The sequence below is a fragment of the Telopea speciosissima genome, chromosome 5 (genome assembly GCF_018873765.1).
Source record: "Telopea speciosissima isolate NSW1024214 ecotype Mountain lineage chromosome 5, Tspe_v1, whole genome shotgun sequence".
NCBI lineage: Eukaryota > Viridiplantae > Streptophyta > Magnoliopsida > Proteales > Proteaceae > Telopea > Telopea speciosissima.
In genome coordinates, this window is record NC_057920.1 from 32,809,951 (window position 1) to 32,882,039 (window position 72,089).

General features: G+C 41.9%; 1 protein-coding gene across 2 annotated transcripts; it reads left to right on the forward strand.

Annotated features, from left to right (window-relative positions):
* The first annotated feature begins 9,434 nt into the window (after positions 1-9,434).
* LOC122662520 lies at positions 9,435-33,686 on the forward strand. Of its 2 annotated transcripts, none has more exons than XM_043858173.1 (4): positions 9,435-10,099; positions 11,037-11,447; positions 11,930-12,129; positions 33,200-33,686. In XM_043858173.1, the coding sequence occupies exons 1-4, from the start codon at positions 9,655-9,657 to the stop codon at positions 33,440-33,442; spliced, it is 1,299 nt and encodes a 432-aa protein (XP_043714108.1). In that variant the 5' UTR covers positions 9,435-9,654; the 3' UTR covers positions 33,443-33,686. The 2 variants fall into 2 exon arrangements, with proteins under 2 accessions (XP_043714108.1, XP_043714109.1); XM_043858174.1 differs by having other exon boundaries at positions 9,436-10,099; positions 11,043-11,447.
* Positions 33,687-72,089: the final 38,403 nt, after the last annotated feature.

Here is a 72,089-nt window from a genome sequence, read left to right on the forward strand (position 1 = left end):
GATCCAGCATATCGGATCTTACTTAGCATATGAACTACCCTGATTTGGCATACCGGATAACAATCCAGCATACCGAATCATTAAAAGACCGTTATTATTTGACCGTTATTCCTCTGTTGAATATGGAAATTAGGTAATCCAGGATACCGGATTATTTATGGCTTGTGGAATCCGATCCTAATTTAGATTCCTAATTAAATTAAGCCATCTAGCCTATAAATACCCACTTGTTTAAGACTCTAAACACCACTGCTAATCATAATTAAGAGCCTCCAAAAACAAGTCACTCTCAAGTGAAAATTCAAGCATCCATTCAAGGCGTTCATCATCACAAAGCTTCCTTCTCTCACTTTGCATTAAGCTTCATAGTTTGAAAGGTAGCATATCAATACTAAAGATTAAGGTAACTTTAATCCTTTAGTACATTCATTTTTATGTTATAAGTAAGTTGAGTTCTCTTGCTTGGAATCAAAAGTAGATTGAGTTCTCTTACTCGTTAAATCAAGATTTATTGTTGAGTCCTCTTGCTCATCTCTCAAGATTTGTACGAATCCTCTTGCTCATACTCAAGATTTGTCATAGTGAAATTCTCTCTAAGGTGAGAGGAGTAGACGTAGGTAAGTGTTGGCCGAACCACTATAAATCTCTTGTGTCACTTTTGATTTATTGTTTGTCTTTACATTGATAATTTGTTTATTTCCGCATAAGTTTTTATAATTTCCTACATTCACCTATTCACCCCCCCTCTAGGTGAATTCACACCCAGGTCAAAATCCAAGTAGATCAGTGCAAACTACACCCCATGGGGTCCATGATGACCTAACATGTGTGGGGGATTGGTCAAGGCACTGCCCATGGTGCAAAACCTTGGAATTGGAGCTTGTTCACGTTCTAAACAGGCTCTAGGCGATGCACACATCACCCAGAGGCATCGCCCAAAGAATTAAAAGGGTATTTTTACAAATCTGCTTTGGGGGCTTCCACTATGGTACTGTAGGCAGTGTAAGGAGGTGTTAAATGATCAAAATACCCCTCCTCACATCTGTTCACATCTATTTGTACCTTGGGTACCCAAGTGGGCCTCGCAGGGCTTGAAAACCCTGCCTGTGTTGGTCTTGCAGCACTGCTAAATTGGGGACAGTGTTGTGAGGCTGTTGTAACCTAGAATCATGTACTGTGGAGGTAAATTACCATTCTGCCCCTAAACCACATTCTCTGGATGATGCACCAGGACTTAGAGCTAAAGCCCAGTGCAAAGCCCAGAGAATACCAAATGATGACCGACTGTACACCGAGTCAAACCAGTGAGCCTAGATCAATCCTAGGACATCCAAAAATAGTTTGGAATATTAAATGACATATTTTTTATTTATACTTAGGGTTTGATCCTGCGCTCGAGGTATACTGCCAGACCGCAGTCAGAACTGAAACAACAACTAATCTTATAAAACCAGACCCAGGTGAGAGAAATGTTATCGTGTATGTATGTGTAACATTATTATTATTATGCCGGCAATTGATTCTACAATTATAATGTTGTGTTACTTAATCAAATTAAATTTCATTATTACACATTGTGTGACTATTGATCAACTTTGTTTTAATATATTATGATGATTGTGAATGATAGACTAGATGTTGTAGCCGGCTTGGAAATGAGGCCTATGGTAACCCATAGTATGGGATACGGTTGACACTGCCTGACTCATACGATGCCATATATACATGGGGTTAGAGATTCATCACCCGTGCTACGCACCCTCGCCAACAGGGGTTAAGGTGTTGGATGACTATGAGGACTATCGTAAAACCTTGGGCAAATACGCCGGGAAACCTCGGCAATATGCTGGGATGCCTCAGGCAAATATGCCCGGGAAGCCTCAAGCTATATGTTTGGGAAGCACCGAATGGTGAATTATAGCTATATGCCAATCTAAGTAAATCCTCGAGCTACATGCCGGGAAGCACCAAAAGGGTGAATTATGATATTTAGTCGATTACCTCACAAGATTAATCAAGAGGACCGGTCTGGTTGACCTTGGGAAGGGATGCTGGAGCCGACTGGTTTTCTTCGACAACTTAATGGGTGTATTGCAGGAAGGGGTTTCAAACCCACACCAAGGATGCATGTATTGGGGATTGTAGTAGCACTAACCTGCCTTAGCTATATTGATAGGTGGCTAATAAATAATCTGGACTTGCACATCATGTAGGATCATGTGGATTGTGGTTGCATATGTATGCATGATGATATGTTTTACTCATGGGCTCAGTGGGGCTCACACTCTGTTATATATGTTTTTCTATTAGATGATTGTACAGGTGGATGCCACTGTGGCATGGAGGCTCATTACGCGAAGGAGAGTCTTGGTGGTTATGACCATATTTGTGTGGACTCCGATGGAGGTTGTGCCGATGGTCTGAGTGTTCTCGGTGACTGCTGAGGATTGACCCGTGAAGGGTGCTCTTGATGCTTTTTATCTTGGGGACTCTTTTATTTTTGTTAGGAGTTTATCCCCGTTCTTGTTTCTTGTTTTAGTTTCTTCTTTTCTTTTTGGGGTTGAGTTATCTCGCCATGTACATATTTATTTTTATTTTCGCTTATGTATATGTCAGATCTTACCATTCAGTTTGTGGGTTGTATAGGGGAAGTGAACAACTTTACTTATGTATATATATCACAATCATTTCCTGTATCACTACGTTTTCTCTTTTTTTCATTTCAAACATAGTATGTCTGCAACACTCTAATTTTACTTATGGTAATGCTATAGATGTGTGTCCGTGAGTGTATTAACTGCTTCTAGATCTGTGGGATTGGGCGGATTGCCGTTATGCAATTTGGCTCACCTACCTAATCCTCCCAGGGGTGGTTTGGGGTGTGACACCTGCCCTTTTGGTAATTTTCTATGGGACCCACATTTTTGTGTCCCAAACACTATAATTAGACTTTGGGACCTTATGGACCCTCACCCTTGCCATTGATTGGCTAGTGGGCTATGAAAGTGGGCCCACAAGGCCTAACTTAAAGGAATTAATGGGTTTTTATATAACCCAACTCAAACCAAACAGGCCTTAGTGGACAAATAGGTCCTATGGACTTAGGGTGCACCCCAAATAGACCCTAACTAACTAAATGGACCTAAGGGTCTATGACTTGAACCAAACAAGACCCTTACCCAAGTCATTTACTTACCTATTCCTGTCGCTGGCTGACATACACCCAAGTCATGTACTTACCTATTCCATTAGTTAGAATCATGGAATCATGAAAGATGGCCCATTATCGCAGTGCCCTCTCACTATCCATACCCTAACATATCTAGATAGAGGTAATATAGATAACTATGTGACAAAAGTCCTGGCAATGTCCTGTCGCCTTATGCGGGGTCATGCCACACACTTTCTACATTTATCTTCAATAGGAGGCCATGGACATAACTACCAATTAAGACTAGTCCATATCATACATGTATTATGGTCAAAGAGGGATTAATCAACTCTCACATATCATGGACAGATTTAAACAACATAATTAATCAACATTAATTAAAAGTGATTATGGGATGACAACATTTTTATCAGAAGTAATTAAAGAACCCTCCCAATAAAAATAAAACTAATAACTTGGGTGCATCAAACATGCCATGGATGCCACGCCTCGATCATCTCCTCCGTCCGATCACGTCTTCAAAGTAGGTGATTTGCATCTCCATAAGCTTTCAGTGCCACATGTGGATCATCATCAACATGCCCTGAGAGTCTTAGCTCCTCTAAAATTACAATGGAAACCTAGGAAAAATTCTATACACTTTCCTTTCCATAATAAAGAAACCCCGCATGGAGAAACCAACCCACCATTTGGGCTGCCCATGGGGTGGAGTACATTTGTTTATAAAAAATAAAGGGGGAGAGAGAGAAAGAGAGAGAAGCATCACATCCACCCATAACCCCATGTATCACATACATAAACAATCCATCCATTTTATTAGAATGCCATTCCCATAATCACATCATAACATAATTTTCATGCATGGGCATTAAAGCAAGTAAACCAATAATAACATGGATTTCTTCAATTATTGAACCACCACATCACATGTGATAACATGTATCCAAACCCATAAAATTAAAATCTCATTTTAATTGCAAGTGGGTGGAGGGAGGGATCCCTTCACCCATCTTCTTCCTCCAAAAACAAAACAAACATTTAAAATTTTGTTTTGAAAAAATAACCTTTTTTTATTATTAAAAATTGGAGGGGATTCAAGAGGAGTGCATGCAGCCCATTAGAGCAGGCCGCAGGCACTCCCGCGCAGCCCATAGGCCCAAGGCCCACGGACAGCAGCCCAAAGCTACAGCCCGCAGGCTATAGCCCATGGACAGCAGCAGCCTGCAGGCAGCAGCCCACAGGGGGGATGCGCACAAGGGCAGGGGAAAAATAAAATAAAGGGGGAGGGGTTGGGCAGTGGCTTGGTAGTGTGCGCTCCCCCCCCCCCACCCCCACATGTAATCATGATTAAAAATTAAAAAAATAATTAATCACATCCTATTTGGATACCATGTTTCAATAATTGGAAAGAACAAAATAATTACCAAATCCATCATCACATGGGTAAGTTGTTACACTAACAACCTTATAACTACCCATGTGCATATGGGAATGTTGTTACAACAACCATAATATAACCACCCATGTGCCAACTTGCATCCCACTCATGATAATTATATTAACTATTAATTATCTAATATTCATGTATGGGAAATGTGGCTCTGATAGCACACTGTAGGTCAAACAACAGTCCAGGGATCAAACCATGGTTGCCTACGAAAATCAATTATAAACCAATTAGGGTATTGCATGCCCTGGGTTAGCCCATGGTGTCCCATGGGTGCCCCATTTTAATTTTAGGATTTTCCATGGCTGCCCATAGGAACCCTAGTGCATCCCTGTTAGGGTTTCTCCTTCCCTCATGGGTCTCATACAATTATGGAACCCAAATGGGACGAAGAAAATCATCTCTAATCCATCATATGGCAAGAGGAATCCATCCCATACTCGAATGCACAGCAAAAATAAATCAATTCGAGTTTCTTTCGCATCCCATAAATATTAAATAATCAATAACTAAAGGAATCAATAAAGAATTGCTAACTTGGTTAGCCTCAAGTGTTGCTCCTCCAATAGACAATGGTTCTTCCTCCAATAAGCGCTCTAAGTAAACAGATCTAAACCTCCAATGACATTACCAAGGTTCTTCAAGTCAATCCCAGATGCTCTCAAATTCTTCAGTACAGATCTGGGTTTCTAAAACCCTAACTCTCAATTGCAGTAGAGAGAAAATAGAAAAAGAAGAAGAGAGATCACAAGAGGGAGAGAGAGAGAGACCAAAACGCCGGAGAGAGGGGGCCAGGCTGAAAACGCAGAGCAGTCCCCCTTCTGCATTTTTTTGTCCCTTTTTATAGATGTAGGGTTTAATTAAAAACCCTGATGAGATTTGTTTAATCCCTGTGAGAGTCTGACTCTCTCTCTCTCTCTCTCTCTCAGTTAGACAGTTCTATTTAACTTAAAGTGCTTCAAAAAGGTGAAGAAGCAGAATCTAATAGGGAAAGTATTAATTAGTTACTTTATTTATTATTTATGGATAATTACAATTAGTATCATATCCATTAATTAAATAAAGAATCAATTAAAATAGCAAATTCCAAATAACTCCCTATATGATAACAAATTATCATATATAACCCCCCACTAATCAACACCATCATTATGGAATCTAGGGCATGTACACATGTACTGCCAAACCCCATTCCATAGTGCATGTCCATATAAGAGCGTCTGTGCATTTGATCGGGTCCCGTAAAACTCGATAAAACACTTTGTTCAAAATAATCATATATAATCTAACATTTTATGTAAAATAGATTTTTGCAAAACCATTTCCAAAATGGCACTGGATCCAGATTCTGATCCGACCATACACAGACAGTCTCAATCTTGGTGTTCCCCTAATCGGGCAGTGGTGACCATGTTGGATAACTCCTTCACTCACAAAGTGCTCACGCATTCCCAGAACACCGGCTTTGACTCGCTTGAGTCTCAGTCATTGATGAACCAAAGAATGCGATCACACTTTGCAGCGACAGGGTTTCCTCAGGCAAAGGGTGTCGGTGACACATGTCTATCCCTTCCTACATCTGAAAGTAATACATGAGGGAATCGACAAAGTAGATTATTCGCCAATGCACACATCAAACATGTGAGCACTCGCATTCGTACCCTGACATCACATGTCTAGGCATACCCAATGCAACGACCATATGATAAGGGTGCCCAGCCCAAACCCTAGTCGTGACTACCATTTTAAGTAAAACTTACGGACACATAATGCACAAAAAGTTTATATCGCATGTGATAATATTAAACTAAAATGTATAAAAGTTCAATACAAAGAAGAACTGAGTTAAACCGGACCGAACCGGGTTTGATGGACATACACTTGTCCAACAAAATATGCATAAAATAATGAAAAAGAGCACAAAAGTTAAAAAAATATGCTTAAACGATCTACATTATGCCAAAATAAATGGACATAATGAAAATATGTACCTGACTGTGAAATTTACAAAAAATGCGACATGGGGGACCACCCGATTCAGCTAGAGATGGACAGACTACCTGCCTCTCTCTTATCGGGCAAAATAATGGATATAAATGGAGTATTTCACAACTTAGACTTCGGGCAGAGTAATGACATCACTGGGGATGGAAGAGCATATTGCTCGCACTTTGGGCAGCACCATGACGCTATATAGACTGGACACCAACCGGGTTTCCTAGATACCAGCAGGGCTTCTGTGCCTTAGTCACCAATAGGGCCCCTAAGGGCCAAAATAAACAAAACTAAAGCCTAAAAAGACGAAAAAAGTAGAAAAATGGACAAAACCTCTCTACGGACCAAAACCTCCCTTTTTTCTTCTCTCCTTTTCTTTTCCTCTTTTTCTTTAGTCTTTTCAGTATCTCTGAGACTTTTAGTGTATTTTTTCAAGAGGATGGGGGCCTTTTATTTATAGAGGGTCCTCGGAGTTCGGTGGCGCCATCGAGGGTTCGGCGGTACCATTGGTGGTTGGGAGGCACCATTGGAAACTTGATGGTGCCTCCCAACCTCTGTGAGGTGCCGCTGATTGTCTAGTGGTGCCAACAGGTCCTTGGGTTGTGCCACTGGTCCTAGGTCGGTTCCATTTGACTCTATTTGGTCTTTAGGTGATCGTTTTATAAAATTGGTCATTTTTTGGGTGTTTTTATAGGTTTTTGGTTGACTTGAGAGAGACGTCATCTATCCATATCCTATTATCATCATCGTGGGATGACAATGTTCAGTGTCTACAATCGACAGGAACTCCCGGATGCCTAAGTTAGATTTATTCACAACAGATGATTTTTAGAGTAAAAGTAAGAATTGCCCTTTACATGATTCATACCTGGGTATTTATAGGCCTAGAGTGGAGGGCGGTCATGAAGATCCCATGTTGGCAAGTCTTCTAGTTTTGGTAGGAGATTCGATAGTGGAGTCATTTTAGGAAAGTACTTCCTCTTTTGGGAAGAGTCTTTTTTCTAGTTATATTACTATGCTAAATTGCTTACTTGTCATGCAAATAACTAGATTTGCTGAGCTGACAATCCGAAGATCTCAGTTTGGGATCATTGGAGGTTACGTCGGTGGTCAAGTCGGCCTGATGCTTCCTCGAACCTAAGAGTTCTGAGGACGACCCGTGAGGTCGGCCTGGTGCATTGGTCAAACTTATGTTTGATGTTACGAGTGATTCCGCTGGCCGATCTTGGGGGCTCTGCCTCAGTGAATCCTAGGGGACGAGCTCTTTAACCAACTAGATGGGTCGACTCATGTTGTTCCATGATTGATAGTGATCGAGTTTGACTCCTTGCCCATGTCCGTCCTATGACAAATTGTGCTTAGATGTATGGGTTGGTCCATGACTATATGTTCTTTCTTCGAACTTAGAGGCACTCTGTTGGGTGCTCACAGTTCGCTAGTGGGGCAGTCTGGGCTCACATCCGTCTTTTGCTGCCATGTGCCTCTATGTGATTGGCGAGTAATATTTTGGCTCATCAGGATACTTGTCCACATCAATTTGGTTAGTTTTCAGCCGCAGCAGATCCCATTTCTAATTTCGGGATAAAAATTGATGAATGCTATCCCATTTTAAAAAAAAAAAATGCTACAAATCTTTGGTCCTACATGAAGCCTTCATGATGAAGGCAATTTTCTTCTTTTGTTCATCATGAAGGTGCGCGTTAGGGATGTGCCTTTCGCATTGGAGCATGAATCATGAAGAAGCTATTTAGCTTTAGTTTATGAAGAAGTTCTTCCCCTCCAAAAAGAAAACTTGTAAAGAAAGCTCAAGGAACGTCATCATTTAAAAAAACAAAAAAAAAAGAAAAAACAAACAAACTGACGAGGAATGTTAGTGTTATTATCAATAATATAAAGGGTGCTTTTTGTAATTTTGGACCAACAAGGCCCGTTTTCAGTTTTCTGTTTCAGGGGTGGTGTCTGACAATATTCACCCGCTGCACACTGTACGTCCCTCTGTTCTCATTGGGTTTCGTGCATTTTCCCTTCGAAAATCCAAAACGAGAAAGGAGACACTGACAGGGAGAGATTAAAAATTATGATTAACAAAACAAAAGCTATGATTTTCGTGGAGAAAATCAAACTTAATCAATGCCTCGTTCTTATTTTGGGAACTTCGAATTTATTGTCGGTCACAGGTGCTCTGCACCATCCTTTCTATAGGATTCTTCAATCGGATTCCCTGGATTTTGCGATTATAGAGTTGCGGATAGCTCTAGGGTTCTTTGTATTTTCAATCACTCTGTCTGTGCTTCCAACTACCAAAGCTTTGCCTCGATTTATTGCTGTTCCTGAAAACAGAGATCCTTGTCGTAAAAGCAAATGAACCTATTTCAGTCACCCGTCTTATTGAGATTCTAGGGTTTTATACACTTCTGTCCAGAGAGAGAGGGAGACATGAAGCTTCTGAGATTTCAGGATAGTGGAAGGCTATGTTTCTGAAGTGCGTAAATAGTGATTTCTCAACTTCTTTTTTTCGTCTAAGACTGTTTCAGAAATGGGTTTTATCGGGAATGTGCTTTTAGCTTTCTGGTGTGTTTTTGGTGCAAAAATGGACCCGAAACTGTGTTTTTTTGGCGCAGAACTCGTGGTTTTCTGAAAGAACTAGTGTTTAAAATAAATTTTTAATTCTTTTCTGTTATTCGCCAAAATGCTAGATCTGCAGGCGTCCTCTGATTTCTTAGGGTTTGTAATATATGTATTTGGGGTAAAGGAGGTTTTGGCTTGTACTGTTTCTTACCTGAACTTTTTCTCATTTCAGGGAAAAGAGAAGGCATTAAGCATTATTCCTTATTCCATTATTCCTGGAATAAGGAAGCTGGTCTGGTTCTGTAAAGAGGCCTTTGGTGTGTGATTTTTGGGGTCCAAGAAGTGTTGTGAACTTGTGACTTGTGATTCCTCTCTGTGCTTCAGAAGGAAGCAACCCATATTTTAATTTATTTGAACACTGTATAGAACGGGAAGAAAAAAAAGTTAATTTTAGACATACCCAGAAGTGTAGATGGATATCTTCAAAGTAAAAAGGTTTAGAAAAGCTCATAAACCGAATCCAGAGAAAGATCTGGAGGATAAACCGGTGCCACCACCTGAGGAACCTGCTAGGAACGAAAATGGAGGTAACTTGACTAAATCAGATAAGGCCGATCCTGTCGTCGAAACTGAGGATGAGGATGATGATGGTGAGGATGATGACTTCATAACTAATGAGGTGAAGAGGCGGCTGAAAGAGTTGAGAAGGAACAGCTTTATGGTTTTGATACCGGAAGAATCATGCCCAGAAGAAGGGGAAGAGGAAGAAGAAGAGGAGACGACTTCGAGCGAGTGGAGGGACACAGAAGTGGTGGAAAATTGTCACACATGGTGGGATTTCAGCACAATGTACGAAAAATATTGCGAGAGGATGTTGTTCTTTGATCGAATGAGTGCTCAGCAGTTGCAGGAAGCAGGTGAAAGAGCTAAGCTTCTTTTAACTCAGAGCACATTGAGTGTTTTGTGTTATCATCCATTTTTTTGATTTAGTTATGTGCTCATAGGGGCTACCCTTTAAAGTTCACACTTTCAGACTGTAGATTTTCATCATCTAAGGTTAAAAATTTGTTACCCAACACCAAAAGGTTGGGGAGGGGGGATTTGAATTTGTTTTTACTTGAAGAATTTGCTGTGTTTAGGGTTCCCCAATTGAGGAAGTAAAGGGTAGAACTGTTATTAAGATCTGAGCTTTGAGTCATATACTAAAAACGTTCAACGTTCACATGGCGATTGAGCCCAAACAAGAATAGCTCTGGATTGCTAGAAAGTATAGACTAGAACGGCTTCTTTGTATTGGGCCCTCGTTGAATATAAAACTCAACTAACGATGGGCTTCCTAGTGGTCTATCATCGGGTGCCTTAAATATCTCTTCCCATATTTCTGGAAAGTTGCTTCGGCCCAGTTGTACTATCTTCTCTCTCACATTTCAAGAGATAGACTAAAGTTTTTTTGAAAGTTCAGTCAATCCAACCCTCAGTTTCAGTTGGTAGGACAACAACTTGAAGGATCATACCCCCTGAACTGTATTAGTAGTGTATGTATAAATCTTTGTATTAGTCATTCATTTATAGGAAAATGTTCAGTGCTACAATACAATAGCCAACTCAGAGTCTTAGGATTATCAAATTTATAGACATGTTTTTGAGTTTTTTCTTGCCTGTCCAAGTTGTGCATGGTGGCATTAGTCCAAGCTTTTGCTTGATTCATAGACAAACCTTCCCTTATTGATTCTAGGAAAGCTTCCCAGCTTCTCTACTGTTTGAATCTACGACTTGATAATTGAGCTTCACAATTTCTCTGTTGGCTGGTTTATGTTGAAAAAAGATTGCCACAACATCTAATGTTTTATTGTGTCACAGGATGTGCAGTTCCTAACAACCCATCACCAAGGTCTGCATCTAAGAAGCTGGTATCTACCCTTCGTAGCCTCTCTTTTAAGAAACGGGAAGAGCCTCAAGATGAGAGTGAACACTTGCAGCAGAGGCAAGGTGACCCATACCAGGATCTTGAAACAGCATATGTAGCACATGTTTGTTTGACTTGGGAAGCGCTTCATTGTCAGTACACACAACTAAGCCAGAAAATCCTGACCCATCCTGAAAGTCCTACCTGTTACAACCATGCTGCTCAGCAATTTCAGCAATTCCATGTCTTATTACAAAGATTCATTGAAAATGAGCCCTTTGAGCAGGGTGCCAGGGTGAATATTTATACACGAACAAGAAATTCCATGCCCAAGTTACTTCAGGCTCCAGGTATTCAAGGTAAATATTGTTATGGCTTGCTTCACTTCCTTATTAAAATTTGAGTACTCTCCTTTTCAGTGTCAAGGTCATCCTAGCATCTAGAAATGAAGTACTGTTTTTTAATTTTTGCTAAAAATATGGAAACTCTTCTCAGAGAAAAAAGTGCATTTTGCATTAGTGTACTGTAAAATGGTTCTTTCTGCTACCATAAAATGATTTGTTTTGTCAGCATAGTAAATTCGCATAAAATATGCAATGATATGCGCACAAACGGTATTCTTGGAAATATATATCCGATGTCTTTCCTACATCATTCCTGTATTAAACATATTTTTGATTTCATAAGCTATAACAATATATAATAATATATATATATATATATATATATTCCAATGAGTAATATCATATAAATAAGCGAAATTTCTTTTCATAAATTCCTCTTTATGAAAGTCACCCCAGTCTGTCATATACATATTTATCATGTTTATGAAATGTTTCAGGCTCAGACCAGAACAAAGAGGAAGAAGCTGATTCACTGGTCCTTGCCTCTGACCTAATTAGAATAATTGAGGATTCAATCCTTACCTTCCGCCTTTTCTTGAAGATGGACAAGAAAAAACCTGGTAGTGTTCTGAATCTATTTGGAGGCCAAAACCAGATTGCAAGCCCACTTCAACAGATTCTATCTTTTCTCGAGAAGGTAAGTTTCAATGACATAACTTGGCTTCATCGTACCTTTCTGGGTTATAATTTCAATCACCAAGCTATTTCATTTACTTTTCCCCTACAGGGGTAGTAGTTATCAGCCTCAAATAGTTGGGATAAAGATTTGATTATGAATTATTCATGCAATGAAGTAATCCCTGTCATTTTGTTACACTTTATTGGTAGAATTCCATGTTACAATTTAATTATTACTTCTGTTTTCTGATTCTTGATGCTTGGTTGTGCATATAAAAATATTTTTTTACCTCGTGGGGAAAATCCTTTATCTGATTGAGTTGTAAATTGCAAATGGATTGGAAATTTTAGGATTCATTTGGTTGTCTTGAATGAGTGAAAGGAAGATATAGGGTGGCTCCCACATTGTTAAGAGGGAAGAAAAAGAAGAAAAAAGGGAAGCTTTCCTTCCAGGTAACTAACAAACTAGAAAGTAGTGGTCACAGTGTGGTTATCAGGTTTCTTCACTTTTATTTTTACTTCGCTCACTCTTTAAGCAACCAACCAAAGTCTCGGGCTATGTTTGCTAGCCCAGCAAGTGAAGGAAAGTTACAGATTCAGTGAAACCTGAAAAACTTCCCATGAATGGTAGTTCTAGATGTTTTTGGTTGGCATTGGTGGGAAACTCTCAAGATTTGCAATCCCCATCTCCCCCCCCCCCCCAAAAAAAAAAAAAATCTTTTGCATAATGCAACTAAAGAGACAGATTTTAGTCCATGGTTGACTGAATAGGGAAAAGGGAATAGTATTGCAAAAGTATCTTTTACCTTTTGCATTTTCCATGTCTTTGGTTCGAGGAAATGTGTATGCCTCTATGCATGTGACAAGTGAAGCTCCTTTTTTTTTACTTGAATATTACCTGGGACCCGGGCCAGCCCCTAAAATTTTACTAATATCCCAAAAAGAATGAAAGAATACAAGGGGGGACATACCACCTTACCCCTAACCCAAGAGGCAAGAAATAAACAAAAGAACCTGGAAACTACATTCTGAGAACAGGAAAACCAGCCGTGTCTTCCCAAAGGATACGCTGAAACTCTCCCTGTGGCAGATTGTCTTGCCTGAAAGTGGTGGAAGACCCTGCATCACAGGCTCGATTAGCCTACCAATCAGCAGTCCTATTACTTTCCTTATACGCAAAAGAAATACAAGGCTTGACCAAACCAATCAGCTCGAAGATTTCCTGAAACCAATACCATCCCCTCCATAAGTTACACCTCTTTAAGCTAACCATGCTCACAGTGGAAAATGAATCAGAGTTAATCACAACATCAGAAAGGCCTAATCACAACACAATTTCAAACCGTCTCTCAATGCTCGTAGTTCTGCAATTGAGTTCGTGCAAGCACTCTAGAAGCTAGAGAAGGCCGCCAAAACAAACCCCTCCTTGTTCCTTATAATTCCTCCCCCCCACCTACACCTGGGTTCCCTATGCACGCACCATCCACATTCAATTTTACAGAACTACGAGCATTGGGAGGATATTGAGCAGTTAATTGCCGTCTCCTGTTTTTTGTCATCCAATCAAACAGTTTAGTCTCCATTGGTTGCTCAACAAGTTAAAAGTGAGGGAACCAAATGTGGGGGAATGTAGATTGAAGTGAAGGCTATATTTGGGCTGTGTATGGCAACGTTTCTATTCCAAATCACTTTTTTGTTGTTCTGTTAATTGGAATGCTTCTGTACAAAAAAGTGTTGTGGGCTAGAATTGGAAAAAACATTTCTGCCACTAAAAAAGAACAGGAACATGTATGGATTGCAAATTAACAGAAGTGGTGGCAGTGGAAGAGGAGGTGATGGTGGTGCTAATGGGGAAAGGGAGAGAGTCGGATTTATTGGGCTGGTTTTGTTACAAATTTGTGTTTCTATGTTTTAAACAACAAACAACAACAACAACAAACTCAACCTTATCCCAACTTAATGGGGTCGGCGACATGGATCCAAACAAAACAGAGTAGGGAAAACAAAGTTCTAATTAAATTAAAAAGGGAAAGAAAGGATGGGATAGTAAAGATGGGGCCAAAAAAAAAAAAAACCAGTTTAAATCTGTTTCTCCAGTGACGAAGAAATTTGTGTTTTTTACCCAGTTCATTCCAGTAAAGCACAAAATCAGACTGAACGTCACATACATGTTCTATTCCCAAAAATACATAAAAACACCAGAATTGTTTTTTTTTTTAAACATTGCCATACCCACCCTTGGTTCTTGGAAATTTGTGCTATGTTTAGTTGGTTGTCCAACAAGTTAAAGAAAGTGTGAGCCCCATATGTTTGGAAAAGTGAAAGAAATTTGTTTAAAAGAAATGATTGTTGATAAATTACCATAGTTTGTAACCTTTTTTTTTTTTTTTTTTCTCTTTGGTTTGAAGTACAAATGTACATATTGACCACAAGGGATGGAGATGGATGACAAAGGTGGGGCCTACACACTTTTCATTGTATTTTCCAAAATTGGTTGCTATTTGGAAGATTTTGTTAGGGAATAAAACGGGGGGGGGGGGGAGGTGGGGGGGTCACAAATAGGGGATAGGGAAAGTGGGTTACATAAAGTAAATTTGAAAAAAGTGAGACACGAGATGTGGATGGTGGGACTGTTGGATTATATGGGCTAGAATACCGTGGGGGGTATTCTAGACTTTTTTACTGTTTTATTCTTATTTCTATTATGTGGGTTTATTCCCACATTGCTTACTTGTAATTCTGTCCTCCATTCTCATTAATATAAATTAGGAGCTTGGGGTGATCATTAATCATCCAAGCTTTACTCTAGTTTTATTCCTGTTAACATGGCATCAGAGGTTTTGAACTAGGGTCCTTCACAGCCCCATTCTCGATCTCTTTTCGTCTTCTTCACTTCTTTTCCTTCTCTCTTCTTCTTCTCTTCTCCTCTCTTTTGTTCTCCATTCTCCCATAGGGCAGCACTGATGAGGTGATCACTAGGTCCAGTTGCTGCCCTCCATCACCTCATTCAATGACACAAAATTCTGCCCGATAGGAACCAGCCTCCCTGCCTGCGATATTTGAAGATTCAAGGTTTTTTTTGGATTGATTTCATCTCTCAATAAGAGATCAATCCCCCTTCTTGAAAATCAAGATCTGCAGCAGATTTCTCCAAGTTCCTGTCTCCATTCCTTGAAGGTTTCTTCAGATCGATTCTTCCAACGTCAGGTTTTTCTCAAAACCCTGACAATTATCGATCTGAGGGTTTCAGATTTCCATTGAAGCTGAATTTTGGAGGAGTGATCCAGCACCATTAGAAGACCACTCGACCCCAATTTCAGCCCTTTTTGCTGAGTTTTTGATTGATTTCTCCCCTACATCAATCTCACCAAATCAGGGTTTTTTTTCAAAACCCTGCAAAAGTCGATCTAGGGGATTGCCATCTCTGTTGTTGCTGATTTTTTGGGACATCTATTATTGCATATAAAGAGGTCTACCCCTCAATTTTCAGCACTTCTCTTGGAGTCTTTACTGGCTTTTCCCTCACAATAGCCCCTTACTGTGATTTGGGCTTCTCTACTGTGATCATGGGTGACTCAACTAATTCTACTGCAACTTCTGTTGGTGATGGCCAAGGCAAATCAGAATTTCATACCTTTCCTACTAATTGAATCAAACTGGATGGTTCTAACTATTTGCTTTGGTCTCGGTCTGCTTCCTTTGCCATTGCTGGCCGTGGCCTTACTGGTCACATTAATGGCACCACTGTTATGCCAACTGAGATTGGTCATGCTCAAGAAAGATGGCTTGCAAACAATGGTGTTCTCATGTCCTACCTGATTGGTTCTATGACTTTAGATTTGCAACATACTTTTCTTCTTCTTGATACAGCCTCTCAGATTTGGGTTGTTTGCAAGGAAACTTATGGGCAGCTTGGCAATGATGCCCGAGTATATGAACTCAGGTAGAAGGTCCTCCACACTACTCAGGGAGACTTTTCAGTTTCCAAATATTATGCTACTCTACGCAGTCTGTGGCAACAAGTGGACCACTTCTCTGATTTCCACCCTACTACAGTTGTTGACATTGCTTTATATAAGAAGCATGTAAACAAGATCAGGGTGTATAACTTTTTGGCTGGTTTAAATGTGGGCTATGACCAGATTCGTGTTCAAGTATAGGGCTATAAGCCTTTTCCCACGCTTGAACAATCCTATGCCTTGGTGTCCTCTGAGGAAAACCGTAGGGCTGCTATGCTGCATCCACCTATTACTGACAGATCAGCCCTCAAGGCTGCTACCCTGGCTACTCTTGCATCTATTGGCATTGCTTCTCTTGGTGATTCTACTACAGGGACTGTTGTTTGTAAGCACTGTCACAAACCGTACCACACCAAAGAGAAGTGCTGGAAACTTCATGGGAAACCAGCTGATTTCGAAGCAAAAAGGGCTGCCAAGACAAAGCCAAAGTCAAAGCTAAAGCCAAAGAACAAGGCTCATCACACTGAGACTGTTACTACAGCCCCTACTACTGACATTGGTCTATCCCAGGATGATGCTGCTGCTGCCTCTACTACATCTGCTGATACTGCCAACTCTGCTGCTCCTTCAGGTTCACACTTTGCTCGGTCAGGTGTTCCATTTGGTGGTCACTGTGCTTCTGTAGCTCCCACCCTTGAATCATAGATTCTGGAGCTACAGAACAAATGACCGGTTCCTCTAGCCTGTTCCATTGTTATTCTCCCACTTATGGGAAAGACAAGGTCAAAGTAGCTGATGGTTCCCTTTCGTCCATATCTGGAAAAGGAATCATCAACTGTACTTCTTCTCTTTATTTGTCCTCTATTTTGCATATTCCTAATTTTACTACTAACCTTCTTTCTATTAGTAGTATTACTCGTGATCTTAATTGCAAAGTAACCTTTTTTCTTTCCCATTGTGTTTTTCTGGATTTGGACTCTGGGAAGACGATTGGATTGGAAAAGGACATGGTGGATTGTACCTGTTTGAAGATGGTCGTCCCTCTCCACCACCATTACCTTCTCCGCTACTTCAAAACTCCTTGGTCTCTTCTGAACTTTACCAATGGCACTCTAGATTAGGTTACCCTCCATTAGGAATTTTAGCACATTTATTTCCTAGTTTGGTCACCCCATGTACTAAGGATGACTTTTTTTGTGAGGCTTTTGTTTTGGCCAAACAGATACCCTCCACTTATTCTTTATCAAATAAAAGGGGTTCTTGTTTTCAATTGGTGCATTCTGATGTTTGGGGTCCTAGTCGTAAAATATCTCTTTCTGGTCACCAATGGTTTGTTTCTTTTATTTACTGTCACTCTAGGCACACATGGGTGTTTCTTCCAAAAAATCAGGTTTTTGAGTGTTTTCGACATTTTCATAAAATGGCCCAAACTTAGTTCCAGGCTACTTTCAAAATATTGAGAAGTGATTATGGAACATAATATAAAGAATCTCAATTTCAAAGCTATCTAGCTTGACCATGGTATTGGTTACCAGACCAGTTGTGTTGATACCCCTACTCAGAATGGTGTGGCAGAAAGGAAAAACTGCCAACCGCCACCTGTTAGAGGTGGCCAGGGCTTTAATGTTTGCTAGACATGTCCCATCTCAGTATTGGGGAGACGTTGTCCTCATTGCTGTCTATCTCATCAATAGGCTACCTTCCCGGGTCCTTGACTCTCGTAGTCCAGCTGAGGTTTTACTGGGGAATTCCTCCTTTATTGTTATTCCCAAGGTGTTTAGTTGTGTGTGTTATGCTAGAGATAGTAAGTCTCCAGGCAAACTTGAACCTAGGGGGTTACGTTGTATTTTCTTGGGATATTCGCCAACCCAGAAGGTTTACAAGTGCTACCACCCCTCTTCCAGCCGTACGATGGTCAGTATGGATGTTATTTTTCATGAGACCGTTTCCTATTATTCTTCACCACCTCTTCAGGGGGAGAGTTCTAGTTAAGATGTGCTGTCATTTGATGTTCCTCCTTTTCTAACCCCTAACCCTACGGCTGCTGTCCAGCCACTTGAGGCTGCTGTCCAGACCCTTGTGGCTGCTGCCCAACCTCCTTTGACTGCTGCCCAATCTCCCTTGGCTGTTGCCCAACCCCCTCTGGCTGTTTCCCCCTCATCTGAAGGGAGTTCTTTATAGGGGGAGACCATGGGAAAGAGTATTGTTGATGTTCCTATTCAGGGGGAGCTGACTTCTGTCCAGAGAACTATTGGTGAGTTTCAGAAGAAGATTGACAACTCCAATATGATCACCTATAAAAAGGGAAGCACCAAAAGGGGGCAGCTTCAATCCACTATAACACCGATACCCATCCAGTTGCCGGCTCAAGATCCAGATTCTTCCTCTCGTGGTAAGTCCTCTTCCTCCGACCTACCTATTGCTCATCGCAAAGGTACTAGGACTTGCACTCTGCATCCCATATCTCGTTTTGTTTCTTATAGTTCTCTTTCTCCTTCTTTTCGTGCATCTGTTCATCGCAAATGTACTATATCTCTTTCTTTTGTTTCCATTCCTAAAAATTGGTAGGAAGCGTCTACAGATGGAAAGTGGAAGGCAACAATGTTGGAAGAAATGAGAGCACTACATAAAAATTATACGTGGGATCTTGTGGCTGTTCCTCCAGGGAAAAAATTAGTTGGATGTAAATGGGTCTTTGTGGTCAAACAGAAGGCAGATGAGACAGTGGATCGGTATAAGGCACGACTAGTTGCAAAGGGGTTCACTCAAACTTATGGAGTTGACTATCAGGAGATCTTTGCACTAGTGGCGAAACTCGACATTGTAAGGGTGTTATTATCTTGTGCTGCAAATCTTGGGTGGGATCTTCAGCAGTTGGATGTAAAGAATGCCTTCTTCCATGGGGAGCTTGAGGAAGAGGTATACATGGATGTTCCACTAGGTTTCTCTGATGACAGGACCAGGGGCAAGGTCTGTAAATTGAAGCGTGCTCTTTATGGTTTGAAGCAGTCACCTAGAGTCTGGTTTGGCAGGTTTCACAAGGCTATGATTTCAGCAGGATATAAGCAAAGCAATGTTGATCACACTTTGTTCATTAGACGAGTTGGTGACAAAGGAACTATTCTTATAGTCTATGTGGATGATATTGTGGTCATTGGTAATGATGTTATCAAGAAATTGAAGCACTTCCTTGGCCGTGAGTTTGAAGTAAAGGATCTGGGGACTCTAAAATATTTTCTAGGGATAGAAGTTGCTCGATCCTCAAAGGGCATCTTTCAGATACTCCTATGGAAGCTTCTACAAGATTAGGGAGAAAGAGGGTGAACATGTCGACAAAGGCTGTTTTTAGCGATTAGTGGGCAAACAAATCTATCTCACACACGAGCTGACATAGCCATTGCTGTAAGTTTGGTGAGCCAGTTTATGCATGATCCTTATTCCTCTCAAATGGAGGCAGTCCTTCGTATTTTGCGATATTTGAAGTCTGCTTCCGGAAAAGGAATTCTTTTCTCTCCCAATGGTCATCTGAAGGTTGAAGCTTATATTGATGCCGATTGGGTTGGCTCTACTGACAGAAAGTCAATTTCTGGCTATTGTTCTTTTGTGGGTGGAAACCTTGTCACGTGGCGTAGCAAGAAGTAGAATGTTCTGGCAAGGTCCAGTGCTGAAGCAGAGTTCCGTGCAATGGCACAAGGAATCTGTGAACTTTTGTGGCTTAGAGGATTGTTTGTGGCTTAGAGGATTGTTGCAAGATATTGCTCTTGCTGTTTATCTTCCAATGATGCTTTATTATGATAATAAAGCAGCCATTAGCGTTGTTCATAACCCTGTCCAGCATGATCATACTAAGCATGTTGAGGTTGACCGACATTTCATCAAGGTGAAGCTCGAAGCCGGATTCATCTGTGTTCCCGTTGCGAAGTCTACTGATCAGTTAGCTGATGTGTTCACCAAGGGGCTAAGTGGCAAAGTGTATCTTAATCAAGTTGGGCATGCACGACATATATGCTCCAACTTGAGGGGGAGTGTTGGATTATATTTGGGCCAGAATACCGTGGGGGGTATTCTGGACTTTTTTACTGTTTTATTCTTGTTTCTATTATGTGGGTTTAGTCCCATATTGCTTACTTGTAATTCTGTCATCTATTCTCATTAATATAAATTAGGAGCTTGGGGTGATCATTAATCATCCAAGCTTTACTCTAGTTTTATTCCTTTTTTGTAAAGCTTGGATGATTAATGATCACCCCAAGCTCCTAATTTATATTAATGAGAATAGATGACAGAATTACAAGTAAGCAATGTGATACTAAAACCACATAATAGAAACAAGAATAAAACAGTAAAAAGTCCAGAATACCCCCCACGGTATTTTGGCCCGTATAATCCAAAACTCCCCCTTAAGTTGGAGCATATATGTCGTGCATGCCCAACTTGACTAAGATAGGAAGAAACACTTTGCCATTTAGGCCCTTGGTGAACACATCGGCTAACTGATCAGCAGACTTCATAAAGGGAACACAGATGACTCACATTTTCCTTGGGGATTTTGTAAAATCCATTGGTTTGCTATGGATTTGTAGAATGCAAAACAGAGGAGAGTCAGGAGACAAGGAAAGCGCATCTTTCCTTCTCCCTTCCTTCTAAACAAGTCCACTTTTACTGTTATGAGGAAAACTTGTCAAAATATTTCTCTCTAATTTACTTCTCCATATCTGTCAAGCATTCAAACATAGTTTGTTTGCAAGTGAAGCTAAGTTACCAAGAGTGAAGTACGATTCACCTCTGCAATAGTAGATAAATCGTTGCCGGATATAATAATGACATCAATGTACACGATCAAAACGATCACCTTGAAGTCTCGACGGACAAAGACTGAGTGAATAGAATCATGCTGTGTGCATCCACGCAGGGTAACAATAGAGCTGAAGTTATCAAACCAAGTTTTGAGCGATTGTTTCAAACCATAAATTGCCTTGTGCAACTTGCAGACTTTCCCAACATTCTTCCCTTGAGAAACATACCCAGGAGGTTGCTCCATGTAAACCTCATGCAAATCATTATATATAAATATATTTTTGATATCCAACTGATATAACGGCCAATCAAAATTAACTGCCAAAAGAGATGAGCACCCGAACAAATTAATGCGAGGAATGGGTGAAAATGTCTCAAAATAGTCCACACTATAGGTCTAAGTCTACCATTTAGCAACTAGACAAGCCTCGAGCCTCTCAACAGAGCTGTTAGGGTTATATTTAATTGTATACACCCAACGATACTTCACTAGGTCCTTACCTGGAGGTAAAGCTACTAGAGGTCATGTCTGGCAAGTAAGGCGTCCATCTCTGCATCCATAGCCAACTTCCATCCAAAATGAGACAACACATTATGGTAATTGTTAAGAATGATATGAGAAGACAATGACAAGGCAAAACTCTGTAAAGAAAGATGGTAAATGAGAAACAGACACTAATTTTTGAATAGGATATGCAACCATAGGCTTCTGAATACAAGAACGATTACCTTTGCGAAGTGTCATTGGAAAGTTTGAAAGTTTGTAGGTAAAGAAGAACCAGAACCGTTGGGCGCAAAATCAAATTCTGTGGAGGATTGAAGAGGAGGAGCTGTAGTTGGGAGTGAAAGCTTCAGTCATCGTTGATAGACTTTGAGAACTTGTCTAAGTGTCAAGAGAAATCAATGCAAGAATGGAAGGAGATTGGAAAATGTCTGTTGCTCAATCTCTGACACTCAAAAGAATAATATGGTGTGCTCTAAAAGTAAGTAACATCAGCACTCAAAAACTGTTGACGGGTGACAGGGTCCTAAACCTTAGCAATGATAACCCTTTTGAGTTCGTGAATAGCCTAGGGAATACATTTTAATGCACGATGAGATATTTACCAACATTGAGACACAAAACATGAACACAACAAATACGCCAGAAATACAGGGTGACAGAAAATAAAGGTGAGTTGGAAAAACAATACCAATTGAGATTTGTTGTTTAAAACAGAGGAAGGATACGATTAATCAGATAACATGCAGTTAACATAGCATCCCCCAAAAATTCTTTGGAACATTCATGTGAAACAATAAAGAACGAGCAGCATCTATTAAGTGTTTGTTTTTCTGTTCACCACCATTATTCTGCTGAGGTTATTTATGCACAATTAGTTTGATGTAACATACCATTCTTAGAACAAAAACAAGAAATTGCATTTTGAGTAAATTCCAAAGCATTATTCGAGCGAAAAGTTTTGATAGAAGCATCAAATTGAGTTTTTATTTCATTATAAAAGGATTTAAAAAAAGATAAAAATTCTCAACGATCTTTCAATAAATACAACCAAGTTAGATGAGAATAATCGTCCGCAAAAGTATCAAAATACTAGACCAGCCCTGATCAGGAAGGACCCCAAATATCAGAATGCACCAGTTAAAATAAAGTTGACTCCTAGAGTCACTACTAGGAGTAAGAGAAGATTGATGATGCTTTCCAAGCTCACTAGCTTCACAATCTAGATGAGACACTGACTTGTAACCAGAAACATTTGTTTAGGCTTGGACAATGACAAATGACCTAATCGAAATGCCACTGAATAGGAGAAACAGCTCTACAAGTAGTAGCAACAGTTGTAGAACACACATCACTATGGAGATGGTACAATCCATTCTTCTCACGCCCTCTACCAATCTTCTTCTTTGTCTTGAGATCTTGGATAAAATGGAATAGAACAATTTAGTGATTTCATGAGCTGACTAACAGACAAAAGATTTAAAGGTTATTGGGATACATGAATAACTGAAGATAAAGACATGGAAGAAGTAGGTGACACTAAACAATGGCCAGAACACGTGGGTAGAAGACCTATTTGTAAGGATAACATGTGATGGATGAGTAGTCTTACAAAAAGAAAACAAATTAGATTAGTCATATGCAGTGGAATCAATAACCCAAGAGATAGGGGATGAGGTGGTAAGTTATGCAGTTGTACCTGTATAGGCCAGTGTAGTAGTAGATGTGGGGGTGGATGACCTAAGTTGCTGGACATGCTTCAATAACTGAGTGACCAGGTCATCCCGAGACCAGGAACTTGAAGAACTAGCTCCAGATGAAGTGACCTGATTAGGGTTGCTAGATGACTCCACGTTAGTACTCACACCAGACATTGCCCTATTGGCCAACTGTTGGTTCACTTTGGCTTACCGTATGTTTAAACTTGCCACAAAATATGCATTGCCGTCTGGTTCATCTGCTGTCCACCACGACCACCTCAACCATGTCCATGTCAACGTCCACATCCTCCCTCGAACCATGACCTCTTCTAGGAAAGCCTCCACGACCACAACCACCACTACCATCAATAGATGTAGATCTTTCTTTTAGAAGAGGAAGAGGAGTCAACCTTGGTATGAGAGGGAGAGAGAACATGCTGAATACAGCAAAAGGCCCATTCATAGGAGACACAGTCTCCCTAGTAGTTAACTGTCCTTTTATAGGCTGTAGATTAGAGTTTAACCTAGACAAAAATTTAACAACCTGAATCTCAGCCCTCTATGTCTTCAATAGTTCTAGATTAGTAGTGATAGGTTGATAGAAATTTAGTTCCTCCCTCATCCCCTTAAGGGAATTATAATATTCACCAACAGGTTTGTCTCTCTGCTTAAAATTAATAATCTTTTCATAGAGATCATAAATCCGAGACATTCTTATCTTGAGAAAAGCTCTCCTTCAAATCATCCCACCCCCTTAGCAGTGGTGTGAAACGTAACATTTGCTACAAACGGCTCCGTATTATTCCACAACCATACTAAAAGGGTGTTGTTTTCACACATTCATTCGTCATACTCTTTTTAATAAGAAGATGGAGGTGCAGATATAAGATATTTAAGCTTGCTTTTAACATTAATGTAGACCTAAACAGTCTGGGCCCACAAGAAGTAACTCCAATATCTTGATGATCCAATGGCTGAATTGCTAGATAACTCCAAATATTAAGTGCAGAAACTAATCCCAAAAACAGGGATGCCACAATGGGTACAATGAGTGAGTATATATTCAGCTATGCATAAGGTCTATGAGCAGGGTATTGTCACCAATATAAGCTGTATATCGAGACATAAACATAAGTCATCATAACCAGGGACTAAATCATCAACATGGGAGAGCCGCAAGGTGGAGAATTGCAGAAATAAACCAAATAGGTACTGCCGTATGGAATGATGTTACCAGAATACGAGAATCAAAAAAAAAGATGTGCAATAGAGATATTCTTCAGCCAAACAGCAGGAGAGTAGCCTTCAATAGCAGTGACTGAATCCCTATCCCTAAAATTCGAACCCTACAACTGAATCCCTATCCTTAAAATTCGAACCCTATATCAATGGATGTTGTAGACAGTAAATTGCTATGCAAAATTGTTGTTATGCATTGAGTGAATTATCTATAAAATGTGTAGGGAATCAAGCTTTTTTTTTATGATGCAGGGACTTATCCACAATACTTGTATATGAGATTTTTTCCATTGGCACTTGAAGGTTCAATCTCATTTTGGTTGTAATTCTGATGAATATTCCTATATTGACATGGTAGAAGATGTCTACAATGCTTAGTCATATCAATGCAAGAAGAACTCTCAGTTTTTCAATGAAATGTTTACCATCAGGTGGGGGTGATGAACTGGAGCTGAAGACTGATGGTAAAATCATGGAAATGTTTGATTAGCATAAACAAGTGGCTGTGTTATCAAGGTAGAAGTCTATAATGTTCAAGTAAGTATGCTGGACACAACTACTTACACCATTAATAAGTTAACAATTTCATTGGTTTGTAGACACCCTAAATCAAGGGGCCAAGGAGTTGAAGGCCAGGGTATGGGTTCTACGATTCGTGTTGATGATTAAATCCCTCCTGTGCATTAGTCTGACTAAATGGTTCATCATCAACATGGACTGTAGAACCCATACCTTGGCCTTCCTTCAACTCCTTGCTCCCTTGATTTAGGGGTCTTCAAACCAATGAACTTGGTAACTTATTAATGGTGTAAGTAGTTGTGTCCAACATACTTATTTAAACAGTATAGACGTATACTTTGATGACACTCATTTGTTTATGATCCTCAAACATTTCCATGATTTTATCATCAATCTTCAGTTCCAGTTCATCACCCCCACTTGGTGGTAAACATTTCATTGAAAAACTGAGAGTTCTTCTTGCATTGATATGACTAAACATTGTATTTTAGACATTTTCTACTATGTCAATATAGGAATATTCATCCGAATCAACCCAATGAGATTGAACCTTCAAGTGGTAATGAAAAAAAATCTCATGTACAGGGGTTGTGGATCAGTCCCTGCATCATCAAAAGAAACTTGATTCCTTACATCACATTTTATATATAATTCACTCAATGCATAACAACAATTTTACATAGAAATTAGTGTCTGCAACATCCGTTGATATAGGGTTCAAATATTAGGGATAAGGATTCAACTATATTGACAGAAAGACTGTAAGGTTATCCTGGGGAGAGCCTAACCTCTCAACATAGAATGGTGGTCCTAGACTTGTGCCTCACTTCACAGAAGTGTAGGATATGTAACATTGCATTTGGTTGCGTAAATTTCTGGATGCCTGCATTGATTTAGATGTTACATCCATAGATCAGAGTATCTATGGATTTGAAATTCTAACAGAATAACTGTTTGGTTATCCTGATTTTGAAACCTGAATCTACTAGAATAACTGTTTGGTTACCCTGATTTTGAAACTTGAATCTACCTAAAAAATTGAAGCAACAATGGCAGTTTGCAAGAGTGACGTTCAAGGAGCTAAGGCAGATTCGGTGAGGTTTGGAGAAATATCATTGGGGATTGGGTATAGGGATATAGTTTCCAGTGAAGACAGCCTTCGAATAAGGCTATGAAATGAACTATATTGCAATGAAAGCAGGTACAGGGATGGTGTTGTATCAATATTCCATTTTAGTAGCAAGATGAATCTAACATTAAAAGAGAAAATAATACATCAAAATGATATTTAAAGAAGCTGTTTATAGCTTGTTCAGACAAATATTCATCAATCAAATTCAAGAATCTAAAAGTAAAATATAAAATCTCATGGCATTAGGAAAATAAAGTTGTAAAAATATTTATAGGGGTGGGGATCATGATTCCTAAAATGGATTATGGAGATTAAAAAAAAAAATACTTGGAGATGCTTACCATTAAATCTGCGATGATAACCAATTGGGATTATAGGAGCAAGGAACTGAGTTTTCTTTTCTCTGAATCCGAGTCATTCGAATACACAATGAGAAGTCTTGAAGATCCTTCTTCTCTTGTTTGTTGGATTCCTTTCAATCTTCAAGACAACCCCCGAAAAAAGGATAGGGATTACCGATCAAATCAAAAGAAAAATCCTTTTTTTTTTCTTTCGTTCTTGCTCTTTTCCCCTCTTTTTTTAATTTTCTCTCCCCTTTCCCATTTCCCAAACCGTGGATTGGGATTACCGATCAAATCAAAAGGAAAAACCTCCCTGATTTCTCTCCCATTCCATCTAATCTTGATGAATTTTCTCATTTCTCTTCTGAGAAGTCTCCAAAAAAATCCAGAACCAAAATCCCAAATCTCACTCCGTGATTTGCAGAGGAGCGCCGGCGAGGATGGAGCTCCGTGATTTGCAGAGCGCTGACAGATCCGGTGAGGATGGAGCTCCACAATTTGCAGAGGAGCGCCAGCGATATTGCAGGTACTTGAAGCGGCAATGGCGTTTTTTCGATAGAGCTCTGTGATTTGGTCTTCCTTCTCTCGATAATATGTGAATCTCAAGAAACAAAAAAATATGAATCTGTGGATTTTACCTCATGAGGTAAAATCTTGAGATTCAGCCTTTTAGGCTAAAATATTGAATCTTAAGATATAGTGAACTCAGGATGTAAATCCGTTTTTTACCAAATGGTTAAAAAAGTTGAGATTCATGCATCCATAGATGTAACATCCACAGATTTACGCAACCAAACGCAATGCAAGCCTTCTTGTCCCAAGATTAATTGGTGGAAATTAAAAGGGGAGTTCTTGATTCCATTTTCAGATAAAATGATCAAACTATGAAAATGGGATCTTAACGGAGACCCTAGCATGATGTGGAACAAGATGGCTGCTGTATTGCTAAGAGGTGCTGGGGGAAACGAACGGTATTCGGCATGCCCTTGGAGAGACCTGGTGGTGGGATGATGAAGTCCAAGTAGCCATTAAGATCAAGAAAGCTTGTTTTATATTATGGCAAAGGTCTAAGGAGGAAGAGGATCTAACAAAATACAAGTTTGCCAAAAATGAAGCCAAGAAGATTGTGGGGAAGCAAGAGCAAAGAAATATGATGATCTTTACAATAATATAAATTCGAAGGATGGGGAAAGCTATTTTTAAAATAGAAAAAGTGAGAGAAAGGATGACCAGAGATTTAGACCATGTACAATGTATTAAAAGTGAGGATGGCAGAGTTCTTATAAAGGATGAAGACATTGAAGAGAGATGGAATGAGTGCTTCCACAGGCTCCTCAATGAAGAGTCCACGAGTGACAAGCCCATGAAAAGCGTCATTCATAGGGATTCCTCTTTGCGTAGATATGTACGCAAATTTTCGGATGCTTGAAGTAAAAGAAGCAATGAGAAGGATGAAAGTAGGTAAAGCTCCAAGTCCAAACGAGATCCCAATTGAGGTGTGGAAGAACGTTGGTCTATCCTGGCTAACCAAGTTGTTTAACTAGATTATGACCACTAGGAGAATGCCAGATGAATGGAGGAGAAGCTTTGTGGTCCTAATTTACAAAAAACAAAGGAGATATTCAGAATTGTAATAACTACAGGAGCATAAAGTTAATGAGCCATACGATGAAATTATGGGAGAGGGTTATTGAAGCTCATTTGAAAAAGGAGACTACTATATTGGAAAACCAATTTGGATTTATGCTAGTAAGATCTTCAATGGAGGCAATTTTCTTATAAAGGAGACTCTTGGAAAGATATAGGGGGCAACAAGGATCTTCATATGGTCTTTATAGATCTTGAAAAAGCCTATGACAGAGTTCCTAGAGCTAATTTGGAATATTTTAGAGAAGAGAAGGGTGTCATGTAAATAAATAGACATAATTAAAGATATGTATGCTAATGTGGTGACTAGCGTTAGAACAACGAGGGGCCAAGGTAGTGAATTTTCAAGTTCAATTGGGCTACACCAAGGATTAGCCTTAAGCCTTTATTTGTTTGCGACTTAGCCAAAAGCATACAAGGGGAGGTCCCATGGTGTATGATCTTTGCAGATGATATTGTTTTGGTAGATGAGAAAAAACGCATGGATTAACTCCGAAGTGGAACTATGGAGATTAACCTTGGAATCAAAAGCTCTGAAGATGAGTAGAACTAAAATCGAATACATGATGTGTAACTTTGGCAGCTCTGAGTCGAATAATGAAGTGGTGAATATTGAGGAAAAGGAGATTCCGCAAAGTGACCATTGTAGATATTTAGAATCAATTGTTGACAAGAAAGGCGACAGATGACGGTGTTGCCCAAAGGACTAAAATAAGGTGGATGACGTGGAGAGGTGCGACCAAAATACTATGTGATCAGCGTATGCCTTTAAAGCTGAAAGGAAAATTTTATAGGACTGTCATTGGACCAGCCATGATGTACTAGTCGGAATGTTGGGTTGTGATGAAGTGCCATATAAATAAACTTGGAGTTGTAGAGATGAGGATGTTGAGATGGATGAGTGGGAAAACTAGGAAGGATAAAGTAAGGAATGATCATATTAGAGTTGGGTTGGGAGTAGTTCTAATACATGATAAACTTAGAGAGAGTCGATTGAGGTGGCATGGCCATGTTCAACAGAGGCCTTTAGGGGCCCCACATCGGAAGAGTGACATGATCCTGTTGAGGGATCCAAAAGAACCAGGGGTAGGCCTAAGATAACCTTAGGAGAAGTGGTGAAGAAAGGCATGCTTAGCTTAGGCCTTACTCTTAGTATGACCCCAACTAGAGCTGATTGGAGATCAAAGATCCATGTGGTCGACCCCATTTAGTTAGACTTTGTTGTAGTGATTGTGTTTTGTATTTACATCTCTTTGAGACCTAGAGCAGAATGTTGGGCAGTTAAGAAGCGGTACGTAACAAAGAAGGGTCGATGCCCTAGAATGTGTCGATGTTGAATGCCCCCCCCCCCCCTTTTTATTTCTTTAATTTTATTCTATTGACACCCATGTAGTTGTATCCATGTTGTTTCCCCCCTTTTTTACTATATTTTTAATATATTGTCTCTTATTGTGATAAGGCTTGGATGCTGTTGATTCAGCTATATTGACAGAAATGTTACATAGCAATTTACCACATGTTTCAGCTCAATCGAACCCTATAATGCATATAGCTATATCCCTAAAATTCCTCTTAGCTTTCAGCTCAATTGAACTGTTGAAATTAGCTGAATACCTATCCCTAAAATTTGAACCCTAGAATCCTATAAATCCCTAGCCCTCAAACCAATGATGAGTTGTTAAATGTTTGCAGCTCCAATCTAACTCATTAGATCATTCTTTCAAAGAAAATAAAACTAAGCCCACGATTTCAGCTCATTCAAGCATTCAGATCAGTTGAATGAAGCAGGCATTAGGGTAGAATAGAGAATATGGTAAGAAATTACTGTCACAAGGATGCACAAGTTGTTAGGAGTGTCTGCTGGTCTTCTGGCTGTCAGAGCATTGCCAGAGTGTGTTAGCTGGTTGTTTTCTCTTGTCTACTGGTTGCTAGAATCTTGGCACAGAGATAGGGATGAGGATGAGGTTTGGGGAGGACGAAGACACCTCTCGAGGTTCTTATGAGTAAATGGCATTTTTGTCGTTTCAAATGTAATTGAGCCATGACATCATCACTTAACAGTCTCCTACTAACGCACTGTTAAGATTGTAGTTTTTAGTGAATAGGGAGGGGTGTACGAGGTTTCGGGTTGTTTCTCTATTTTAAGCAAACTACGGGGGAGGTACATGTAATTTTCCCAATATATTATTTTTCATTTTTGGGCTCAAGATGGAGGATTGATACTTCCTCTCTCTCTATTCTCTTTTTATTGAACACTTGCTTGAGTTTATCTCTACATTTTTACTTGTAATGTTTTACGGATGTGGGTGTTTTTTTCAAGAACAAAAATATCTTTGACCTTTCTCTTCTTTACTCGGGAGGGATGACAGTTTGATAGCCCACGTCTCTGGCTGTGCCACAAGAAAGAACGACCACCACCAGTTTTTTCAAATGGAGGAACAACATGGCTTATTATCATAATCGTCAAGTGTTGCCTAAGTGTAAGGGTGTCAAAAGCAAACCGAACCGAACTGAATTGTTTAAACCGAAACCGTGAAACCGTTTAATAAATGGTTCGGTTATGGGAAATTTGAGACCGTTTAATTAAAACAGTTTGAACCGGACCAAACCGTTTAACACCCTTACCTAAGTGTCTAGGAGGATTCTGTAGGATCTAGGCGTCTGTTGCCTTTGTGGTATGGTACGCCTTAGTAGTATGAACCAAGTTTGGCCCTTATTATGCCAAATATCATTTAAGAAAATGTTTTTACTTAAATCAATAATATCTTAACAAAGTTTCGTTTACTTGAAGAAATTATTGATAAATAGGCAAATACCCCCTATTTGAATCCAATAAAAATATTAAAAAAAATCAAATCCTAAAAGGTTAAAAAGTCAACCCCGCAGTTCAAGAACAAAAACTGGATTTTTGCCGATAAGTTAAATTTTCAACTTTCAAATGCTGGGTTTTTTTCTCAAATCTAAAAGTTCCATAAATCTTAATATGGTAAGACATTGCTAAAAACAAAAAGAGTGGTAAAATATTCATTTGTTTTGATATTTAAAGAAATATTTTTATTCAGAGTGATTTTCACAACATTTGTGCACACCTAAAAAGGTTTGATCGGAACATAATTCCTTCAATATAAATCAGATTTAAGAAATCTTGGATTTGTTGGAAAGCTGGTTTCGTGTTCTACCTAATACAATAAGTCTTATGTAAAAATAAAGTCATTTGACCAGTCAAACTTCTTAGAGAATAAGAACATTCCTCAAAATTGAAAGCAGTTTAATTACTTATAGATAAGATCATATTATCTAAGAACACTATAACCAAATGTGAGACTAGTTATACCAGGACAATGACCAATTCCAAGAACAGTATAAACCAAATGTATATTTTGATTGTTTCAAACTTTCAAAAGCTTGCTTTTTCAATTCTGCTTTCTTTTAGTTCAATGTTTACTTTTGATGACTTGATGTGGCTTAATGTTGATTTTTGATGATATAAGGTATATATATTTTAGCATACTAAATAATGTTAGAAAAGAAGGGAAATAAGGCACCTTGGTCGCCTAAGTGCTTAGGCACCCCTCCACCTTGGGTCGCCTTGCCGCCTTGACAACTATGCTTATTATTATCTTCTATGCAACTTTTGTGTGCAGAAAAGCATGTCTTCTTTGTAAGAGTTCTGTTTCTTGTCTTTTTTTTTGGACGGGTAAATAATGCTGTTTTAATTAGTGGTTTATCATTTGAACCATTTTGGTAAATAAATAATTGTCAAGGCATCGCCTCAGGCACCTTAACAACTATGGTTGCTTAGATGGGCGCCTTGGTTGCATTGACCGCCTTATTGGTGTCGCCTTGCATCCATAGTTGTCATGGCGTCGCCATGGCGTCCTGGCGCTGGAGAGGGTTGCATGGCGACCTACGCCATGGCGTCCCTCTTTGATTTCTTCTTCCCGTCTCTCTTTCCCTCTTCGATTTCTTCTTCCTGTCTTCGATTTCTTCTTCTCTCTTCGATTTCTTCTTTCCCTCTTTCCCTTTTCGATTCCTTCTTCGATTTCTTCTTTCCCTCTTCAATTTCTTTCGATTTCTTCTTTCCCTCTTCGATTCCTTCTTCGATTTCTTCTTTCCCTCTTCAATTTCTTTCGATTTCTTCTTTCCCTCTTCGATTCCTTCTTCGATTTCTTCTTCCCGTCTTCTTTCCCTCTTCGATTTCTTTCGATTTCTTCTTTTCCTCTTCGATTCCTTCTTCGATTCCTTCTTTGATTTCTTCTTCCCGTCTTCTTTCCCTCTTCGATTTCTTTCGATTTCTTCTTTTCCTCTTCGATTCCTTCTTCGATTTCTTCTTCGATTTCTGAATTTTCTTCTTAAAACTTGATAAACAATAGAGAAAAAATAAAACATGGTTTGAGTATACATCTATTAACACATTAAAAATAGAGAAAATAAAAAATAAAACATGATCGACATGCTCGCCATGGCGTTGACATGTTGATATATCGACATGACACCCCTCCACCGACTTGGATCGCCGTGACGCCGTGACCACTATGCTTGCATCCATGCCCCCTCCAATGCCGTGACAACTATGGGTAAATATTCTATTTTGCTATGTGTTGAACAAATTAAATCTGTGATTTACGAAACCACAGGCTATGGTACGGCCTGTGATATACACTGTTATATCCACTGTCTAGAGTTAGAAAATAAACTAAACTTTTCCTTTGGGAAGAAAACCATTCCGTTGTTTTACTTTGAATGAAAGTCATTACTTTGTTAGGTTTTAAGGATAGGAGATATGCTAAGACCCCATGCAATGTAGCTCCAGGCTTTTTGTTCAAATGAATATTGTGAAAATGTCCACAGAATTGGTTAACAATTGCTGGTTAAATCAATCTTTGGCAAAGTAATGTTATGAAGTAATTTTTAATATTAGATAATCTTACAAGTGATTTTCTTCTGAAGAATAACATGCATAAGTACAAGATCGATAAAGAGAAGGAAAAATTTTGTAGACTAAGGGCACAGTTGATGCATTGTGTGGTAGCAATTACTATAAACTCTTACTATGAGTACCGAAAAAAATTACTGTCAACAGTTTTTCTTTAGGCTACACAGGCTGCAGCTTCCTATTGCCTGTTATATTCCGAGGCAGGTTTCTATTTGCTGCAGTCATAGTTCCTTGCATTTATTCTGTGACATGGAAAATCATCCTGTTTCTGAGAACTAATTCTTTCTTCTAACTTGACCCCAATGTCTCCACTTCAGAAGGAGATGAAACTGAAGGAACTGCACAAAAAGAAGGGTGGGAAAAAGAAATCCTGGCCTACAACATTGGAGGGAGTAGAACTGTTTTTCGGTCTCGTTGACATTAAAGTCATTGCGAGGGTTCTGAGAATGGTGAGAATCACTAAAGAACAGCTAATCTGGTGTGAAGAGAAGATGAACAAGCTTGATATATTAGAAGGCAAGTTGAGGAGAGATAGTTCTCCTCTTCTATTCCCTTGCTGATGGTGGTAGGCCACTCACCTTCCATGTATAAAGAAGAGTTCCTTGCTCAAGTGGTAGAGATATATTGGACTGTTTCATCTAAACAGAGAGTATGTGAGAGCACACAAGATACTTGCTGGTTGGCATTTGATTCCAGTTACCAACTGATCATAGTGACTGCTAAATTTGTGGGATGTGTTGTTTCTCATCCCTTAGCCAAGCCTAATTTTGAACTTTTTTTATAGTGACAATGGTCTTTCATTCACAACCTATTTTCCTTTTGAGCAACTGATAGTTGAAAACAGGGAATATCAATAGGGGAAACCCTCTGATAATCTGATCAGAAAACAAACATAACAACTTTGAAACTATGGCCTCCCCTACCCCATTGTGCATGGACTGTACAAATTTCAACCTTTAGTTTAATGAAAATTTCTTTTTCATCAAAAAAAAAAAAAAAAAAAAAAAACTTTGAAATGAAACGAAGTCTTGTGGAGAAGTACAACTTCTTCAAGGTATTGAGACATACCTATTTACTGGGACTGTGCAACATATTGATGGTTTTTTGAGTAGCATCATATGAAATGGAGTTGATTCTAAACTTATTTAATTAATCAGAATATTTCCCAGTGTATTTATCCAGATCTAGATTCTAATTCATACGGTTTCGTAACTCGAAATCAAATTGGTGCAATCGATTATTCTCAACACTCGTATGCTTAAATGAACTTGGCCAAAATTATGCGTAGAATTCTTTACTTGCAACATGTTGGTCGTGGTTTCAAAACTTGGAAATTGCCTCTCCTGTGAAGCAGGGGGTTAAGTCAATGTACATTTGTCCCTCCCATACCCTGCAGTTGTAGGAGCTTCTTGTATTCGGATCTTTTTTAGTTTTTATTTCTTTATGCATAGAGTATTTTTCTTGGCTATTTTTTTTTATATTTTTTGGTCATCAAAATTGTAGAACTTGAAGAAATTTTACAGTTAGATCTACAAGAGGTTTTTTAAATCCTCTGCTCTCGGATCCCATTTTTGGCGATTTAATTGGAGTTGATGGAGATTGATACAGTTAGTTTCTGATTTTTAAAATGTTGGTATGCTGATTTAAATTATTATTATTTTTAATTTTTTGATAGAAGAAAAACGTTATTCATGAATAACCACATGGACAGAAGACAAACACATCTCCTTAATCCACAGATCGTAGTTGGGCTAAACAGTGTCAAAACAGAAATAACGACCTAGACAATCACATTTTTTTATATTACATGGTGCAACAAAACAAAATTATTGGTAGAATTATTCCATAATAAATGTGTTTAAAAGCTCAAAAAGAACCCATATTTTGTGAAGTACCTAACACCAGTTCATTTTGGTTTAGCAAAAATATGTGTTATTGGAACTTAGTGATAGGTACACCACACTTACCTCACTGTCTGAATTTAACCATCCAATAAATAAGGTTTTGGAAGTATCTCAAAATTTTTATAACGATAAAAAACTGGGCAAATAAAATATTAGAATCATTAAAAGGCATACTTTAATTTTGTTAAAACTCTTCATATAACTTTTGGGCATTCCTATTAAATGTTTGGCGTTGAAAATTAACGAGTAAGCTAGACGTAGTGTACTGTACTCTATATCAAATGAATCTGACAAAAGTCTATGGCTTGGCAAGAATTGGCTTGGCAAGAATTGATAATTGAGTGTTGACCTAAATGGATTTTATTATTGACAGCAGGGCTGTAAACGGATTGAATTCGGCTTGGATTTACTGCTATCTAAATCCGAATCCATTTACCGAATGATATATCTATATGCGATTCGATATCCGACATGCTTTTAAAAACTAATATCATATTTGAATTCAGGAGTCTATCGAATATCCAGATATTATTCGATTCATAATAAATGAATCTTACCTATATCAATTACAGATTTCCGCTTCCGATTACTGATTTCCAACTCTGATTACCGATTACTGACTCTGATTACCAAAATATCCTTATAAGTGTTTATAATAAGGATAATATAATAATATATCATATGTTTTTACAATAATATTAAATTAATCACATTTTACAATCAGATAGTAAATTAACCTGATATTATCCGGATTCGAAATGGAATATCCAAATCCAATTAACTTTCGAACGGATTTAGATATTTTTCGGAAACCAAAATTTCGGATTTGAAAACCCCTAAACAGATTCGAACACGGATTGGACATAGATTTTCGACTATCCATTTACATCCCTAATTGACACACCCCTTGAAGGTGTCAAATAAATTGTAAATTAAATTTTTTTTTTTTACCTTTTTATAATGATACATATTTTTTTTCCTAATGAGAATAATAGTTTAATTTCCTATGTATATTAAAAAAATGTGCACGATAATGTCACTTTCTGATAGTTACATAATCATATGGTCTATTTTAAATTATTTTAGAAAATTCTTTTATATCTGTATCTTAAAGAACTTTTGAAAATAAGACAAGGAGCAATTACAAAGTGTAAAGTTCTAAATTCACCTTTAGATACACCATTCAACACTCCCTTGGCTAAATGATCACAATAATAGGTTTTGTGGAAGGTTATGTTCATACACACGGTTGAAGCAACAACTGTTGGATGACGAGAGACAAATAACATATATAATACCATTTCTACCCTTTATTTTGACTTGGATGGCAAGAGTGCTGGCAGTATACATATATGTCGCACACACTAACCAAATCATTTTTATCTTTTGGTTGAGGGCTGATTATGCAGCCTGTTGCGTCAAGAAATCGTCGGTGGGCCCTTCGGGTGCTGCAACCTGCAAAAGGACCTTAGTGACAAGGGACAACCGGTGTGGTTTCGGCCTAGGACTCTCCAATGCCTAAGTTAGATTTCTCTGAGCAACAGATGAATAGTTAGAATTCAAGATGGGATAATGGGGTAGAGTACCTCGGAATTTATAATGAAGTATGGCGGTGTGGAGAGTCCCAGTTGGTAACGAGTAGTCCTCATAGTAGATAGGTGTTCCTTGTTAGTAGGATTTATCACTTAGTTGGTTGCTCCCCTATGGGAGGTAGAGTTCCAGTAGGAAAGATGTTCTCGGTAGATAGACATGCATGCGCCCTTGTATGTTGGATAAGATCCTTAGTGCATGAGTCCATCTGAGATTGTACGTCTTGTAGATGGTACCCGTCAAGTGGTGAGGTGAAGTATATCTCGGCGATGATGCTAGTGGCTTGCGTGTAGTACTTGGTCTTGAACCTTGAGTGACCTTGTTGGTCCTTCTCCTTCGGGGCCAGCATGGAGTACCTGAAGTGGCCTGGTCTGGGTAGCCTTCCTTCTAGTGCCAGGACATGTGGCGGCTCACGGTTGGTTTTGTGTAATTTTGGGTTTATCACTTGCCCCCCACTCTCTTGGAACAGAGTGCTCAAGAGAGTAGTTTCCCTGTCTTCGTGCCAGTGAGGGGCTTGATGTAAATAAGCTTTCTTGGAGGATGCTCCTGTAAAACCTTTAGTGAAGTGGGAGAGGTAGAAGGTTCCAATCCTCCTTACTACACTTTTTCCATTTTCCCACCTTTTTTCTATATTTGGCTATATCTTCCTCTCTTGTTTTTTGCTTTGAAGCTTGCAACCATGCCACGTGCCCCCCCAAGTGTTTGTTCTTGGGTCTTCAATGAGCAGGGTGTCCTTTTCCTCACTCTCTTTCTTTGCCTTAGCCTTCTCCTTCCTTGGTCACTAGTCTCTTGGTCACATTCGCTCGACCCTGTCCCGATCACTTAGCCTCGGTTACAATCACTGCTCTCGTTCTCTCCCGCTCATCTGCGCGTCCACTCGGTCATCGCTCATGGTCAATCGCTCGCTTGCCCGTTGTCTCAGTCACTCACCTGCTTGCCCGAGGCCAATCGCTCATCACCTGCGACCCGTCACCCATCGGCTTGGTTACTTGCCCGTTCATTGGCCTGTCGCCCGTTTGCCAGCCTCCCGTTGCCCGTCGCCCATCTGCCTCGCCCACGTGCTAGGGTGTAGTCGTGTCCATCCGTTTGGCCTCGATCACTCGCTCACTTGGCCTCGATCACTTGGTCACTTGGCCTCGATCGCTCGGTCACTTGGCCTCGGTCACTCGGTCACTTAGTCACTTGGTCACTTGGCCTCGGTCACTTGGTGACTTGGTTACTTGGTCGCTTGGCCTCTTGGAACCTTGGCCTCTTAGTCACTTGGTACCTTGGTCACTTAGCCTCTTCGTACCTTGGCCTCGGTCACTTGGTCACTTGGCCGCTTGGCCTCTTGGTACCTTGGCCTCTTGGCCTTTGGGTACCTTAGCCTCGGTCACTGGGTCACTTGGTCGCTTGCCCTCTTGGTACCTTGGCCTCTTGGTCACTTGGTACCTTGGTCACTTGGCCTCTTGGTACCTTGGCCTCTTGGTCACTTGGTACTTTGGTGTCTTGGCCTCTTGGTACCTTGGTCACTTGGCCTCTTGGTACCTTGGCCTCGGTCACTTGGTCACTTGGTCACTTGGCCTCTTGGTACCTTGGCCTCTTGGTCACTTGGTACATTGGTTACTTGGCCTCTTGGTACCTTGGTCACTTGGTACCTTGGCCTCTTGGTCACTTGGTACCTTGGTCACTTGGCCTCTTGGTGCCCTGGTCACTTGGCCTCTTGCGTTCACTCATCTTCCGTCGCCCGATCATCCGTGTGCCGCTTAGGTACGACACTTTTTTTTTCTTCTTGCTCGCCGGTGGCTTGGTCGCCCATGGCAGTCGCTCATGGCCCTTTGGCCGCGGCCAAAATTTTTTTTCCTTCTTGCTCGCCCATGGCAAAATTTTTTTTCTTCCAGTGGCTGGTTGCCCATGGTCCCTTGGCCTTTTTTTTTTTTTTTTTTTCTTCTTGCTCGCTCGTGGTATGTCGCCCATGGCTTGGTTGCCTATGGCAGTCGCCCATGGCCCTTTGGCAGTGACAAAAAAAATTTCTTTTTCTTCTTGCTTACCCGTGGCTTGGTCGCCCATGGCAAAATTTTTTTTTCTTTCTTCTTGCTCGCCCGTGGTGTGGTTGTCCATGGCAGTCGCCCATAGCCCTTTGGCTGTGGCCAAAATTTTTTTTTGTTTGCTCGCCCATGGCCCTTGGCTGTGGCAAAAATTATTTATTTATTTATTTTTGACTCAAATTAGTCTTCTGTTACAGGCACATCTTCATGCGGAGCCTCGATCTTAGTCCATCGCGAACTTCGACCTCGGACCTCGTAAACTTCGACTTCGGACCTCAACCTTCTTGGTATGTTTCTTTTCATTGTTTGGTGGCTAGCAAGCCTTGGTGGCATATAGCCCTGTGGCCGATGGCCTTGGTTGGCATAAAGCCTCGTGGCTGATGGCCTTGGTTGGTATATAGCCTCGTGGCCGATGGCCTTGGTGGCGTTCCGCCTCGTGACTGATGGCCTTGGTGGCATTCTGCCTCGTGGTCAATGACCTTGGTTAGCATATAGCCTCGTGGCTGATGGCCTTAGTTGCATTACGCCTTGGTAGCCTTACGTTTCGTGGCTAACAGGTCTTGGTGCTTGAAAGTGCTCGACTGATGACCGAGAGGTAGACAAATGTAGCCTAGAATAAATTCTTAATGTTACTTCAAAACTTCAAAAAATCTCAAATAATCCTTGAAAATGGAATACTACTACTGTAATGCGAACTACTATGGCTGAAAGCCGTAACTACTACTGCTTCTATTGGTGGTACTTCTTCAGGTGCTCTGAGTTTCGGGCTCGATCTATCTTCCTGCCTCCCAGAGTTTTCAAGCGATATGTCCCTGGTCGTATTTGCTTGGAAGCTATGTAGGGTCCTTCCCTATTTGCTCTAGGTCTCTCTGGTGGAACCATCTCGAACCATCTCTATCTCCTCGAACTTCTTAAACTCCTCGAACTCCTCGAACGTCTTGAACTCCTCAAACTTCTCGAGCTTGCTTCAAGTATGATGCCAGGCATTCATCCTTTGCCTCATACTTCCCGTTTATTTGGTTTACCACAGGCTGGGAGTCACTTCGTACGACTAGGTGGGTGACCTGGATGGCCTTTGCAACTCGTAGTCCGGCAAGTAACTCCTCGTACTCTGCCTCATTGTTAGATGCGTGGAAACCTTTAGGGCTGGTGGTCATGAATCCAGTCCTGCTCCCGACCGCATTACTCGATCCATCCATGAACATCTCCCCCGATCCTCGATCATGCTCCTCACTCGACCCGTCCATGAACATCTCCATATTGTGCTCGATCTATTCCTCGAACATCCTATTGACCATTCTCTAATAGTTCACCCTCGCGTTCATTAGCCCGAACGGGATGACTTGATAACAGTAGTTCTCCTTGAGGAATACCCCAAGCTTATTTTTCTGATCTTTGCCCAGCAGCGATCCAACCTGTACTACCTCGGTGGGGTCATCCTTGCTAAGGGGATACAGGACGAGGTCCTCCACCGGTCTTCCTCTTTGTTCTGTTAGCTCATCTCTCTTGTTGCTGATGAAGTTCTCTATACATAGTGCCATCCCCCCATTGTTCTTCTTGACGAACGTCGCATAGCACTCCCTGACCTTCTTCTGGTCTCCTCTGATCTTGCCCACTCCACTCTCTGTTGGGAACTTCACCTTCAGGTGGATTGGCGAGTCTATTCCCTTGAGAGCGGTTAGGGATGGTAGTCCTAGAATGCCATTGAAGGACTCTATGGACCTCACAACCATGAAGTTGACCATGATCATGGTTTGTCGAGAGTGCTCTCCGACGGTGACGGGTAATTCCATTGTCCCTCTGATGGAGGTGGTGGCGCCTGAGAACCCGTGGAGATGGGTTAATTCCAGCTTGAGTTGGTCATCACTGAATCCGAACTACCTGTAAGCTTCTAGTGAGAGCACGTCCACGGATGCTCCAGTGTCTACCAGCATCCTATGCATGGGTCGATTGGCTATCTCTACTTGTACCACTAGGGCATCCTCATGTGGCAAGCTCAATCCTTCTAGGTCAGCGTTCGAGAAGGAGATGACTGTCTCGGTCTTGACTACTTTGCTTGGCATCTCTGCTACTCCCACGAACCTAGCATGGGCTTTGACCTTTCTTGTGGACTCCTACCCCGGTCCTCCCAGTATGGTAAGGATCAGGACTCCTTTGGAGTTACTTGGTCCCACTTCGTCCTTCTTTTCCTCTTGGCGGTCTCTCTCTCTCTCTCTCTCTCTCTCTCTCTCGACCCCTATCTGTTCCCCTTTCTCTGCGCTGTGGCTCCCCTCATTCTTGGTCAAAGTCCCTGCCTCCTTGGCCTGAACAGCCCGAACGGCCCTCTCGTCTTCCTCTCACAAATCTATTTAGGCTCCCCACCTTTACAAGTTATTCTATCTCCCTCTTCAATTGGATGCAGTCTTCCGTGTTATGTCCTGTGTCTTTGTGGAAGAGACAGTACTTGTGTGGGTTTCGCTTCTCGGGTCCTGCAAGCATGGGTCGTGGCCAATTGAGCAAACCACGGTCTTGGATCTTCATGAGGATCTGTGACCTTGTGGTGTTCAGGGGAGTGTAGTCGAGGCTTCCAGCACGATCAGTCCTCTCTGAGCCGTGCTCCGTCTTCTCTGGTTGGCGATCACCTTTCTCCTGTTGACGCTCGGTCCTCGATCTCTTGCGCTCTTGACGATCCTCTGACACCCATCTCTTATTGTCCTACGGTTTGGCCTCGATCACCTTCTTCTGAGCTTGTAATACCTCGACCATGTTGACAAACTCATTGGACCACTCCAGATGCTCTTTCATCGTCCTGGTATAATGTCGTGCTAGGTCCTTGATCACATCGAGGTCCCTGATACCCCCAGCCAAGGCTGCATGCTGGGTCTGGTCGTCTAGGTCTCGGACCTCCAAGGACTCCTTCGTGAACCTAGTGACGTATTCCCTGAGGGACTCCCCAGGGTTCTATACCACGTTCAGCAAATTGACCATTGTCTTCTTCTACTTGACGTTGCTCTGGAAGCGGGTGACAAATTGCTTGTAGAGTTTCGCGAACGAATTTATCGATCTAGGTCAGAGCCTTGAAAACCATGAAGTGGCTGCACCATTGAGGGATGCAGGGAATGCTCGGCAGGAGATCACGTTCGATCCCCTGTACAGTGTCATCATCCCATTGAAGTAGTTGATGTGATCATTAGGGTCCATGGTACCACTGTAGAGTTCGAAGGTGGGTAACCTGAACCGAGAGGGGAGTGATGCTGCCATGATCTCTGTCCAGAATGGGTGTGGGCCTGGTATCGAGTGTGTTTCACCCTTCATCTGCTTCTTTAGCCCTTCCAGCTTCTCGTCCAATTCTCAGAGTCTTTTGTCTAGCTACTCCGCTCGTGACTGTCTGTCACACTTGGCGGGACGTTTGTTGTGAAGTCACACTCGACCCCTCCTTGATAGTCCCACCTGTCGTGAGTTTTGACGTGATGGAGAGTGGTCATGACGTGATTAGCCTTGACGTGAACGCGAGGGACTTTCTTCCCGGTAGGTCTGACTTCGCCTTGATGCTCGACTTCCTCCTAGTCGCCCTTGGAATACTGACCTTCTGATCGAACCATCAAGACTAGGTACCATCGACCTGTGTGTTAGTGACACCCCATGTTTTGATCGGATTGGCAGATCCGCCGTTCTCCTGGGATGATGCGAGGGATCTCCTTACTGGTGAGTTGGACTTGCATGCCTTGCGTGTCACACCCCAAACCACCCCTAGGAGGGTTGGGTAGGTGACCCGAATTGCATAACGGCAATCCACCAAATCCCATGGATCTAGAAGCAGTGCTTACATTCATGGAACCACATTCATCTCATTACCATAAGTAAGATCAGAGTGCTGCAGAACTACAATTCAATAATAAAAGGAAGCATAGTGTTTGAGTTAAAATAAAACCGCAAGCGTACGGGTCAATCGTAGCTACGGGTCGAACACGAGGAGATATACGCCACTCTATTTAACTAACTTAAAAGTAATGCAAAATGAACCAAATTAAAGTGTTAAATTAAACTAATTAAACTAACGAGAATCAATGCATCCTAACTCATAAGCATCTAACAAAATTAAGGGATTAAATCGGCGTCCTAACACATGAGCATCTAACCTATCAAACTAAAGTGAATTGAAAGAAATAAAAATGCAGCCACACATACTAACCACATAAAAAGAAATAAGGGCATAAAAATGCATCCATAAACCACAACCATATAAAATTAAAATAAAAGAAATAGAGGGGGAAGAAGAAGAAGATAGAGAGAGATAGAGGAGATGGAGAATGAGATTGAGAGTTTAGATAATAAAACCTGGATGTGCTTGCATGAATGTAAATGAAAAGCTTGAATACTTGCATAAACTTACCATGGCCTCCTCTTCTAAATCTTCAAGTCTTGTCATCAACTTAAGAACTTAGACTAGAAGGCTTAAAACCTAAACTAGAATTAAGAAATTACAACCCAATTGAAGACTTAAATTGAAATTACAGCATAAACTAAACCTATTATAAGCATTAACTAAAAATTATAAAAGCAAACTAGAACTTAGAAAAGCCAAAAATCACAAATTAGAAGGAGAAGAAGAGAAGAAATTTCACTAAGTGAATGAGCAAATTTTTACAAGAGAGGTAGGGGGTATTTATAGGTGGAAGAGAGGAGAAGAGAGAAGATGGAAGTGTAGGAGAAATATTCCCTAAGAAAAGAGAATATTCTCTTCTCTTTCCTCTTTTACAATGCCTTGAATCCTAAGAAAAAAAAAAAAATAGAAAGAAGAAGAAGAGAAGATTGTTTACATAGAGCTTCTATTTCTAGAAAAATAAACTTCCAATTTTAACAAGTGCTTCCTTTTCTTTGTAGATATCTTCTCCAAGCAATAAAATCAAAGCATCTTTGATTTTTCAACCTTCCATAGATGAGAAAATATAAATCTATCCCAAGTAGAATTTCAGAAGTGCCCTTGAGAAGTTGGAGGAGAGAGAGAGTAAGGGTGATGACTAGGATTCCTTCAAGAATAAATAAAATACCCATTCTGTCCTTCAGAAAACGTGGAGCATGGGGTGCTTATCTAGGTCTCACCATTGTGTTCCTTGCGAAAAATCACACAAAATAGACCCAAATTTCATCCAATTCGGAGTTGGGGAGCCCAAGATATCTCAAGTTGAAGTTGGACTGTCCAGAGCCTTCCAAATGGAATCTTTCGGGTACAGTAAAGTAACTTCTGATAATTTCATTAAGGCCCCTAAAATCCGAACTTCCGTTTCACTTTGTCCCCATCCGACTGTCAATAATTATAAATAAACCCCTGCAGACCATTTTCACGCGTCGTTACGGAAACGGCCATAACTTCTTCGTTTCAACTCAGAATTAAGTGTCGTTTGAACCATTGCGAAGCTGACTCGATGGGCTATGCATCTATTTACACTTCTAAAAAGCTTAAAAACATCTCCTTAGCATCATCTCCTTCATTTTCACAAGAATTCACCTAAACCCTGAAAAGCACAAGAAAGCACCGAGTAACTCTGTCCAATGTGGTAAAATGTATAATTTATGCCCTAAAATTTCACACATAAATATGCTCATCACATAGCGATACAGGGAAATGGTGATAATATATACATAAGATAGTTTGTACATTTCCCTCCACCCAAAAACAAAGAAACCAAACTGATAAGTACAGAACTACATATATAGACATATAGAGGGTGAGCATACTCAACCCCCAAAAAAAAAGAAGTAAAAAGAAATTACAACTGATCCACAGTTAGAACGGGAAAAATTCCTAGCAAAACAAAAAGGAGTTCCCACAATAAAACATCAGAAGCACTCCTCAACGGTCTTCATCAATGACCATCGAGAAAGTATGCAAGATCGATATGACCTCCGTCGGGGTCCACACCAACATCATCGTAACAACCAGGATTCTCCTCCTCGAGATAAGCCTCCATGCCACACTGGCATCGATCTGCAAAATCATCTAAGAAAAACATTATAAATCAGAGTGTGAGCCCCACTGAGCTCGTGTGAAAATAACATCAATCATGCATGCATATGCAATCACAATTCACAGTTCATATGATCCTACATGATGTGCAAGTCCAGATTATTTATTAGCCACCTAACAATACAACTAAGTCAAGTTAGTGCTACTACAATCCCCAATACATGTATCCCTAGTGCGGGCCTCTAACCCCTTCCTGCGATACACCCATTGAGTTGTCGGAGAGGACCAGTCAGCTCCCACATCAGTCACCAAGGTCAGCCCGACTAGCCCTCTGTGATTAACATGTGGGATAATCCATTTCTTTTCTCTTTTCTTTTCTTTTCTGGCTTATAGCCCATATGCACCATTCCGGTGTTCTTTCATTCATGCACCATTCCGGTGTTCTATTCATTCATTTCCTCTTTTCTCATTTTCTGATGGTCGCCCCCACAGACATCCAACACCTCAACCCCTATTGGCAAGGGTGCATAGCACGGGTGATGAAACTCTAGCCCCATGTCTATATGGCATCGTATGGGTCAGGTGGTGTCAACCGCATCCCATACTACGGGCTACCACGGGCCTCATTTCCAAGCCGACTATGGCATCTAGTCTAACAATCACAATCATCATATAAGAATTCACAGTGTTGATCAACAGACAGTCATTATGTAGTGATTTGGGTAGTTTGAACAGAAATAAATAACACAACATATATGATTCAATTCTGATTAGCCGGCATAGTATCATAATTACACTTGCACATATGATAGTATTATTCACTCACCTGAGTTGGGTTCTAGATACTCGTTAGCAAACTCCGTTCCAATAGCAGTCCGATTGTTGTCCTCGAGCGCGGGATCAATTCCTAGATGTAAATCAAAAGTTGTTATATTAGGGTTTCAATCTATCACTGGTACTCCTAGGGTTAACCTAATCTTATTGGGTTGAACTGGTACTTGGATGGTACTCATTTGGGATCACAGGGCTCATACCAGGCCTTAGGCTCATGTCCCGGTGCATCAACCAGTGTCAATGGCACAAAGGGTAAAATAGTCATTTCAATGGTTGTACCTGACCCTAGGTCAGATCAAGTCCATGGTGCTGTCCACAGCTTGCCTGTGCCGTAGAACCAAGCACAGCAGGGTTTCTTTCACTTGCAGGGCCCACTTTGGGTTCCAAAGCATTCTCCAATTAAGGATAGATGTGGGGAAGGGCTTTTTGGTCATTTTCCAACCTCCCACAGTGTCACATGGTCAATGGGTGAGGTTCCCATAGCCAAATCAGCATTCCAGCAATTTTCCATTTAGTGGGCGATGCAGAGGCTGCAAATCGATGCTGGGCTGAGTTCCCAAGCCTGGGCTTTTCAGGTTATGCCCAATCCTGATCCTCTACATGTTTGGGGGATCAGGTAGCCCCTGGGATGGCCTACCTATGGGTCCGAATGGATCATCCATCAGGTCCACCATTAGGCTGCCAAAGGCTGCCCAGACAGCCCAGTGAATAGTATCACAGGGTTAAAAATCAATTTTTTAAACTGATTCTGGGCACACTGGTGGGGTCCACAGTGAACTGAGGGTATGAGGTGGTCCCTCAGACTTCCCTCTATTAGTGGAGGGTGCCATGTTCTTATTGGGTGGTTCCCACATTTAAAAATCAATAAAATTTATAGAAACAGCCATTGGGCGATGTCACTAGGCCTTGCTGCATCGCCCAGTGTCATCGCCCAGAGAATTCCCGCAAGCTGAAATTCAATGGGGCTTGCACAGGGGTTTGACCCTTGGTCAGGGCTTTGTCCCCACATGCCACATAGGGGATTTTACACACTTCCTCAGAGGTGGGTTCCATTGTTTGGGGAGGAGAGAGATTACTTGGGACCCAAACCATATATCAAGCTGTGAGCTGCACAGTTGCAGGGGTCTACTATCCATCTTCTAACAGGTATATAAGGAAACTTGTTTAAAGTATTCTCATTGATCTCATTGAGTGGAGTGATACTCCAAAGTGATCCTGATTGTCTGGCCAAGGGTTCCTGCCCTTCAAGCAAAAATCCAACTAATCAGGAGCAGGGTTTGACATTTCTCCCCACCTTACAAAAATTTTATCCTCGAAATTTGCTTACCTTGTAATCCAAAGAGTTTAGGATACTTCTCTTTCATCTCTTCTTCACGTTCCCATGAAGCTTCTTCTATCGGGTTGTTTCCCCATCGAACCTTTACAAAAGCGACGGTGCTGTTATGGACCCCTTTAGTTGGAGATACTCGTAGGAATACTTTTTTCTCTGACTTCAAAATCGATGTCCTTCCTTCTATTATTCGCATAACTTTTTTGTCTTGACTGGGCTGTCTTGATCTTTTCTCTTATAATATCCACCTTATCGCAGGTTGCTTGTATCATCTCAGGTCCGAGATATTTTTGCTCGCCAACTACATCCTAATATAATGGAGTTCTACATTTCCATCCATAAAGTGCTTCGAATGGTGCCATGCCAATGGTGAAGTGATAGCTATTCTTGTACGTAAATTCCACCAGAGGTATGTGAGCATCTCAACTTTCATTCATTTCCAAAACACAGGCTTGGAGTATGTCCTCCAGAGTCTGAATGGTTCTTTCTGATTGTCCGTCCGTCTGCGGATGGAAGGTTGTGCTAAGATTTAGTTGAGATCCCAATGCCTTCTGCAAACTTCTCCAAAACCATGAGGTGAATCGAGGATCTCTGTCAGACACAATACTGACAGGCACACCGTGTAGCCGAACTATGTTTTCAATATATATATGGGCAAACTTCTCCATTGGGTAACTTATCTTGATCGGTATGAAGTGTGCCGCCTGTGTTAGTCTGTCTACAATCACCCAAATTACGTTCATGCCCTTCCTGGTGTTGGGCAAGTTTGTCACGAAATCCATAGTTATTCTTTCCAACTTCCATTCAGGTATGGGAAGTGGCTGCAACAATCCATGCGGTCGGTGTCTCTCCGCTTTTATTTGTTGATAGGTGAGGCACTTAGACACGTATATTGCTATGGTTGCTTTCATTCCCATCCACAGTAATACTTCTTCAAATCTTTGTACATCTTTGTACTTCCGGGGTGGATTGTGTAGGGTGAGTTGTGCGCCTCTTTAAGAATTCGGTCTTGGACGTCAAAGTCATTAGGCACGGATAGTCTATCTCGAAACTTCGATGCACCATCATGGGCCAAGGAAAAATCTGGGTCCTTATGGACACCTTGTTGAACTTCCCAAATTATTTTTAGCCAGCTCAGGATCCAATGGTTGCTTCGCAATTATTTTCTCTCGTATCGACGGCTGTAGGTTCATAGTTGCTAATTGCATAGCCGTTCCTTCGATCACGAGTTCCAAATCAAACTTCCAAGCTTCCTCTATTAACTGCTCACTTACGGACAAAGATGCAAGGGACACAGTCTGAGATTTTTTGCTTAGGGCATCCGCCACAACATTGGCCTTGCCGGGGTGATACTAGATTCATAGTCGTAGTCTTTCACCAATTCCAACCATCGCCTCTGTCTCATATTCAGCTCCTTTTGGGTGAAGAAATACTTCAAACTTTTGTGATCGCTGAAGATCTCACTCTTTTCACCATATAGGTAATGTCGCCAAATTTTAACGCAAAAACTATCATCGCCAATTCCAAGTCATGAGTGGGGTAGTTCTTCTCGTATTCCTTCAACTGCCTGGAGGCGTAGGCAACTACCTTAGCTTTCTGCATCAAGACACCACCTAATCCTGTTCTGGATGCGTCGGTGTATACCACCATTCCTCCAGTGCCGTTCAGAATGGTCAGGACTGGAGCTGTTACCAATCGGTTCTTCAATTCCTGGAAGCTTTCCTCACATGCTTCATTCCATTCAAACTTAGCACCCTTCCTTGTAAGTTTTATCATTGGTGCCAAAATCCGTGAGAAATTCTCGATAAACCTCCAATAGTAACCGGCCAATCCTAAGAAACTTTGGATCTCAATGGCACTCTTCGGAGTCTCCCACTCGAGAACTGCTTTCACCTTGCTTGGGTCTACTTTGATGCCATCTTTGGTGACGATGTGTCCCAGGAAACCAACTTGGTGAAGCTAAAATTCACATTTATTGAATTGAAAAGCTGGTGTTTTCGCAATCGCTACAACACGAAAGTAAGGTGTCGCACGTGTTCCTCCTCACTCTTAGAGTATACCAGGATGTCGTCAATAAATACTATGACGAACTAGTCCAGCACATCATGGAATACTCTGTTCATCATATCCATGAAAGCCGTCGGGGCATTGGTTAACCCGAACGATAAAACCAGGAATTCGTATTGACCGTATCGAGTTCGAAATGCCGTTTTGTGAATATTGCCGCTCTTGATCTTCAGTTGATGGTATCCCGACCTAAGATCAATCTTGGAGAAAACTCTTGCTCCCTGTAGCTGATCGAATAGGTCATCGATATGCGGCAGCGGATATCGATTCTTGATGGTCAGGTTATTAAACTCGCGGTAGTCGATACACAGCCACATACTTCCATCTTTCTTCTTGACAAACAACACGGGTGCTCCCCAGGGTGATACATTGGGTCGTATAAATTCTTTCATCAGCAGGTCTTGAAGTTGAACTTGCAACTCCTTCAGTTCGATCGGCGCCATTCTGTACGTTGCCTTAGATACCGGTGCTGCTCCAGGAAGCAGATCAATTGCGAATTATATATCACGGTCAAGCTGTAGCTGCGTCAAATCTTCTGGAAAGACATCAGGAAATTCTATGACAACTTCTAGTTCCTCGGAGGGTTTTATCTTCGCCTCCGTGTCTATCACAATGGTTAAAAAGCCTTGGCATCCATCATCAAGCAACTTTCGTGCCTGGAGGGGCTGATAAGGTTACTCTCCTGGATTTCCTCTTGGGTTCACTTTGATAGGTGAAAGTTGACCCATCTTTCAAATTAAACCTAAGGCAGTGTTGCCAAAGATTGATGATGTGATATGCACATAGATTAGAAGGGATAGTAGTCTACGGGTTCCAGATGCCCAAAGGTGCTGGGATTTTTGAAAACTACTGATCTTTTCACGGAAAGACATATGTCCATCCAAAGATGGTATACTCAAAGAATTTGGAATGCGTGGCCTAGGGGTTTTTTTATCGCCCAAAGGTGGAGGAAAATTTTTGAAAGTCATCGACATCTTGCGGTATGTGCAGCGCGATAAATTATTATAATTGAGGTGCATAACCTAGGGGTTTTTCTATCACCCAAAGGTGAAGGAAAATTTCTAAAAGTTGTTGCCATCTCGCGATACTTGCAGTGCGATAAAGATGTGTGCATTTGACCCAAAAGGACAAGAATGTAATATTATAAAGAAACATTGTTGATTGAATTGTTGATTGATATTTATCATCTGGAGTGCATACATACATGTATTTGGTGTGTTGATGATGGTAAAGTATAGAACCACTGATTTTATGGTAATATGTTGATACATGTTTGAATGATAAATAGATACGAGATGGTAAAAGAACATGTTGATTATGTTGTACACTATAGAAACTTTTGATATTATGATGTCGTGTTTCTATATGTTGATGGAAAGTTATGTTATTAATGAATGATAACTTATTATGGTAGATGAAATAATAAGTGAATGGTTATGGTAACTGACAGTTAACCAACGTGGATAATGAACCATGAACGAAATAATCCATCAATAAGAATTGAAATGATGAAAGATTATGTTAAAAATCAATTTGTGAACCTGTGGGGTATAATAGGCCTTGAGCCATTTGACGAAAGCCACTTTGGTGGTACGGATTGAAAGTATATCAATAGTATGGAATGATGAGGCTAAATACTGAAATAAATAAGAAATAATAAAGAGGAATGAATGAGCAAATAAAATCACAAAGAATATATTAAAGAAAAATTGATGCACTTAACAAACTACGATTATACCCTTAGAGGAGTTGATATCTATTTATGCACAAGAAAAAAAAGAAGAACATTGTGAGTGATGATTTAACTGAAAACAAGGAAGTAATCAGTTCGAGTAGTTTGATGGTTTAGATTACTTTATGCAGAATTTATGGTTTGAATCTTTACTTTCAAACTTGGCTGATTTGGTTTGTTCGATTCTCTTGATCAGTAGGAGTACTTCTTTGCATGATTGATCTGTTTGTTGAGTGGGAGTTCTTCTTTACTCGATTGAGATGCTTGTTAATTGGGATAACTTAGAGGATATATGTTTCGTTTTAATTATAACGCTTCCGCTTGATGTGATGAATAGCACTTGCATGCATGCATATATTGTTTGATGTGTTGAAGGCCATTTTGGTCGAAGGATGTTCGATTGGCGATAACCCAAGTCGTTTGACTATTTCTAGCCATGGATGTTCGATTGGTGATAAGCCAAGTCGTTTGATTACCTACGAAAATGATGATGTTCAAAAGTAATTTATGAGTCGTACGATGCTCATAGTATGTCCGAGGATCCACAAGGAATGATGACGATATTTATGTGATCACAGACATGTATGACATTCCTTGTACAAAATTATCTCAAGGTGGTTCATGATGGTAAGTAAATCTTCGTTTGTAACTGACAGAAAGTGGTATGCCATATGATGAGGTGTATTTTCTGCTGTTGCTCGACATTGATATATTTTCTAATTGGATCAAGGTTTAGTAGTATTATAGTTGTATTGAGATTCCATGGTCACATCTGATAATGATGACTTTATAATTAATCGAGCCCAAGTGGGAGATTGTTAGGTATTTTCCAATGATGATGTGTGGGCTTGATTAATTATCTGGTCGATCATTGATGGGGATCAAGAAATACAAGGGCGGACTTGGCTTGCTACTATTTTATTGAGATGGACCGGATCAGCCTGACCCATTGTGGAAGTGGGTTAGGGTTTGGGGAGTATTATAAATACTAATGATGAGGGATCCCTGCAGTCACTATTCTCTTTTCTCTTTTCTCCACAAGAAAGGGAGCTCTGTGGGAGAGTCTAGGAGACTGTGGAAGATCCCCATCGCTGTTATCCAAGATTATTCATGGATTCGCAACCATTATTTAACTGATCGTTATTGTTCTTCCCCGTATTCTTACCTATTCTTCGCCAACATACGTCGGTGCCAGGTACGCCTTATTTCCCTGTTCTTTTATTCAATCGTGTTCTAGATCTTTGTATGGGGATGGATTTGGGTTTGACAAAACCAAATGATTTTCTAACAATTTCATCAAACCTTAAAAATAAAAAATAAAAACACAGTTTCCCATAATATCATGCTAGAAGACATAGTAAGAGGCAAGCAGATAATTATGAAGGAGATGATAAAATGACAGACTAGAAATTACAAAACATTACTTTTGGACTCACCACCATTGGGCAATGATAGACACGATAGCTTCATTATTGCCTTATCTTGTACCCGTCAAAATTATCAACTCACTTGTTCACACGAACAATCAATATTGGTGGAAGTCATTGTTGATAGTGTTTAAGGTAGTGAGGTATATACTTGAGAAAGAGACTGTGGGAGAGAGAGTTAGAAGCCAATATGAGCTATATAATTAGAGGGGGAGAGATAGTGGTAGATGGATGAAGTTAGGTTGGGAAGCTTAGGATGGATTCCAGTAGACAGTTCAGCAATTGCATATCCTTCTTCAACATCATTGCATTTATAGTTTTGTGTAGCTTTTACTTGAATTCAAATTTCAAAATTTAAATTTTGACGCAAAGGATAAATGACCTTGAATAATGATAAAACATGAAATTATATTAATCTTGTGATTTCAATAGTTTTATTGAATTTGTACCAAACTAATTTCATTAGTTGAGAATTTGGATAATGAAATGGAGATATGACGTTCCATGATGGATGATGTGATGGTTTTCATGTTGGAGAAATTGTTAGGAATCTAAATGATTATGTACATAAACTTGTAAGATTAGAGAAAATTTAATCTTAAATAGTATATTACAATGTAATTTCGACATCTTAAGATAGCAATGTGATAAACCCAAAATTACACAAAACCAATCATGAGCCACCACGTTTCCTAGCACTAGAAGGAAGGCTACCCAAGCCCGGCCACTTCAGGTACTCCACGCTGGCCCCGAAGGAGAAGGACCAACAAGGTCACTCAAGGTTCGAGACCAAGTACTACACATAAGCCACTAGCATCATCGCCGAGATATACTTCACCTCACCACATGACGGGTACCATCTACAAGAGGTACAATCTCAGATGGACTCATGCACCAAGGATCTTATCCAACATACAAAGGCGCATGCATGTCTATCTACCGAGAACATCTTCCCTACTGGGACTCTACCTCCCATGGGGGGGAAACCGAGTAAGTGATAAATCCTACTAGCGAGGAACACCTATCTACTATAAGGAATACTCGTTAGCAATTGGGACTCTCCACACCGCCATACTTCACTATAAATTCCAAAGTACTCTACCATATTAAATCATCTTGAATTCTAACTATTCACCTGTTGCTCAGAGAGATCTAACTTAGGCATCGGAGAGTCCTAGGCTAGAACCACACCAGTTCTCCCTTGTCACTAAGGTCCTTTTGTAGGTTGCGGCACCCGAAGGACCCACTGGCAATTTCTTGACGCGACACAATGATCAAGAATTTAAGACCATTCAATTTAAAATTTTCAAACTTGTCTAGAGCATCTTTATATACAGATTCCCTATTCACGTTAACAACAAACTAATTTTCTGAGTTTGCTTGACTCATGTAGTGTTGAACTTGCATCGTTGACAGTTTAAGCTGACTAGGATGAGGAAGGGGTCATGGTGGCATCAACATACTTCACTTTCTTTCTCTTTTAAACCTTCATTAGGATGATAATGTGGTCTGTCAATTAAAATAATATCTTCCATTAAAGCTTCGAATGGTCAAAGTAGCCTTAAAATGCCACCAAGTACAAAGGTCTTAGAAAGAAAGAAAGTTAGGCCAAGGAACTTTAAATATGTCCAGAAAGAATTTCCACATTTTGATTGCAAAGCTGCATCCAATTAGAATATGGTATAATGTTTCCATCTCTCTTAAGCAAAGTTTACACCTAGATGCCAAGTGAACTCCTTTAACCACGACCCTATCAATTTTAGGTAACCAGTTGTGCATAGCTCTCTAGCCAAAAATTGATAGGCGAGGTTGGAGAGAGAGAAGAAGAATAAAACGATGATGGTTGCAGCAGCGATTTGGACGGTGGTAGTCATTGGTGTTATACCTATGCCCAAAAACCCGAGCTAATTTGAATTCTCTTTAGTGGTGTTACGGTACTGGCAAGTGTTGACCCGATGACCTTGAGCGGTAGCAACCAAGGAAAGGAATCTCGCCTTGATGGGTGGTGTGGCCCCACTTGGTGAACCTCTAAGGCCTAAATTTTATGTGTAATTTATTTTCCCTTTGAAGCCCCTTGGGTGTGGACCAAGTTTGAGAAGTGTTGGACTTAAAAAAATAGCCTTTTTAGCAGAGGTGGTTCATGCGGTTGCACCTGCTGATGCAACCGACTCTACAATTGCCCATGTTGTAAAGTTGCAAGTGAAGTGAAACTTGTGGGCCCCACTTGCCCCGTGATCATGGGTGATGTTTTGATGCCTTGGACATCGTCAACCACAACCATGACCCTAACCCTCCGTACCCCGTAGATGCCTGTTAGTGGGCCTTCATAGCCCTACTTAACCTTTAAATGGTTTTGGGTCTTAAAGGTGGTCAACCAATTTTAACTTGATCCTCAGCCTTAAACTCTTTTCATTTCTCATTTCTCCTCAAGCCAACATGTGGGAAGGAGGGAAAGAAGAGAAAGAAGAAGGAGGAGAAGAAGAAGAAGGAGGAGAGAAGGAAGGAGATCAAAAGGCGGCTCACCTAGCCTTGGTTCTTGCTTCCTCCATTGGTGGTGAGTGCTCTTCCCATCTCTCCCTCTCCATTTCTCTATGTTCTTTGTTTAAGGTTTTTGATTTGGGGTTGAGAAAGGCTTTGGGTTCCACTTAGGACCTAATGCTCATGTGTTGGGACTTGATTTTAGTCCCTTCGGGTGCCATTGCATACCCTTGCACCTCCATTGAAGTACCTTTTGACTAAACCAAGAAAACCTAGGGTTTTACCCCCAAGATCCAAGTTGAGGTGGATGAATGGGATTAGACCATAGATTCCCCGATTCTTCATGCCAATCGGGTTAATAGAAATCCCAATGAACCTTAGAGACCTTCTCTACAAGCCCTTGGAGCCATTAATGGCCTTGGGAATCAATTTGGCTGAGTTTTAGGCATGAAAACCCATGTTCTGGATGCACACGGTTGTAAGGCCGGTTGCAACTGTGAGGACAATGACATGGTGGGGGAACGCCATGTGGGCTCCACCTCGTCACCTCTGTGGGGGTGGAGTTGAGAGGGGCGAATGTGAAAGTTGGAGTCACCACCTAGAGGAGGGTCTAGGACCTGAAATGTAAATGTCATGACTCTCATGTTGTGCCCACTGGGGACTGATTGGTCCATTAGTCTGGGTACGGGTCAAGTTATGGTCTGGAGAAGGTATTAGGCACCCCAGTCCGCCCAGACTTGTCGGTCTTTCTATTGCTAGGCAAGGTTGGGTTACAACATGCTTTTGGGGAGAAAGTGAGGAACAAGTAAAGTGAATAAAATGCGAGGAAGGTAAGGAAGCATACGACGCTTGGTTACGTGGTAAGGGTTAGTATACAAGAATAAAAATAATAAGGGACTCAAATCCTAGATAAACCTAAGCATGATAAACACTCAGCTAAACATGATGATGTGTTGAATGTATGAGAATGCTTATGCAAAAAAGACTAGTTAGTCGGTACCATGAATGCTATCATGAGGGAGTCTTATACTACAAGGGACGGGGATCATGGAGAGATGCATACATGCAAGTGAGATCTAACATAAAAAAAAATACGAAAAGCAACAAGTGTGTGTGATCACCATCTAGAGAGATGGGATCACCTTCCTCCGGAGATGCAAAATGAAATAGAAAGGGGAAGCCACGTAGATGAAACAAAGATTACAAAAATGAAAGACAGCCTACCTAGTTTGAAGTTGATCAAAATGGAGGTGTGAAGCTTTCCCTTTTGTAACTCAGGAGATTTGTACGTTGAGCAAGTATTGCCGCTTGTTGTGGCTTCTCTTGTCTCTTTGCAACACTTCGTTGTCCAAACTTCGAGATCAATGGATTGATGTCTCTAAGCCTTAATCTTGAAGTTTCAAGTGGGTGTAGTATTACTCAAGAGGTGGGGGAGGCAATAGACTAAGGCCAAGTGAGGGGCTAAAGGCTAAAGACTCAAAGCTCTTGAATAGGGGGGTTAAGATTGGGGCAAGCAAGCTCAAAACAATGGGCAATTGGACTAGAGACCAAGGGAACTTTGGGAATTCTTCATGTGAAGCGCATGTAACTCTCCTCAACATGAAAGGGGTGTATTTATAGTTATAGAGGGGTATGTACACTCCCAAATTTGTGTAAGGATGCTTGGGTTGATCCAGATCGTCCAAGAGAGGTGTCTTTGCATCGACGGTGGGTGTGAAGTCAAGGTAATGACCAATGGGGTGTGGTAAGTGTTTAGTTGCCTTAGGGAGTGTTTCTTGGGGCCTAAGGGAGCCAAGGTTGAGATCTAAGCTGCCAAATTTGAGCTGGGGTGCGAAAGGAATCGTGATCGGAGTAACAAATGGCAAGTTTTGGCTTTCGGATTTGCACAGATTCGACATCGAAATAGGGTGAGGTCAACATCAAGGGAAATGGCCTAGCTATCAAATGTCATTATCTGGATGTCAAAGTAAATTAGATAGTAGGAGTGTACTACCTGATAGTGAGAGGGTATATGTCAATGTCGATGGCAGGTGGGCTCAATGTCGACTTGGAGCCTTTGAGTGTTGACATAGGTTTTGGTGTCAACAGGGAAGAAATGGACTATTTGGGCCAGGTTCTGTGCTGAGCTAGGTTGGTTCCAAGGGGTCTGGGTCAGGGCTAGCCTTTCCAGGGGATCTTGGAGGGCTTGGAGGCTCTAGTTTGGGCTCCGGCAAGGGAGTAAAGGATCGGTGAATGGACTCGGGTAGTGCACACTGACACTACATCCACTGATACACCGGCTCTAGGCCTTAGAGGGTACTCATCATCATTACGGGAAACCTCCAGGGGCAAAGACAAAATGAGGTGTCTATGGAATGCCCCTCTTTGACTGAGACTTTGCAATAGTTGTAGGTTAAAGAAGTGATTTTGCACACACTTCATTTTGTCAGATTGAGCAAAAACTCGCTAGTGCCTTGGTCAGGGACACTAGAGGCTTACTTATGCAGGTGGCTCCTGTTGCGTGTGAAAACCTCCATCGTCCGGTTCACCCACGGATGAGCCTACAAAAATACGAATGAGGGTAAGAGAGCCGGTGTGGCTCCGGCCTAGGAATCTTCGATGCTCAAGTCAGGTCTCCAGTGCAACAGCGTAATAGCTTAGTAAAAGTGAATGTCGAATTGTGCTCCATACCTGGGTATTTATAGAGGAAGATGAGGCGGTTGGAGGAATCCTAGTATGGTAAGAGTCCTTGTTTGGTAAGGCTCTTCCTCGCGGAGCGGAGTGGAGTGGAGAGTTTCTTTCGGGGTCGGACTCTTGTTAAGGTAAGAGTCCTAATGGGAGCGTGATTTGATATTGTGTAGGGATCGTGGCTCGATCCTTATTCTGGGATACTCGGGCGGTGCTGACGTGGCTCCATGATTCCTGGTAGGCAGTTGTGATGACCTTGGTGGAGGACTCGGCCCAGGAGCTCGGCCCTGGAGGTCGGCCATGGGAGGCCATTGGGATGACCTTGGTGGAGGGCTCGGCCTAAGAGCTCGGCCATGGAGGTCGGCCATGGGAGATCGATCTCAGCAGTCACCTCGACCTTGACTGTCCTGTGTATGCTCAGTCAAGGAGGTCGGCATGGATGATGTGTCGCGGGCTTAGCAGAGTGCTCGACCCTACCATGCAATGTGACGGAGATCAGGTCGGCCCGATTTTTTATTCAGCTCGGTTCGATTCTTGGGATGACCTCGGCTCAGCCACGTGGTGGCTTCTGATTGGTGAGGTGATTTTATGTTGTATCACGGGCCCCCCACTCATCAGGGGTCGGTCCAGCACTGATGAGTGGAGTCTTCTGGTCAGCTCGACTGGTTCTTCTTGTGGTCGGACCAACCTTACTTTGTCGGCGACATGACGTTGCACGGTCTGACAGTTGAGCTGCCAGCGCTCCGTCATCCGTCACCATAAATGAGCTCTGGAATTTGAATCATCTTTTGATCTGGACCATTGAATTATGCTGAGCTCTCCTTGGCTGTTGGATCAGTTCAGCCCAAGAAATAGGCGACTCCTCCCTATTCATTCTTCACTGCTTCAAGTTGTTGACTTCTCGGCAAGCTCGAATTTCTCAGCCCTGCAGTGTTCGGTGCTTTCTTGTTCGTGCTTAGCTTGGTTTTTGTTTTGTTCGTGTTCAGCTCATCTTCAGCTCTTCTTCAACCAGTAAGTCCTCTCCGCCCAGTATGTCAGTTGGTAGTAGTCATATGGGTGAGCTGCTTGCCGGGGCAGCAGAGGGCACGAGTCTGAGCTGAGAGCTCCCCGCTCGTTCTCCCACATAGACTTGTTGGGCTCGACTTTGGACGAGCCCGATGTAGTGGAGCCTCGTCAGGCTGATGTTGCCGAGCTTCCATTGCCCCCGAAATCCTACCTTGTGGCCCAACCAATTCCCGAAGATCGAGCCGAGAGCTCCGGATCGTCCTCGTTCGATGATGAAGAGTCAAGCGAGGGCGATTCTTCAAAAGTGGGGGTTGGTTTGAGCTCGTCCGTTGATGCCCCTGAACCCGAAGAAGGGAGTGTCGGCACCGTCCCGAGCACAATCACGGATGCCGACCTCAACTACCTCAGGATGACCTATGCCATCCCCGAGAACATCCAGCTCCAAGCTCCCAACCCAGAGGAGATGGCCTGCTATATCAGGCCCGACGAGGTGGCTTTGTACGAGTTGCCCTTCAAGTACACATTCAGGCTCCCCGTCCTCGACCTGGTGGACCAGATCTTGGACCACTTCCACCTGTCCCCAGGTTAGCTGGTGCCAAACTCTTGGCTGGCCGTGTATGGCTTCTACGCCCTATTTTATGAGATGGGCCGAGGTGCAAGCGTAGCGCTCTTCTCTCGGCTCTTTTTCTTGAAGAAGTCGCCAAAGAAGGGGTGGTACTATTTTAGCCGCCGATCTGGGAAGAGTGTGGCCCGAGCGGCCACAAGTTTTTGGTCGGTACGCCGAGCTTCAATAAGTATTGGAAGCCTCATTTTTTCTTTGCTTCCATTTCAAACAGCCCTCTCCGAGCTGAGTGGAAGGAGATCAACTTGAACTACGTCAATAGGGTATTGCCCCTGACCAAGAATGAGCTGACCTCGCTCGACCTGATCCTCCAGCGTCAGCCCCTCGACGTCCTCTAGCTTCAAGACTAGGGGTTCCTTCAAAGGTGGCATATGACCCCTGGTGGGAGCCCGAGCTAAGCCCGATTCTATCGCCCGAGCTGACCCCTCTACTTAATCTTCTTTCTTCTTTGGTTTGTTTCTAACATTTTGTCTTTCTTGCAGTGGTCGGCCATATTCCCCCAATGGATTCAGCTCGGCTCAGGGCCGAGACCATTGCGGACCGGAGGAAGAAGAATGCCTCAAAGAAACCTCGAGGTGAGTCTTCTAAGGCGCAGAAGGGCAAGGCAAAGCTTCCGAGCCCAGCTGACGTGATGGTCGGCCTCAAGGCCGAGAAGGATAGAGCCCCGCTGAGCCCCTCCCGAAGAGGGAAGGGTCGAAAGGGCGAGCTGAGCCCATTGAGGGACTTCAAACGCCAGAAGCTCTCGGTCAATCTGTCAGGTGGTGGTCCTTCGCCTGTGGCCTCACCCCTTGACATTTCCCGATACGTGCTGGGGAGGGCCTAGACCAATAATGCTCCCCTGAGGCCGACCTGGTGCCTCTTCCCAGGGGACTTGGCTTTGACATCGGCCGCGCATGCCAAGGAATGGCTGGAAGCTGGTTGGCTCCCAGTCGATAGGGAGAAGCTCCAGGCGCTATTCGACCCTGAGCTCCTCTCTACTCTGTTCAAGGATTTTAACATGGTAAGTATTCTGTTTGGCTCTTAAGACTGGATCTGACCTGACCTTTGTTCAGATGCTTTCTTACAGGGCTTCGCCAAGGCAGTGGAGACCATGTTCCATTTTGAGCGGCTCTTGACTGAGAACCACTCCCTGGGCGTCCAATGTAAAAAGGCTTACCAGGATGCTTAGGAGGCCATTCAGAGTCATCGGGAGACTCAAGAGAAGCTCACTGCCGTCGAGGTTGAGGGGAAGGGCTTTAAGGCCGAGGTGACCAGGCAGAAGGAGAAGGTCAAGGCTCTGCAGGATCAGCTGGAGAAGGCCAAGGAGGACCTGGCTCTGGCTCGGGATGAGGCAATCAACGACTACTTCCTATCGAAGGAGTACGCTGACATATGCCATGAGATCAGGAAGCCTCCTTACGCTGATGGTTTTGAGGCAGGCCGGGCTGATCTCTTGGCCGAGATCAAGGCTACCAATCCCGACCTCAATCTCTAGCGCTTTGACGATGATGCTACCACTGTGGCTGAGGAACTGGGAGATGAGGCTGGGGTGGAGGTTGACCAGGCTGGCTTGGCTGAGATCGCTCCCCGGGACGAGGTTGCCCCTTCCGCCGAGGATGTCGCTTACAAGGAAGTTGCCACCGAGGACCTTGCCGTCGAGGACCCTGCTGTCGAGGACCCCCTCCATATCGCCTAGCTCTAGGCTCCTTTTTTCTCCTTGGTGTATATGTCCCCCTGCGTGGGGTTTTGAATACATTTCTCTTTCCTTTTTTTTTTTTTTTTTTTTTTTAATGTACAGGGCCGAGCTGCCCACTTTTTGTAACCTTGCCGAGGTGTCGGCCTTCAATGAATAGAACGCTCTTTTCTAAATTTGCCTAAGTATTTGAGCTTGGTAGTTGTTTGCTGTCCTTTCTTTGGGAATTTATTTTGAATGTTGACATTGAACTGCCGACCTGGCCTTGTAGCTGAGTTTAGGTTGGATACCCTTTGAGTCGTTATGCTGCCGAGCCGTAGCTATGGCCGAGCCCAATGCCTTGGAAATTCTTCTTAAGTTTTGGTATTCAGTCAGTTCGGCCACGTCTATGAGGACCATTTTTACGACTTGGTTGCTGACCTATGAGGGTCGATCTTGGAGGTCGGCCAGGACTATGAGGACCGGTCTTACGACTTGGTTACCAACCTATGAGGGCTGGTCTTGGAGGTCGGCCAGGTCTATGAGGACCGGTCTTACAACTTGGTTGCTGACCTATGAGGGTCGGACTTGGAGGTCGGCCAGGTCTATGAGGACCGGTCTTACAACTTAGTTGCCGAGCTATGAGGGTCAGTCTTGGAGGTCGGCTAGGTCTATGAGGACCGATCTTACGACTTGGTTTCCGACCTATGAGGGTCAGTCTTGGAGGTCGGCCAGGTCTATGAGGACCGGTCTTATGACTTGATTTTGGAGCTTGAAAATACGCCAAGTGGTGGAGAAAGACTTTATTTTATTGAATCAAACATCGGGGCCGAAGCCGAATACAAATATGCTCGTCATAAACTGTGCTGAGTAGAATACTTAAGGAAATTACTGAAAAAATTTCTTCAAATTTTTTGAGTTCCAAGGTCTCGGTACCTTCTTGCTCCCCGGAGTCTGCAAGCGATACGTCCCTGGGCGAATCTGCTTGGAGACTATGTACGGGCCTTTCCAATTTGGTGCTAACTTTCCTTGCTGTCTTGGCTAGGACGCGCTAAGCTTTCTGAGGACGAGGTCCCCTTAGCGAAAGTGTCACTCCTTCACCCTTGTGTCATAGTACTTTGCCATCCTCTGCTAGTATGTTGTGTTCCGGAGTAGGGCATTTTCACGAACTTCGTCAAGGAAGTCAAGGTTGGCTCTCAGCCCATCTTCATAGGTCTTCTCATCAAAATTGAGCACTCGATATGACGATGCCATGACCTCGACCGGGGTGAGGGCTTCGATTCCGTATGCTAGCCAAAAAGGGCTCTCCCCGGTTGGTGTTCTTACAGTCGTCCTATATGCCCATAGGACACTTGGGAGCTCTTCCACCCATCTTCCTTTGGCCTCATCCAACCTTCTCTTGATACCGACAAGTAGTGTCCGGTTGGACACTTCTACTTGTCCATTTGCTTGTGGATGAGCCACTGAGACTGGTCGAAAGTCAATATAGAAGCGCTTGCAGAATTCTTGGAAGGCTGGGTTGTTAAATTGTGCGCCATTATCTGTGATGAGCACTTTTGGTAGTCCGAACCGGTAGATGACCTTATCTCGGAAGAATTTCTCCATGCTCTTCTCGGTGATCATGGCTAAGGGCTCGGCCTCAACCCACTTAGTGAAGTAGTCGATTGCGATGACCACGTATTTCTGATTTTCGGAAGCCGGGGTGAAGTCTCCAAGTATATCCATCCCCCACATGGCAAAAGGAATTGGACTCAGCATAGAGGTAAGCTTGGTTGCAGGTCGACTCGGCACTGGTGCGAAGAGCTAACACTTCTCACACGTCTTCACGTACTTCATGGCCTCTTCTTGCATTTTTGGCCAGTAGAAACCTTGTCGCAATATCTTGAATGCTAGGGCTCGGCCACCCATGTGGCTCCAGCATATTCCTTCGTGCACCTCGGCCAGGGCGTACTCAGTGCCCTTCGGCCTAAGGCATCGGAGAAGGGGCGCTGAGATGGCTTTCTTATAAAGCATTCTGTCGATCATGGTGTACCTGACAGCTCAGACTTTAACTTTTCTTGCTTCTTCCCGACTCTCCGGGAGCTGGTCATTCTCCAAGTAGTTTACAATGGGGTCCATCTAGGTCGGCCCGTCCTCCTCGATGTGTTTGACGCTTTCTTCTTGCAAGGAAGGCTTCTCCAGAATCTCAAAGTATACTGATAGGCTCAGATTTGGGAGGTCGGCCTCGGCCAACCTAGACAGGGTGTCGGCCACGACGTTCTCTTTCCTTGGTACTCGAGTCATTTCAAAGTTCTCGAGCTCAGAAATCATCTCCCGTGCTCGGCTCAGATAGGCTATCATTCCTTCATCTTTTGCCTCATAGTCTCCATTGACCTGGTTGACCATAAGTTGCGAGTCTCCTCGTACCCTCAGTCGTTTGACGCCTACAACCTTGCTCACTCGAAGCCCGGCTAGGAGGGCTTCTTACTCGGCCTCATTGTTCGAGGCTGGGAACTTGAATCTTAGGGCGTATTGTATGCGAAAGCCCTCAGGGCTGACTAAGATCAGCCCGACCCCGCTCCCTCCGGGGTTGCTCGAGCCGTCAATGTGCATGGTCCAGGTCGGGTCGGTTTCAGCTTCTGTATTGGCATGTTCTGTTGTCTTCTCTTCCTTGACCCTGAGGTCGGGCATTGTGCACTTGGCGATGAAGTCAGCCAAGGCTTGTCCTTTGATCGCTGTCCGTGGGCTATAGCTTATGTCATACTTACTCAGCTCGACCGCCCAGGTGATCAACCAACCTAACACGTCGGGCTTGTGCAATATCTTCTTGAGAGGCTGGTCGGTCAGCATTGATATCGGATGAGCTTGAAAGTATAGCCTTAGCTTTCTCACGGCCGTGACAAAGGCAAAAGCTATCTTCTCGAACTTGGAGTATCTCATCTCAGCATCAACAAGAACATGGCTGATGTAGTATATAGGCTTCTGAGCTCGGCCTTCCTCCCTAACCAACACCGCACTGACTGCCACCGGGGTGGCAACTAAGTAAACTTGAAGCTCCTCTTTTGGCTCAGGTCGGCTGAGAAGCAACGGGTTCTCCAAGTATTTCTTCAGCTCTTCAAAAGCTTGTTGGCACTCGTCTGACTAGACGAAGTCCTTCGGGTTTCGGATGTTCTGGAGGGCCTTAAAAAATGGCAGACACTTATCGCCCGACCTCGACATGAATCATGCCAACGTCGCCACTCGCCCGTTTAGCCTTTGTACTTCTCGGATCATCCTTGGAGGGATCATCTCTTGGATGGCCTTGATTTTTTTTGGATTGGCTTCGATGCCCCTGATAGAGACCATGAAGTCGAGGAACTTTCCCAAAGTCATGCCGAATGCACACTTGGCAGAGTTCAGTTTCATTTGGTTCTTCCTCAATACGCCAAAGGCCTCTTCTAGGTTGGCCAAGTTGTGCTCTGCCTTCAAGCTCTTTACTAATATGTCGTCCATGTAGACATCCATGTTTCTTCCGATTTGCTCGTGGAATATATAGTTTACGGACCACTGGTATGTCGCTCCAGCGTTCTTCAATCCGAACGGCATGACCTTGTAGCAAAAATTTTCTTGGTCAGTTCGGAATGCCGTGTATGACTCATCCTCCACATGCATCATGATTTGGTTGTAGCCGGAGTATGCGTCCATGAAGCTTAGCATCTCGTGCCCTGCTGTGGCATCGATCAAGAGGTCGATCTGAGGTAGCGGGTACTCATCTTTTGGACAAGCCTTGTTGAGGTCGGTGTAGTCGACACACATTCTCCACTTCCCATTTGGCTTAGGGACCATGACGATGTTAGCCAACCAGGTCAAGAATTTTTCTTCTCGGATGAATCCTGATCGGCGAAGCTTCTCCACCTCTTCTTTGATCGTGGCTTGCCGATCAAGGGCGTAGTTCCTTCTCTTCTGTTGGATCAGCTTTCGGCTCGGATCCACGTGGAGTCATTTGCCTTTAAGAAGTTACTGAGCTGGACCACCTTTGTTGGGTCTTCCTCGCTGAGGGGGAATGGGGTTAGGTCTTCCATGGGTCGTCCTCTCCTTTCGGTGAGCTCATCCCGTTGATCCTCAGGGAGGTGCTCGACGCACATTTCCATTCCTTGGGCATTGCCTTTGTTTTTCTTGACAAAAGTAGCATAGCACTCCCGCGCCTTCTTCTGGTCACCTCGGACCTCGCTGATACCATTCTCGATAGGGAACTTCATCTTCAAGTGCGTCGGCAAAATGATGGCTTGGAGAGCGGTCAATGATGGGTGGCCGAGGATGGCGTTGAAGGCCACCACTGACCGTACTACCATGAATTTGACCTGGATTGTTGCTTAACATGGGGCTTGTCCGATCGTGACCAGCAGGTCGATCAAGCCCTTGATGGTCGTGGCAGCTCCCGAGAACCCGTGAAGTGAGGTGCCCTCCGGTTTGAGCGCTTCATCGCCGAAGCCAAATTATCGGTACGCGTCTAGCGACATAAGGTCCATGGATGCGCTGGTATCGACCAATACTCGATGGACGGCTCTCTTCGCAATTTCTACCTGCACCACTAAAGCATCGTCATGAGGCAAACTTATACCTTCGAGGTCAGCCTCGGTGAAGGAGATCGTCACCGCTGGCTTGAGCTTCGTGGTGGGCATCTCGGCGACTCCGACGAACTGCGCGTTTGCCTTGGCCTTTCGAGTAGACTCTTGTCCGGGCCCTCCGAGGATAGTGTATATTGGAGTTCTGATGAGCACACTTATGTGTGAAATCTTAGGGCATAAAGCATACATTTTACCACATTCAACAGAGTTACTCGGTGCTTTCTTATGCTTTTCAGGGTTTAGGTGAATTATTGCGAAAATGGAGGAGATGATGCTAAGGAGATGTTTTTAAGCTTTTTAGAGGTGTTAATAGCATGGATACATAGCCCATCGAATTAGCTTCGCAATGGTTCAAACGACACTTGATTCCGAGTTGACACGAAGAAGTTATGGCCGTTTCCGTAACGACGCGTGAAAATGGTCTGTAGAGGTTTATTTATAATTATTGACAGTTGGACGGGGACAAAGTGAAGCGAAAGTTCGGATTCTAGGGTCCTTAACGCAATTATCAGAAGTTGCTTTACTGTACCCGAAAGATTCCATTTGGAAGGCTCTGGACAGTCCAACTTCAACTTGAGATATCTTGGGCTCCCCAACTCCGAATTGGACGAAATTTGGATCTATTTTGGGTGATTTTTTGCAAGGAACACAATGGTGAGGCCTATATATGTACCCCATGCTCCACGTTTTTTGAAGGACAGAATGGGTATTTTATTTATTCTTGAAGGAATCCTAGTCATCACCCTTACTCTCTCTGTCCTCCAACTTCTCAAGGGCACTTCTGGAATTCTACTTGGGATAGATTTATATTTTCTCATCTATGGAAGGTTGAAAAATCAAAGATGCTTTGATTTTATTGCTTGGAGAAGATATCTACAAAGAAAAGGAAGCACTTGTTAGAATTGGAAGTTTACTTTTCTAGAAATAGAAGGTCTATGTAAACAATCTTCTCTTCTTCTTCTTTCTATTTTTTTTCTTTTTTCTTAGGATTCTAGGCATTGTAAAAGAGGAAAGAGAAGAGAATATTCTCTTTTCTTAGGGAATATTTCTCCTACACTTCCATCTTCTCTCTTCTCCTCTCTTCCACCTATAAATACCCCCTACCTCTCTTGTAAAAATTGCTCATTTTCTTAGTGAAATTTTTCCTCTTTTTCTCCTTCTAATTTGTGATTTTTGGCTTTTCTAAGTTCTAGTTTGCTTTTTTAATTTTCATTTAATGGTTATAATAGGTTTAGTTTATGCTTTAATTTCAATTCAAGTCTTCAATTGGATTGTAATATCTTAATTCTAGTTTAGGTTTTAAGCCTTCTAATCTAAGTTCTTAAGTTGATGACAAGACTTGAAGATTTAGAAGAGGAGGTCATGGTAAGTTTATGCAAGTATTCAAGCTTTTCAATTATATTCATACAAGCACATCCAGGTTTTACTATCTAAACTCTCAATCTCATTCTCTATCTCCTCTATCTCTCTCTATCTTCTTCTTCTTCCCCCTCTATTTCTTTTATTTTAATTTTATATGGTTGTGGTTTATAGATGCATTTTTATTCCCTTATTTCTTTTTATGTGGTTAGTATGTGTGGCTGCATTTTTATTTCTTTCAATTCGCTTTAGTTTGGTAGGTTAGATGCTCATGTGTTAGGACGCCGATTTAATCCCTTAATTTTGTTAGATGCTTATAAGTTAGGATGCATTGATTTTCGTTAGTTTAATTAGTTTAATTTAACACTTTAATTTGGTTCACTTTGTATTACTTTTAAGTTAGTTAAATAGAGTGGCGTATATCTCGTGTTCGACCCGTAGCTACAATTGACCCGTACGCTTGCGGTTTTATTTTAACTCAAACAAGTTTTTTACGCCATTGCAGGGGAGATTATTATTCATTTTATTTATCTGATTTTTAAGTAGTTCGAAGTGTTTTAGTTTATTATTTTTTCTTCTTTTTTTGAAAAAAAAAATCAGCTTTTGAAATCTCTTCTGTTTCAAGTAGTGTGCGCCCAATCTAAAGTCGTTCATATGCTTCAACCCTCCATCTTTTGGTGTCCCTCATAGGATTAAGTTACATATGACGCTACATCTTGACTTGGTTGGGTGGATTGGCATGTGAATTATCTTTAGAGGTGACCACTCTTGATAACAGGAAAGCGACATAGTGAGAGCGTTGGAAACATAAACGTATAGTAATCCTCCACTCTATATCAAAATCCATTTGGAGTCGCCCGTAGGTGGCTATAGAAGACTATACGGGTTCCCTTGCTGTCAACCTATATGGCATCCTTACAGCTTTGGAACCATTGTTTCGATTTTTTAGGGATAGATGCACTATCTACCTTGGGCTCCCTCTTACTTTTAGTATTTTTTTTTTAAAATTTTTCAAAGGAGACCTCATATCTGTTTAGGTGGCTACGGTGTGGACTCGTGATTCATCTAATCGTCTTATTAGAATATCACCTCCTCCACTACCCTTAACCCCACCTTTGACCATGGTTGACCAACAACCCAAGACTCTTAAGGATAGGTTCTACCCCACCAGGGCTGCACAACCCTCATGCATTAGTCTGCCTGTTGTTACAGGGAATAACTGTGAACTCAAGACCAACTTCATCAGCATGCTACCCCATTTCCATGGGATAGTTAATGAGGATGCATATCTTTTCCTTAGGGAATTTGAGGAGGTCTGTGTTCTAATTAAGGTCCAGAATTTAACTGATAATGCAGTTAGGCTTAGGTTTATACCCTTTGCCCTGAAAGACCAGGCCAAGAAGTGGCTTTATGGACTGCCTACAAACTCTATTAATACATGGGATGAGTTCACCATTGTCTTTTTGAGAAAATTCTTCCCTCTTCACAAGACCAATAAGCTTAAGAGTGACATCCTCCAGTTCAGGCAGAAACCACATGAGTCCTTTTCTAAATTCATGGAAAGATTCAAGGACCTCTACTTAGAATGCCCTCACCATGGTTTCGACTTGTGGCAACTATGCCAAATTATTTATGAGGGTTTTGATTAGCAGACCAAGCAACTTGTAGAGTCCATGTGTCCAGCATGCTTTACTTCTTTTTCTGAAGAGAATGATGCATGGACATTCTTAACCAACTTGACTGATAAGACTAGGGAATGGGAATCTTTCCAAGAGGCTGAAAGAACCACTAAGGGGTATCTCATTGAGGGTATGCCAGCCAAGGAGGCCAAACTTGACAGCCTCATAAAACGGTTGGAGTCCATAGTTCTTAAAGAGTCTATACCAGTTAATCTGGTTAACCATGTATCGGTATGTAGTTGGTGCCAAACCCCTGGACATCTTTCTGAGGAATGCCCCAACACCTTGGTGGGCAATTCCAATATTGAGAATATAAGTGCTCTCTACCAAAATAACCCATATAGCAATACTTACAATCCAGGATGGAGAAATCACCCCAATTTCTCCTGAAATCAAGGGAACCAAGCAGGCCCATCCAACTTTAACCATCAAGGCCAGCCTGGTGTCCAAAGGCCCAACTTTGCATCACAAAATCAAGGGCTGTCTCCTAACCCTTTCCCCCTCGTCTTCATCCAGGGCCTTCTATTAATTCTGCTCGGCCTCCTCTCCTTGCACCTTATCAGCAACCCCCAGGGTTTACCAATACAGGAGAGGCAACAAAACTGAATGAGATGGACAACAAGATAGCTCTTCTCATGACAAGCCACAATAACATGGAGAAACAACTCACTTAGCTTGTCACAATCCTGTATGAGAGGGAAACAGGAAAGTTACCTAGCCAACAAGAGCCAAATCCTAGGCATCAGGTTCATATTCAACAAGGTACCCAAGCTCCTTCAACCATGTTGCACAAGGCCAACAGCACCAAGGGCCCTCCAGACAGGTAAATGTTGTTTATGCTTTAAGGAGTGGCCATGAGTATCAACAGGCTAGTGTACCTCAGTCTTTACCATCTCATACTCCTGTTGACTCTCCCCCTTCTGAAGAGGCCATTGAAGTGCCTACTGTTCCAGGTTCGTTTGATGAACCTGAAGATATTTTAGATGATTTGGTTAAGGAAACCAAAGAGGATTCTATTGAGAAAGTTAAAAAGCCCAACCTTGAAAGAATTTATACCCCACCTGCCCCTTTCCCAAATAGGTTGGTTAGCAAGAAATCTCCTTCTATGGAGAAAATATTAGATGTGTTCAAACAGGTTCAAGTAAATATCCCTTTGTTGGATGCCATTGCCTAGATCCCCGCTTATGCTAAAGTTCTCAAAGATTTATGTACCTAAAATCGGACCACCAATGTGCCCAAAAAGGCATTCTTGGCTGCTAACATCAGTTGTCTCATCTCGCACCCAGTAGCAGCCAAGCATAAGGATCCTGGCAGCCCCACCATCTCTTGCACTATAGGCAATACTACTATTGATCATGTCTTATTGGACCTTGGTGCAAGTGTGAACCTCTTACCCTTTCATGTCTACCAACAACTAGGATTGGGAGAACTGAAACCCATCCAAATCATTCTTCAGCTTGCAGATCGGTCGATTAAAGTTCCTAAGGGAATGATTGAGGATGTCCTGTTGAAGGTTGGGGAATTTATTTTTCCTATGGACTTTATTGTTTTAGATACCCAACCTACTGCCAACTTCAAGGACCAAATCCCTATCATCTTGGGTAGGCCATTCCTAGCTACCAGTAATGCTTTAATCAATTGCAGGAATGGTCTCATGAAATTATCTTTTGGCAATACTTTTATTGACTTCAATGTGTTTAGATTGGGCAAGCAGCCTGATATGGATGACGAGGTGCATATGCTTCAAGGATTTTCCGATGATATTGATACATTCTTTAAGATTGATTTTGATTCGGGATTTTAAGAATGTATGTAGGAATTGGAGGGTGTTGATGATACCCCCTTATCTGAGGTCTGGAGCATCCAACCACCTTTGGAGCCTCTTGGACCCCTATCCACTTTCATTCCCAAACCCTCTATTATTGAGCCCCCCACATTAGAGTTGAAGGCATTGCCCTCCAACCTCAAGTATGCCTTCTTAGGACATGATCATACTCTTCCTGTTATTATTGCTTCTGATTTGACTTCTATTCAGGAAGAAGAGTTGATTAAGCTTCTAAAGGACCATAAGGAAGCCATAGGTTAGACCATGTCTGACATCAAAGGTATTAGCCCCTCCATAGTTCAACATCATATATATCTGATGGAGAGTTCCAAACCTTCTAGGGAACCCCAAAGGAGGGCTGATCTTGTGATAAAAGAGGTAATCAAGAAAGAGATCCTAAAATGCTTGGATCATGGCATCATTTATCCTATTTCTGATAGCCAATGGGTGAGTCCTGTGCTGGTTGTGCCTAAGAAAGGAGGAGTCACTGTAGTTGAGAATGCTAATAATGAGTTGATTCCAACCCGTATCCAAACGGGATGGAGAGTGTGCATTGACTATAGAAAATTAAATGCGACAACTTGGAAGGATCACTACCCCTTGCTTTTTATTGATCAGATGTTAGAGAGACTAGCTAGCCATGAATATTATTATTTTCTTGATGGTTATGCAGGCTATAACCAAATTCCTATTGCTCTAGAGGACCAATATAAGACCACTTTCACATGCCCTTATGGAACCTTTGCTTACCGGTGTATGTCTTTTGGGCTTTGCAATGCCCCTGCTACATTCCAAAGGTGCATGATGAGTATCTTTTCTGATATGGTAGAGTATTTTTTAGAGGTGTTTATGGATGATTTTTCTATTCACGGCTCTACTTTTTCTAATTGCTTGCATCATCTCTCTTTGGTTCTTAAAAGATGCATAGAAAAGAACTTGGTCCTGAATTGGGAGAAGTGCCACTTCATGGTAAAGTAATGCATAGTTCTTGGTCACATTGTGTCCATAGAAGGGATCAAGGTTGATAGATCTAAGGTGGACCTTATTGCTAATTTACAATCACCCAAGAGTGTGAAGGACATTAGATCTTTTCTTGGCCATGCAGGTTTTTACAGGAGATTCATCAAGGACTTTAGCCAGATAGCTAGACCTCTCACTTCTCTTTTGATAAAGGACTATCCATTTGATTTCTCTTCTAAGTGTCATGATAGTTTTGAGCAATTGAAAAGAACTTTGACCTCAACCCCCATTATTCAAGCTCCAAATTGGACAGTTTCATTTGAGCTTATGTGTGATGCCTCTGATTTTGCTATAGGGGCTGTTCTTGGGCAAATAATCAATAAATTACCCCATGTGATTTATTATGCAAGTCGGACTCTTAATGATGCACAGCTTAATTATACCACCACTGAAAAAGAATTTTTAGCTGTTGTGTTTGCTTTAGAGAAGTTTAGGCCCTACTTGGTTGGATCACATGTGATTGTTTATGCTGACTTTGCAGCTATCAAATATCTTGTGCAGAAGAAAGATGCCAAGGCTCACCTCATTAGGTGAGTCCTTTTGTTATAAGAATTTGATCTTGAAATTAGGGATAGGAAAGGGTGTGAAAATTTGGTTGCAGACCATCTATCGCGGCTGCCTAATTCCTTGACTATTGATTCTCTAGTCAACGAGAATTTTCCTGATGAGTATCTGATGGCAGTGTCTAGTGAACCTTGGTTTGCTGACATTGTTAATTATCTGGTTACGGGTGTGACACCTGCACATTGGTCCACCCAAGATAAGAATTGTTTCTTTTCACATTTCTTTTAGGATGATCCTTATCTTTTTAAGACCTGTCCGGATCAAGTAATCCGGAGATGTGTCCCTGATCATGAGCAACAATCTGTCTTATCTTTTTGCCATGATCAGGCTTGTGGAGGCCATTTTGGGCCTAATAAGACTGTGGCCAAGGTTTTACAATGTGGATTTTATTGGCCTAGTCTGTTTAAAGACGCTTTTACTTATTGCAAGGCATGTTCTTCATGCCAATCCTTAGGGTGTCTTACTAAGAGAAATATGATGCCCCTCAACCCAATTCTGGTGGTTGAGGTGTTTGATGTATGGGGTATTGATTTCATGGGGTCTTTCCCTAACTCTTTTGGTAATCTGTACATATTACTTGCTGTGGACTATGTGTCCAAATGGATTGAGGCAGTTGCTTGTAAGACCAATGACCACAAGGTGGTTATGAAATTTCTGAAGGAGAACATCTTCTCCCGTTTTGGTACTCCCCGGGCTATCATTAGTGATCGGGGCAAGTATTTTTGTAATCGGCCCTTTGAGGCCCTCATGAGAAAGTATGGTGTCGTCCATAAGTTGGCCACACCCTATCATCCCCAGACCAGTGGCCAGGTTGAGGTTTCAAATAGGCAGATCAAGCAAATTCTTGAGAAAACCATCATCCTGAACCACAAGGATTGGTCTAACCAGTTGGT

What these genes read in the sequence shown, in the direction of transcription:
- LOC122662520 (XM_043858173.1), top strand. Translation starts at nt 9,655, where the DNA reads ATGGATATCTTCAAAGTAAAAAGGTTTAGAAAAGCTCATAAACCGAAT. An exon ending in TCAGCAGTTGCAGGAAGCAG is followed by an intron (nt 10,100 to 11,036) that starts GTGAAAGAGCTA and finishes TGTTTTATTGTG; the next exon opens with TCACAGGATGTGCAGTTCCT. An exon ending in TCAGGCTCCAGGTATTCAAG is followed by an intron (nt 11,448 to 11,929) that starts GTAAATATTGTT and finishes GAAATGTTTCAG; the next exon opens with GCTCAGACCAGAACAAAGAG.